The sequence below is a fragment of the Telopea speciosissima genome, unplaced genomic scaffold, assembly GCF_018873765.1.
Source record: "Telopea speciosissima isolate NSW1024214 ecotype Mountain lineage unplaced genomic scaffold, Tspe_v1 Tspe_v1.0123, whole genome shotgun sequence".
Lineage (NCBI taxonomy): Eukaryota > Viridiplantae > Streptophyta > Magnoliopsida > Proteales > Proteaceae > Telopea > Telopea speciosissima.
Window position 1 is genome coordinate 1 of NW_025317459.1, and position 72,089 is coordinate 72,089.

Consider the following 72,089-nt stretch of genomic DNA (forward strand, 5'->3'; position numbering starts at 1 on the left):
GGCGCCGTGAGAGAGAAGAAACTGAAATGAAGAAACAGTTGAAGAGGCAGCTGGAGGAAGCGGAGAAAGATCAACGACGCCGAGAAAGGAAGAAGCTGAATTAAAAAAGCAACTTGCCATGCAAAAGCAGGCTTCAATGATGGAACGCTTTCTTAAAAACACAAAGAATAATTCACCTAGACAAGATGAAAATTCTTCAACAAAAGCAACTGCTTATGATCATTTCTGGAAGAAGGATGAAACACTTAATGCTGTAACTTTGTCTATGGATAATGTCCTATCTTTGAAAGATGGGATAAGTACCGTTGAACTTTTCAAGTAATTTTTGAACTCTTTTGCTTTGTTTTCTTCTTTTTAAAATTTTGAATCCATACTCTTCATTTTCCTGAACTCTATTCATGCATTGCAGGTCACACCGGAGTTCTTGGTGTCAATTGCGTCATACTTGCCATTCCAACAGATCCCAGCATTGGGGTGTCGGTGTAAGCCTAAGAGAGTGTTGATCAAGGAACTTAAGCTAACTTCTAACAAAGGAGTGGAATGTGGTGATGAGCTAGACAAGCTTGTAAATGGATGGGAAGAAACAGTCTCTGATGATAGATCTGGTCGTCATAATGCACATGATCCTCCAACTGACATCCGGAAACATACTAGAGCTCTGAAACTTTTGCAGTTTGACAAGAGCCATAGGCCAGCATTCTATGGCACATGCCCTAAAAAAAGGTAAGCTCCCTTTTCAAGGTTCTAGAAGAGATCTAGAAGCAAGAATTACAACCAGGATCACTATAGATGTCCATAGAATCATGTTATGGACAAAATATACCGAAAATAGGAGAAACTTAATAATTCAATACCAATGATGAGATTAAAACAAAATCTGGTCAAGTGCAGAGGATAATCTGATCTATCAACTGATATAAAATCTTGAAAACCAGAACTGAAATTCTTACTTGCTTAATGTTTAAACTAGAAGCAAGAATCGAAGAAACAATTCAGATTTTGATCATCAGATCTAAGAAGTAGATTTGAGTCTAGGATGATTCTGGATCTTCGATTAAATCTCAGAAATGATATTCAGCAGGAAACAATAGAAACTGTGAAATAGATATGCTCAAAGAGACAGAGAGAAGAAGAAACAGTAGAAGCAGAAGATATTCTTGAAGAATATGCAGAAGAGGATTAATGACAGAAAGCATCTGATTGCAGGATTTGATCAGAATTAGGTTAGGAAAAGGGTCAGCCAGGTGTGGAAAACCTAGTCCCATATGCACTGCTCAGTAGCACAAAAACTCTTCAGAACTCTTACTCAAATCATATCTAATTGATTGGGGGGGGATGTATACATGTATATAGGAACAGAACCTTATACAGCCGTCAAGTATCCAAATCACTCAAACTCCTTTAACTAAAACACTAATCTCGTGTAGTGGCTTCACCCTCTCTTTATAGGCTTATATTTTGAGTCTGTTACCCATGAACAAGTAGCCCAAGGCCCAAAAATTGCATTAATTCCCTGGTGTTGGAAAAAAACTCATCCTCAAGTTTTATAGTAGGGAAGAATCATCTCCACTTGATAGGCGTTCATGATTAGTCGCTATGATCCCAAACAAAATCAGCGATCATTAGAACCTTGTTATTAAAGAATTTTTTGAGGTGGAACAAAATCTATGCATTCTGGAAATCTGTTGGGATGATCGCAATTTGGTTTTCTTCAACAGAGTTCTTGACTGCAGGAAGTCTTCAATTGTAGCCTGCTTTTGAAGATCTTCTACCATAGGAACACTGTCAAATCATAGTTGTCAAGGCGTTGCCTAGGTGTCCAGGCGCCTTGGTCACCTTGGATACCTTGTTCTCCTAAGCGGGCGCCTTGGTCACCTTGTGTCCAGGGCCCCTCCAACGCCTTGGGTCGCCTAGACGTTATAGCGTATGAGTCAAATTAGGTCTCAACTGGAATCTTTTCTTGAATATTGTCAATCTCAATTGGATTGTCATGCACATCTTCAATCAGATTGTTCTCCATCAGATCTTCTTTGTCATTCATTGGTGAGTCTCCTTGGATCTTCTTGTTGCTTCGTTGTGATTGCTTGAGGATTATTCCATCGGGTAGAAAACTCATCACATTTCTTGTGCCACTTTTTGATGTTGTTTTGCATTCTCCTACCAAAACATATTTCATATCGCCCACCAACTAATCATCTGCTCGATTAACTGAGGATCCATAATGAATGGGGACATTAGCTTTGGCTCTGATACTAAATAATGCAGTTCAAGGTCCTAGAATGGATCTAGAAACAAGAGCTGCAACTAGGAAAGTATAGAAGTTGATAGAGTCAGGTTATGGGTAGAATAGATGGAAAATTAGAGAAATTTAATAATTCAAGACCAACAATCAGATTAGACCACAAATCTGGATGACTGTAGAGGGTAATCTGATCTATCAACTGATATAAAATCTTGAAAATCAGATCTGGAATTATAGATGATTCCTCACTTGCTTACTGTTTGAGCTAGAAGCAAGAATTGAGGAAACAATTCAGATTTTGATGATCTAAGAAGATGTTCAAATTTGAGTCAAGTATGATTCTAAATCACATATTTGATCTTAGAAACAATATTCAGTAGGAAACAATAGAAACTGTGAAATTGATATGTTCAAAGAGAGAGATAAGAAGGATATGCTTGAAGAATATGAAGAAGAAGAGTTTAGGAAAAAAAGCATTTGATCTCAGTCATCAGGACTAAAAGTAGAAGAAAAGATCAGTCTACCAGATCTGGAAAACCCAGTCTCTTATGAACAGCTCATCAACACCAAAACTATGAAGAAAACTAAATTTCCCCCCCTCAAATCATGTCTAATTGATGGAGGATATATAAATATATCTTGAAATTCTTAATTAGACTCATAAAATGACTCCTAATCACTCACACTGACTTACTAAATTGACTCAAACAAAACTCTTAGACGGTTATTAAGTATCATAATTTTACTCTTAACTCCTCTAATGAACTAATCTCGTGCAATTTACCCCCACTTAATAGGTTTATAATTTAGATCCATTACAAAATTAACCCCATAAGCAAGTAGCCCAAGGCCCATATAAAACCTATCTATGGCCCCAAATAAATTCTTCCTAGGCCTCATTGGGGCAGTCTTCACTGCCTCATCTCTTCTATTTTTCTGATTTGTATTTAGTACAGGAGAGTATTGGTTGTTGAGGAATATAGAGCATCATGCTCTATGTTGAGGGCAGAAACAGTACATCCAATGGGTTGGATAGGGCTCATTTGGGAGATCTTGTATTGAGAAAGCGGTGTGATAGGCTAGACAGTTAGATTCGTAGAGGATATAGACTTCAATTTATTGCTATAGATGATCTGTTAGGTTTGAACCAGTGACTTGTGAGTACCAGTTTCTTGCAAGTGCACCATCTTTGGTGTCTATCCTACTGTAGCATGGATCCCCTTCTCCCTCTCTCTCTCGCTCTCTATATATGTGTATATATATATAATCTGATACTGAATTATTTGCTTTTTAGTTATGTTGTTGGACCTCGTCACCCTTTTAAGAAGGACCCGGATCTGGATTATGATATCGACAGTGAGGAAGAGTGGGAAGAGGTATTAGTGATATTTTTGTGTGGTTAATTTATGATTCTCATTAGCTAAATTCCCTGCATTTAAGATATTGAGCACATAATGTTCTCCTTGTGCAGGAGGAACCTGGGGAAAGCCTTTCTGATTGTGATAAAGATGATGAGGAGGAAAGTGTAGAGGAAGGGAATCTAAGAGCTGATGATGAAGATGGAAGTGAAGATGGATTCCTTGTACCTGATGGATATCTCTCGGAAAATGAGGTACTTATTGCAATATACAGCTTACATACTTTCCTTTGCAATCACTTATCTAATGTGTTCTAAAATTCACATCAAAACATCAGCTTCTGCTTTTTGGGTTTCTAAAACTTATATTTTTAGGGTCACCTTTTGGTCTGATAATATTAATAGGAAACTTTATAGACAACTGGACAATATTTTTATGTTCATATGTGACGATGTGGTTCCAAGATCACTATTAAGGTGAAGCTGGTTTTTTGGTCAGTGTTGATGCACTAATTGGAATCCCAATTGTTGTATGATCTGCTTCTTATCATTTTTAAATAGATATTAATTTTTTGTTGAAAGGGGAATTTGCTGCCATAAAATATGGATTCATGGGGTTGGGAATAAAACGATTTGTTGTTAAACAATGGGGCATCTTGTGAATTTACCATATATTGGTGCAACCTAGGGTTCAATAGCCCTGGTTATAGGTCGCTATGGGCTCATGAAAGCAAATAAAATCCAATTATAAGAAAGCAGTGGTGATACTGTAATTATTCCAAAATTCAAAACCAAAGGAGGATAATAATGACTTGATGGAAATTAAAGTTACAAAGGGAGGGTTGTTCTGGAATTTCAGAAGGGAGGAATAATGAAACCCAACTAAAATAGGAAGGATTTTTTTTTGTAAATACCAAAAAAGAAGATCTTCACTATTGATAGAAGAAGTTTTCTTCTAGCTCACTAATCCAGCGATGGAGGGATCACCTTGCGATTGATCCAGCATTCCAGCCTCTCTACAAAGAGCCCAAATCACAGGAAAACTTAGGATTAGATTCGTTAAGTCCTGTCCCTATCAAATCCAAACCAATAACAGACCCAAGGAGGCAAGGAGGAGGATAAAGCAGAAAAAGTTATGCAAGTTAGGGCTGGCAGTATAGCAGGAACCAGCGATAGTTGCTGTTCTGCAACTCAACTACAGAGTGGGCTTTCAGATATGAGATTCTAGGGTTTAGTTTGCATATGCAAGCCCTACCCTCAACCAAAATCTCAGGTCAATTGGAGTTCTGGAAGAGTTCCAATGAACTCTTCTTTGATCACTTTATTGCCAGTACAGGAGCTGGAAAGAATAAGAACCAGAATACCTGGGGAAAGAAGAAAATAAAGGGAAAGGAAGAAGATACCGAGGTATAGAGAAGGAACAAAATAAGGCTTAAGGAGATCTGACCTGATGAGAAAGTATCAACCAGATGTAGAGGGTGGAACAAAGAGGACCTCGGCTCGTCTGCTACCAGTCTCACGCAAACAGTACCCAATAAGTTTCTATTCTGTTCTCAAAACTATCTCATCGATGGGTGATTACAACTTCTTATAAGACTCCAAAAACATAAAATAACAAGAAGAAATAGAAACTCAATCAAACCTCCTACTATATAATTAAAAAAAACATTAATTACAAAATATCCTTAAATATGTTAGGCCCTATCGTGCAATTGCATCAGCTCTCCTACTCTTAAAACAACTCTACTCCTTCGAGTTAGGTAATGAACCCAAGATGCCCCTGTATTTATCTCAATGTTGGGTGGCACATATCTCTAGGAAGACAGTCAGACTGTAACTTTATGAGTGGGGAGGATAGACTGGCGTGTAATAGTAGGAGAAAAGAAGTGTTGTTTTCGAGGCATATCCATCAATATGTTTTGCAACATCAGAAAGGTCCACCTTCCTTATTTCACCTTGATGTTCCGTGCACCATCGTAGAGAATACCCACTATTGCGTCAAGAAATCACTCAGCGGTCCTTCGAGTGCCGTAATCTGCAAAAGACCCTGGGGTGACAAAGGAGAACCGGTGTGGTTCCGGCCTAGGATTCTCCGATGCCTAAGTTAGATCTCTCTGAGCAAACAAATGAATAGTAGTATTCAAGTTGAGTTAAGATGTCCCTTGATGGGGTTGTGTACCTTGCCTTTTATAGTAGCGTATGGCGGTGTGGAGAGTCCTAGTCGATGTAGAGTGTTTGCCGTAGGTGATAGAGTCCCTGAGTAGCAGGGCTTATCCTTGATAGGTTGTCTTCCTGTGAGACGTCGTGTCACGGTAGACCTAGTAGTCGTCTTCTTGTAAGAAGTAGTGTCCTGATAGACTTAGCATCCTTGGTGGATAGACCTCATTTATGTGGTAGGTGAGGTTCCTAGTATATGAGTCCGTTCAGATTACGTGACTTGATAAGCGGTGGCCTAGAGTCATTGGTAATGCGGTCTGTGTCTTGTTGATGGCGGTGGTTGCTGCTGTGTTTGAGGGAGACTGTGCCTGGGGATGACGTGTTCGAGGGAGCTGTCGTCCAAGGGGGTTGGCGCCCAAGAAGGTCCACACCCCAAGGGGGGTTGGCGCCCGGGAAGGTCCGCGCCCCCAAGGGGGTTGGCGCCCATGGGCGTTGGTGGTTGGCATCTGCGGTCGGTTCTTCCCCGGCTCTATCTTGGCCCGCATTCTTAGGTCGTGCCACGTGACGACCTCTGATTGGTTGGTGTGAATTTAAGTTCATCATTTGCCCCCCACTCTCTTGGAACAGCGTGCTCAAGAGAGTATCCTTTGCGTACTTGTACCCACTAGGGGGTTTCCTGCGAATAATTTCTTTTTTGAGGATGTGCTTGTGAATTGCTTGGTGAGGGAGAGGTTGTGGGTTCAAACCTCTCCCCTCCCATTTTTTTTTTTTTTTGTAGATATATATGCTCGTCTCATTCTTCCTTTTCACATTTTCCATTTCTCTTCCTCTCTCTCTTGTTTTTGCTCTCTTTGCTTTCTGCATCTTCCACTTTGGCTTGGCATTGAGTTTGGTTACTATTCATTGTGCCCCCCATGTGTTTGTTCTTGGGTCGTAGTAAGAAGTAGTGTTCTCCCTTTGCGTGTTTGACACCTCTTGGCTTCTAGCTTTGACTTGGCTTGCTTCGAAGCGCATGACTTAGTATTTGGCCTTGGCTTTGTGCTTGTACTCGCTTGCTTGTTGATCTGTGTTTAGCTTGCCTTGGTTGATGCTTGCCCATTGTTCGCCATCCACGATCTAAGCCCGCCGATCGACGCTTCTCTCGATTTGCACCGGGCTCTGATCCACGCCCAGCTTGGTCCGCGCCCTTCTGATTGGCGCCCAAGTGTCCGCGCCCTTCTCGATCCGTTCCCCCTAGTTCGCACCCTCTCGATCCGCGCCCCTCTGAGTCCATGTCCCTCTGGTTTGCTCCTGGTATGTTCCTTTCTTTCTCTTCTCTTTTTTTTTTTTTTTTCTTTTGATTGGTTCGGCCCTGGTGGTTGCAGGTGGGCATCCCTCTCTTCTCATCGATTGCTTGATCTTGGGAGGTCGTTGCTTTGAGTAAGTAGTCAGTCTGTTTCATTGTTTGTCCATGTCTTCATCTGATGACTTTGATCCGACTACGGTCGTTGTTGGATCTACTGAGGAGTCTTCTTCGGGGTCGTCATCCCCCGCGGATACTTCTTCCTTGTCTTCCCCTGTTGCTAGTGATGGGGAGGAGGTTTCTGGAGGTCCAGCCCTTAGCAGGGGTCGTGAGGCCTCCAGAGCTTCTACTTCAGTCGGTGACCTTAGGAACAAGTTGGCTCATATTCCTAGCATCTTGACTTCTTCGGACTCGGCATTACTTTGTTGGGAGTACCATATACCCTCTGAGGTCGTGCTTCGCGTCCTTGGTCCTGATGACAACACTTACTCCCCTCGAGCGGATGAGGTCTGCCTCTACCGTATCTTCGCTCATGGTCTTTGTTTCCCCATCTCCCGCTTTGTGGAGTTGGTGTTGGAGCACTGGGGTCTCACTCCTAGGCAGGTGTTGCCCAACTCTTGGCGTGTCATTTTGGGCTTCTATGTGTTCTTCGCTCGGATGGGGCTTGTCGCCATCGTTCCCCTGTTCTCTTACTTCTATGTGTTGTCGAAGGGGGAAGAGGGGTGTTACCACTTCGCCTGTCGTCTCCCTAGGGGGTCGCTCGTCGCGCTCGATCCTCTGGTGGGGATCACCAGCTCGGTGAAGTATTGGAGAGACCGCTTCCTTTTTGCCATAGTCCCCCGATGTGCCTTGCGATCTACCTGGGAGGTTATTGATGTCAAGGGGGTGAACCGCCCTCTTGAGTTGAGCGATTTTGAGCGCGACTCCTTCCAGCGATGTCAGGGATGCGACCCGTTCGTCGTCTGTCAGCTGGATTCCGAGGCCTTCTTATGCCTTTGGAAGTTGAGTCCTGGTAAGACATTTGGCTTCTTTAGTATTTGCTTATATACTTTTCTTCTGTGCACCTGTTATCTGACTTGTTGTATGTTCCTTGATTGTATGTTGCGGTATAGTGGATATTCGACCTGATCTTAGTGTCTTTCGCTCGGATTTGCGGAAGAGGAGTACTCAGGCTGCTCCACCTGGGGTTGGTTCTTCTGCTGCTGATCCTCTAGTTCCTGCTTCTTCTCCTTCCGGGGTCACTGGGACTAAGCGGAAGGGAGGCCCTGACCCCCCTGGCTCGGTAAGGTCTGGACTGCGGGTTATCCTTCCACGGTTGTCTCATACTGTCACAGCTCCTGGATCCTCTGTTCCACCCCCTTCTAGAGGTAAAGGGGTGGTCTCCTCTTCTTCTGACGCTGTTGCTGATCCGCCCACCTCCTCCCCTTTGGTGCTACCTTGGGATCTTCAGGAGGGAGCGACGTTGACCAGTCGCGGTGTATACCGTGAGTGGCTGGATATGGGGAGGCTTCCCGGTGAGCATTCGGTCCTGTAGGGGTTTAGCGACGCCTTCCTGACACAGTCCCTCTACCAGGACATGGCTTTTGTGAGTTGTGCTTCTTACTCTTTTGCTTTTGGTGTTGTTATTACTCTTGTACTTGGGAAGTTGGGATGATTTTTTGTGGCTATGTTGCTTGCAGGTCCAACATCGTGTCACAGAGACTGGGCTTTGCCTAGAGAGCCATGCCTTTCGAGAGATCCAGCTGAATCGTAAGTTTCAGGGCTTGGAGAAGGAGCTTCAGGGGCATAAGGTCACCCGGGAGGAGGCCGTGGCACGGGAGAGGAGTATGGCTGAGGAGCTCAGGGTGGCGTCTGCTGCAGCTGCCGAAAGCTCATCTAGAGTTCGTGCCCTAGAGGAGGAGCTTCGCACTTTGAAGCGGAGTCATGAGGTTGAGGTGTCCGAGGTTGGGGAGCGAGTAGTGGCAGCTTATCATAAGTCTCCTGAGATCACTGCATACTTCTACAAGTACAACCAAGAGATATATGATGCCGGCATCCGAGACTTGGCGGTTCGCATTCTGGAGACGACCCCTGACTATGACTTCTCAGGGTTCCCGAAGGTCACCACGTTGTTGCCTGCAACTGCGGCTATGGCTCGTGCTTCTCCGGAGGGCGACGTTGTGGCGATGGAGGAGGGGGTGGTCTTGCCAGAGGAGAGTATTGCTCGCCCTGCTGAGGCTGATATGATGTCCCCTGCTGGGTCGGATGCCGCCCCTCCGTCTGATGCACCCTGAGTTGATAGGTTTTTTTTTGGATGTTGAACTTTGGATTGTGATCTCTTTTGGATTGTATGCACTTGACTTTTTTATCTTTTTTGATGTGGATGTTGCATATATGTGATCTTTGTTGCCTTGACGGTTCTCTTACCTTTGTAATCCTCGGTGGTCTGTAATCTTTAATGATGTTCACGTCTTGGAGGTCCACGGATCTTGGTGGCCTACGGGCCTTGGTGGCATAACGCCTTGGTGGTCAACGGACCTTGGTGGCATAACCCCTTGGTGGTCTACGGACCTTGGTGGCCAACGGGCCTTGGTGGCATAACGCCTTGGTGGTCTATGGACCTTGGTGGCATAACGCCTTGGTGGTCAACGGACCTTGGGTGGCCAACGGGCCTTGGTGGGGTGGCAGTGATCCGGTCGAGTAGTAGAAGACGAGTATTTCCGAAACCAACTCTTTACTTCAATAAAAAAATTTTAAATTGTTCTTGAAACAGTGATGCCATCTACTGCTACTGCTACTACTACTGTTACCACTACCACTACTATTTTACTGCTGCTGTTGGTGGTGTTGCTGCTCTGCTGCTATTGCTTCTACTGATAGTACTTCTTCAGGTGTTCCGAGTTCCAGGTACGGTCTACCTTCTTGTCCCTCGGAGTTTTCAAACGGTATGTTCCTGGATGTATCTGGTTGGAAACTATGTAGGGTCCTTCCCAGTTGGCAGATAGCTTCCCTTCCTTCCGCGGCTGCGATGCACTTGCCCTCCTTAGTACTAGGTCCCCCTGATGAAATAGCCTTTCTCGCACCCTGGCATTGTAGTACTTGGCTGTTCGCTGTTGATATGCCACGTTCTTCAGTAATGCCTTCTCTCGTACCTCATCCAGGAAGTCTAGGTTGGCTCCCAGTCCATCTGTATAGGTTCTCTTATTGAAGTGTAGTACTCTGTGGGACATGGCGAGGACCTCTACTGGTGCCAATGCTTTTGTGCCATATGCCAAGCGGAATGGGCTTTCTCCGGTGGGTGTTCTTACTGTGGTGCGATATATCCACAGGACACTCAGTAGTTCTTCGACCCACTTCCCTTTGGCTCCTTCTAGTTTTTTCTTTATGCCATCCAGTAGGGTTCGGTTTGTGACCTCCACCTGACCATTGGCCTGTGGGTATGTTACCGAAACATGCCGATAGTCAATGTTGTAGCTTTGACAGAAGGCTCTGAACTTGGGGTTGTTGAATTGCTTTCCATTGTCGGAGACTATGATTTTTGGCACACTGAACCTGTAGATGATGTCGTCACGGACGAACTTCTCCATTTCATTCTCTGTGATCTTGGCCAATGGTTTGGCCTCTACCCACTTGGTGAAGTAGTTGATGGTGACCACCAAGTACTTGCGGTTGCCTGATGCTGCTGTGAAGTCGCCCAAGATGTCTACCCCCCACATGGCAAAGGGAATAGGGTTGAGGATCGATGTCAGTTTGGTGGCGGGTAGATGGGGTATTGGGGCGAACAATTGACATTGCTCGCAAGCCATGACGTATTGTATTGCTTCCTCTTGCATTCTCGACCAGTAGAGTCCTTGTCGAAGGATTTTGTAGGCTAGATGTCGTCTTCCTATGTGGCTTCCATAGATCCCCTCATGGACTTCTGCCAGGGCATATTGGGCTCCCTTGGGTCCTAGGCACCGAAGTAGTAGTGCTGTGGCCCCCCTCTTGTACAGTACTCTGTCCAGGACGGTGTACTTTGCAGCTCTCATCCTTATCTTCCTTGCTTCGACCTTGTCTTCTGGTAAGATGTCGTTCTAGTAGGTAGTTGAGTATAGGGTCCATCCAGCTAGGCCCTTCCTCAATCTCATTGACTTGCTTCTCCTGGTATGTTGGTTCATATAATATTTCCACGTACACTGCACTGGCCAGGTTTCTGAGTTCATCGTTGGCTAGCCTGGACAGTGCATCGGCGGTGGCGTTCTTGACCCTGGGAACTCGAACGATGTCGAACTTCATGAACCCGCTGATAAACTCTTGAGCACGTGCTAAGTATGACGCCATTCGATCTATCTTTGCCTCGTACTCTCCATTCACTTGGTTTACCACTAGCTGGGAGTCACTCCGGATGGATATGTGCGTGACTTGAATGGCTTTGGCCACCCAAAGTCCAGCCAGTAGTGCTTCGTACTCTGCTTCATTGTTGGATGCTGGGAAGGTGAACCGGAGAGCATACTAGATTCGAAATCCTTCGGGTCTGGTGAGTATGAAACCAGCTCTGCTTCGTGTGGCGTTATTCTCACCATCCACGATCATCTCCCATGATCCTCAGTCTTGGTCCTCTGGTTCCTCTGCTTTTACCTCAGTCTCAGGTAGGGTGCATTCGGCGACGAAGTCCGCTAGAGCTTGGCCTTTAATGGTCGTCCTGGGTTGGTACCTGATGTTGTGTTCGCTCAGTTCAACCGCCCAGGCGATCAACCGTCCGGAGATGTCTGGCTTGTGCAGTACCTTCTTCAATGGCAAGTTGGTGAGGACTGCGATGGTATGGGCTTGGAAGTAAGGTCTGAGCTTTCTAGCCGCGATCACTAGTGCATATGCTACCTTCTCAATCATTGTGTACCTGGTCTCTGCATCAATCAAGACATGGCTAACATAATAGATGGGTCTCTGTATCTTACCCTCTTCTTTTAGTAGCACTACGCTCACTGCAACGGGTGTCGCCGCCAAGTAAATTTGCAACTCTTCGTTAGGTTTTGGGCGCCCAAGCAATGATGGATTCTCGAGGTACACCTTCAGCTCTTCAAATGCTTTTTGGCACTCCTCTGTCCATGTAAAGTCTTTAGGACTTCGGAGGTTCTTCAACGTCTTGAAGAATGGCAGGCACTTGTCTCCCGACCGTGACACAAACCTTGAAAGGGCAGCAATCCTTCCATTCAATCTCTGTATTTCTCTGACTGTCCGGGGTAGTGCCATCTCTTGGATGGCCTTGATCTTGGATGGGTTGGCTTCTATTCCCCGTACTGAGACCATGAACCCCAAGAATTTTCCTAACGTCACCCCCGAAGGCGACTTCGCAGGGTTTAGCTTCATCTGGTTCCTTCTCAGCACGACGAATACTTCTTCCAGGTCTGTCAGGTGTTGGTGGGCTTGGACGCTTTTCACGAGCATGTCATCTACGTATACCTCCATGTTGTGCCTAATCTGTTCCTCGAACATCCTGTTGACCATCCTCTGGTAGGTGGCCCCTGCATTCTTCAATCTGAACGGCATGACATGATAGCAATAGTTCTCCTTGTCCGTTCGGAAGGCGGTGTAAGACTCGTCATCCTCATGCATGAGGATCTGATTGTAGCCAGAATAGGCGTCCATGAAACTCAACATCTCATGTTCGGCGGTGGTGTCGATCAGCAGATCGATCCTGGGTAGTGGGTACTCGTTTTTTGGGCACGCCTTGTTCAAGTCAGTGTAGTCGACACACATTCTCCACTTCCCATTGGGTTGGTACCATGACCACGTTTACGAGCTAGGTAGGGAACTTCTTTTCTTTGATGAACCTTGCTCAGCTCAACTTCTCGACCTCTTCCTTGATGGCTGCCTGTCGGTCGAGGGCGAAATTTCTTCTCTTCTGCTGAACGGGCTTCCTGGTTGGGTCTGCATGCAATCTGTGCCCTGCTATGGATCTGGGTATGCCTGGCATGTCGGCAGTTGACCATGCGAAGACATCCATGTTAGTCTGGAGGAGATACCCCAGTTCTTCTTTCTGCTCATCGCTCAATAATGAGCCAACCTGTATGACCTTGGAAGGGTCGTCTTTGCTGAGTGGCCAGGGGATGAGGTCCTTCACTGGTCTTCCTCTTTTTTCTGTCAGTTCATCTCTCTGGTCATTGACCAGGTTCTCTATGCATAGTGCCATCCCCTGTGTGTTGCCATTGTTCTTCTTCACAAAGGTGGCATAGCAGTCTCTGGCCTTCTTCTGGTCACCTCGAACTTCCCCCACTCTGTTGTCAGTAGGGAACTTCATCTTCAGGTGGAGTGGAGACACCACACCTTTAAGGGCTATCAGGGAAGGTCGCCCTAAGAGGCCATTGAATGACACCACAGACCTGACGACCATGAAGTTTACCATGATGGTCACCTGTCGAGGGTGCTCTCCAAAGGTGACAGGCAGCTCTATGGTGCCTTTGATGGAGGCTGTGGCGCCCGAGAATCCATGGAGGGAGGTGGGTTCTGGCTTGAGTTGATCATCTCCGAATCCGAACTTGCGGTAGGCTTCCAATGAGAGTACATCCACGGACGCCCCTGTGTCTATCAGCACCCTGTGCACGAGTCGGTTGGCTATCTCTACCTATACTACCAGGGCGTCCTCATGTGGAAAGCTCACACCTTCCAAGTCATCATCCGAGAAGGAGATCACCGTCTCGGTCTTTGTTATCTTACTTGGCTTCTGTGTTACTCCCATGAACCTGGCATGGGCTTTGGCCTTTCTGGTTGATTCTTGCCTCGGTCCTCCAAGTATGGTGAGGATGGGGGCTCCCTTGGTGTCGCTGGGCTCTGCTACATCTCTTCTTTCATCAGTGCGGTCTCTCTCCCTATCTTGGTCCGCTCTTCTTTCTTCCCTCGGTTCTCTTTCTCGGTCACGTCCTCGATCTCCCTGGCCTGAACGGCCATCACGTCTCCCCTTCACGTACTTGTTCAAAATCCTTGCTTTCATAAGGCCTTCTATCTCCCTCTTCAGTTGGTAGCAGTCTTCTGTGTCACGCCCATAGTCCTTGTGGAAGAGACAGTACTTGTTGGGATTGCGCTTCTCAGGTCCTGCTAGCATGGGTTGTGGCCATCAAACTAGGTCATGGTCCTAGATCTGCATAAGAATTTGGTACTTGGTGGTGTTCAGCGGTGTGTACTCTGGACTGTCTGCTCTCTCACTCCTCTTTGGGCGACGGTCACCTCTTCCTGATGGGCGATCGCCCTTTTCTTGTCGACGTTCAGTCCTCGACTTCTTACTTTCTTTACGGTCATCTGGTGCTGACCTCTTGTTGTCCTGTGGCTTGGCTTCAATTGCCTTCTTCCGAGCTTGTACTATCTCGATCATGTTGGCGAACTCGTTGCATCGCTCCAGGGGCTCCTTCATAGTCCTGGTCTCATGACGCGCCAGGTCCTTGATCAACTCCATGTCTCGGATGCCCCCAGCCAAGGCAGCATGCTGGGCTGGTCGTCTAAGTCTCTGACTTCTAAGGACTCCTTGGTGAACCTGTTGACATACTCCCTGAGAGACTCCCCAGGATTTTGTATCACGTTCAGTAGATTGATCGTGGTCTTCTTTTGCTTGACGCTGCTTTGGAAGCGGGTCACAAACAGGTCGCATAGCACTGCAAACAACCCAATCGACTGCGGTCACAGTCTAGAGAACCATGAGGTCGCCGCACCCTTGAGGGATGCAGGGAATGCTCGACAGGATACCACGTCCGATCCACCATATAGCGTCATCATGCCATTGAATAGTTGATGTGGTCATTAGGGTCGGTGGTACCACTGTAGAGTTCAAAGGTGGGTAGCCTGAACCTGGATGGGAGTGAGGCTGACATGATCTCTTCTGAGAAGGGGTTTTGTCCAGGGATTGAGTGTGTCTCACCCTTGGTCTGCTTCTTCAACCCTTCCAGCTTTTCGTCCAACTCTCGGAGTCTCTTGTCTAGCTCTTCATCCCGTGTTTGTCCTTCACGTCTGACTGGTCGTTCGCTACGAGTTCGTTCATGTCCTCTCCTGGAAGTCCCCTCCCGTCTCGACTGTTGATGAGATGGTGAAGGGTCGCGTTGTGGTGAATCTTATCTTGACCACGAGGGGCTTGCTTCATGGTAAGTCCGGCTTTGCTCTGGCGCATGGCTTCCTCCTAGTCGACCATCAAACATCGACCTCGGGATGGACCCTTCAGGGTTAGGTATAACGGATTGGTGTGATCGTGTTCTCCCCTGATTCGACCGTGCTGGAGGATCCGTCGACCTCCCCCTAGGTTGGGAAGGCTCTCCCCGTTGCCTGATGTGCCTCTCTGATCTATCACCCCTGGGAGGGGACCTCCTGGGGCTCTGTTCACGTCGAGGGTCCGTCCTGCGATGGTGTGATGTTGCATGCTGCCTCAGGTAGTCACGGAAGAGTCGTTGATTCTCAAGGATTTGTCGCTGTAGGTCATTGATCTGACCCATAGTTGATGGGGCATTAGGGTCAGGTACCACCTCCACCATCACTTCTTTGTTGGGTTCGACTACCGCAACTTGATCATCGTCCGGGATCTCCCTCTCCAGAGAGACATGGTCCTGGTCATTGGCTCTGCGACGTGAGCTCTCTAGGAGAGGTGATCCATTCCCCTCCCTCAGGGCATTGTTGGTGGAGGGAGCAATCTTCTTTCCTCGTGGTGCCATGGTTGAACAGTTATGGAAACAAGCTAGTAGAGGTAATGGCTAGTGTCGTTCCCATAGACGGCGCCAATCTGTTGCGTCAAGAAATCGCTCAGCAGTCCTTCGAGTGCCGTAACCTGCAAAAGACCCTGGGGTGACAAAGGAGAACTGGAGTGGTTCCGGCCTAGAACTCTCCGATGCCTAAGTTAGATCTCTCTGAGCAAACAGATGAATAGTAGTGTTCAAGTTGAGTTAAGATGTCCCTTGATGGGGCTGTGTACCTTGCCTTTTATAGTAGCGCATGGCGGTGTGGAGAGTCCCAGTCGATGTAGAGTGTTTGTCGTAGGTGATAGAGTCCCTAAGTAGCAGGGCTTATCCTTGATAGGTTGTCTTCCCGTGAGACGTGGTGTCATGGTAGACCTAGTAGTCGTCTTCCTGTAAGAAGTAGTGTCCTGATAGACTTAGCATCCTTGGTGGATAGACATCATCTACGTGGTAGCTGAGGTTCCTAGTATATGAGTCCGTTCAGATTACGTGACTTGATAGGCGGTGGCCTAGAGTCCTTGGTGATGCGGTCTGTGTCTTGTTGATGGCGGTGGTTGCTGCTGTGTTTGAGGGAGACTGTGCCTGGGGATGACATGTTCGAGGGAGCTGTCGTCCAAGGGGGTTGGCGCCCAAGGAGGTCCACACCCCAAGGGGGGTTGGCACCCGGGGAGGTCCGTGCCCCCAAGGGGGTTGGCGCTCAAGGGTGGCCGCGCCCGATGGGGTTGGTGCCCGTGGGCGTTGGTGGTCGGCGTCTGGGTCGGTTCTTCCCCGGCTGTCTTGGTCCGCATTCTTAGGTCGTGCCACGTGGCGACCTCTGATTGGTTGGTGTGAATTTAGGTTCATCACCCACCTTTCGCTGCCAAGGTTACCCTAAGAGAACATCACAATGGGCTAAGGGGCTGACTAATCAAGACACCTGGTTGTGAAGTGGCCCAAACTGTAGTCTCTAACATTAAGCTCAAAACATCGCACATAAATCTTCTTATAAAGCTGCTTCTTGCGGGAGGTTAAGTGCTCCAACTAAATCTGCAGAGATGAGGTTGGCTTTCACTCCTGTATAGAGAACCGTATGAACTGCTGTCGAATCTCACCATGCGGTAGAATACCCTTCTGTCGAAGAGGGGAGCCTTCTTTACTAGTCTATTGGCGAGGGAGGTAAGACTAGCGGAGTTAACTTCAACCTCGTCACCACTGCCACCATTAGGTTCATCATCTGGATCTGAAGGAATAGGTTCAGGAATATCCACATCATCCTTGTTCTTGGTTGCCAATAGCTTCTCAATCAATGGGAGCGGATGGGTCTTGTTGGGACACTTGCTGTCGAATTAGCCTTTCTCACCACAATTGTGATACAATGTTCTTCAGCCAAGCGTTACCCTTGGAGACATCTGGTTTCTTTTCTTCAATCTTATAGGGCTCAAATTTTCTACTTCAGTCTTGAGTGTAGGCCTGTAAGCTGAAGAATGATTGATCATGTCGTTCAAGTGGCTGAACTTTTCTTAGCGGTCTTGGCATACGGAGTTGCCACATTGCCTGATTGGAAATCATTGTTAGCAAGCTCTAATTGGATCTCGGTGTTCAGCCCACTAATGTACCTCAATACCAACTCCTGGTTCATCTCCTGCAGTCTGAATCTGGAGAACAACTTGTAAAACTCCATGGTGCAAGTATCCACATCTCTACTACCTGGATGGAGGTTGACCAGCTTGTGGAAGAGTACGGTCTCGTAATTGGGAGGAATAAATTCATCATTCAATATTTGCTTTATATCCTACCAATTAGTGACTGGTTCGAGTTACCGGATGAATCTCGACTGTAGCACATCATCCCACCATGAGCAAGCATAACCAGTAAACTTGGTTAGGGCGAGCTTGCACTTATCTTCTCGAAAGGATTTGTAGATGAAAATCCTCGACTTTGGTCAACAGTCAAAGAAATCCTCGGGTCCTTCCTCGTCATTGAACTTGGGAACCTCAAGCTTGATGCCGTAATCTGTCTGAGAATTGGTGTGTGACGTCCTGCGGAATAACTAGCTCGAATTGATGTCTTGGAGGTGCATCTGCAATCTGTAAAGTACCACATGAGGAGTTTGTGAAGATGGTCCTGCTTGGGTTCTCTTGTTGATATTTAGGTTCTCTAAAAGTAAAGCCATCTTGGTATTAAGAGCTGATATGGCTGCCGAATGCTCCTGGAATCTGGTCTTAATTATTGCTTCAGTCTGATGTTGTCTCTCAGTGAGCTCCTTGTATAATTTTTTAGCTCAATGTTGGTAATGTAGACGGTCCTGTCATGGTTAGATATTGGCGGAAATTCGGGTCTGATACTAAATTGATGTGATCTCTGGTTCAATAACCTTGATTATAGGTTTCTATGGGTCCACCAAATCCAATAAAATCCAATTATAAGAAAGCAGTAATGATTCTGTAATTGTTCCGAATTTAAAAGCAAAGGGGGATAGCAATAAGGACTTCAATGTCAATTAAAGTTAGAAAGGGAAGGTTCTGGAATTTCATAAGGGAGAGTGGAATAATGAAACCCAACTTAAATTGGAAGTTTTTTTTTTTGTAAATAAAAAAATTTATGTCTTTTATATTGAATAGAAGAGTTTTTCTACCTCATAAAACCAGCGTTGGAGGGAACCCCTTGTGATCGATCCAGCATCTCTACCAAGAGCCTAAATCACAGGAAACTTGGGTGTAGATTTGTAACTTTTGTCCCTATCAATTCCAAACCAATAACAGACCCAAGGAGCAAGGGTTAAAGCCGAAAAAGTCCTGCAAGTTAGGACTGGCGGTGTAGTTGGAACCGGCAATAGTTTCTGTTCTGCAACTCACAACAGAGTGGACTGTCAGGTATGAGATTCTAGGGTTTGCATATGGAAGCCCTACCCTTGACCAAAATCTCAAGTCAATCAGATTTCTGTTAGAGGAGGTCCAACGAAGTCTTCTTTGATCACTTTATCGCCAGTACTGGAACTGGGAAGAATACAAATCAGAATACCAGGGGAAAGAAGAAAATAAAGGGAAAGGAAGAAGATACTGAGGTATACAGAAGGAACAAAAGAAGGATTAAGGAGACCTGACCTGATGAGGAAGGGATTAACCAGAAGTTGAAGAGGGAAGAAAGAGGAACTTGACTGGTCTGCTACCAGTCTCACGGAAACAGTATCCAGTAAGCTTCTATTTCATTCTCAAACTTATCCCATCGATGGGTGATTACAACAACTTATAAGTCTCGAAAAACATAAAAATAGCAACTAACAAGAAATAGAAACTCAATCAAATCTCTTACTACCTGCTTTGCCAAAATACCCTTTCGTGCAACTGCATCATTTACCCAATGAAAAAGTATCAATAAAATGCAAAAAGGTTACCTTTGTTTCCTTCAAAATAGGACACATAATATATGTTGGGTGTTCCAGAACAGACAATGAGAAAAGAGTATCTCCAGGAAATGAAAGAGAAGGTATTGCACTAGAACCTGATGGTGTATCTGAATTTCATACTTGCCTTTGTAAATATTCAGGTTGAAGTCCTGTCTGTCATTCGTCTTTTGTAAACTTGGACTGTGCTTCCTGGATGACTGATTAGTGTCAACAGATAATTTCTTTCTTTTTTTAATAAATAACAAATTTATTAGAGAGAAAAAAAAAATGTGATTTATAGTCAACAAAGGAATCATTGGGTCAGACCATACAATCTCAAGAAGAGAAACTGCCCCAAACAAATTCGTTGACGGATTCTAGCATTGTATCATTGGTCTACATACCGCTGCCCGCTTCCCTTTGAAACTGAATTCAGTGTGCCACAAAGCATAGTTGTCAAAAAAAATTGAATTGTAGAATCATAAGTGGTTTTAAGAATTGAATTGTGAATCATAGGATTCATTCTGATTTTCCAAAATAAATGTAAAATCATAAGGCCATGTAATGTTGAATTAATGACTATGTGCCCATACTGTGACAATATATTGTTATAATCACAAATCACTAAGATTCACATGTGAAATCACAAACTTGAAGTACTTTTAGTAGCTTCATTCCTCTTCTGAACTTTTACATCTTCTTAGCTCTCCTTTGATTTAGAAAGCATTGTAATAAATAGAAAATGAAATCACATGATAATGAGAGAGATATGAAGAACAATGTTGTCAAAACTGATTTGAATTGTAAAACAGTAATGGGGTTTCTACGAATTGAATTGTGAATCTTGAATCAAATCTTCCAAAAAAGTTGTAAAAAAATGAGAAGTAATAAAATAAACAACAATCCGTCTATTTCAATGCATACACTTTTTCATATAGCCTTGTAATATTGAATCATTGACTAGGTGCCCATACTGCGAATTATTAGTGGTATAATCACAGATCACTATGATTCACTTGTCACCAATGCATTTAAGCATATTAGATCATTAATTGATTAAACAAGAAGGAAATAGTAAGTGCATCTTTTCCTTTGTTTTTCTTTTTCTTTTAATTTTTGTTGTAGTTGTGGTTTTTGAATCGTGATAATGAATTATCTGGCTTTGAAATGCAGGGAGTGCAAGTTGACAGAATGGAATTTGATATTGATGGCGCCAGAAGTTCACCCAGTTATAAACAAGATTCTGAGAGTGAGGAAGTTCGAACATCTCTTCGATTGCAGAAGTATCTCCACAATTTGACAGAGAATGCTCTCCGGAAGAACCAGCCGTTAATTGTATCAAATTTAATGCATGAGAAGTCAACTTTGTTGTTGTCTGAAGATATTGATGGTCCTAAACTTGAGGTTATGTGTTTGCAAGCCCTGAGAATGCAGGCTTTCCCAGAGGCTCTACCAATGGAAATATCGAAGGACAAACTGGATTTAGATGATGGTGTTTCCCAGACACCTGGCAAGGATGGTACTGCACCAAGAAGAGCTGTGACAGTTATACCAGACACAGACTTGCAGAAATTTGTAAGTTTTTGATGAACTTCGTTTTGTGAATTGAGGTCACACCACTTGGGAACTCAAAGTAAATACCAATTTGACTGGGATTCCAGGTTTCTGCTATTCAGTCATCACCATGTCGGATCAGGAAGGTGTTAGATTCCTTGCAGGAGATGTTCCCAGCTGTCCCAAAGTCTCAATTAAAAGGCAAAGTGCGTGAGATATCAGAGTTTCTGGATAATCGTTGGCAGGTAAGTAAAACTATGGGTTCAGTGCTTCATTCTTTCAGTTTCTCGGTGAAAACGGCGTGCCAAAAAGTGGAATTCTGGTACTAGTGCTGGTGGTACCTTATGTTTTAGAAGATTGAATAGTACTTTTAGAAGGAGAATCAAGTTACTACAATACAAGGACATAGGGATCGGACACTGCATATATTGATACAATTCTGAGTCAACTCAGTCGGGTTTCAGCCCAACTGTCTAAACTCAGGCACCCTAGACCTGTTCCAAACCGAGTTTTCAATAAGATTGGTCCTGGCTGATCCTGAGTCAACTCGGCTGATACGCCTTATCCTAATCCAATCCCTATCTCTATGGTAGAATGCAATTTTATTAGATGTCACTATTGTTCACTGTAATGTAGAGGATTTACTGAAAGATAATCTTGAAATGCAGGTTAAGAAAGAGGTTTTGGACAAGCTTGGCTCATCAGTTTCCCAAGGTATGCTTTCGGTGTCAGTAAGTTATTTTCTCAATGACCTGGGCTTTTTCATTGATGGTTCACCATCCATGTTCGATTAGCATAAAAATTACTCACTATACTGTGTAGAATCAATGTTGCATAGTATTGCATTTATATTTGTTTGTGTTCTTTGCTTGTGCAGAGAAGAATAGTGGGAGGCCAAAAGGGATTGCTAGATTTTTCTCGAAAAGATGTCTGCCTCCCGATGGTGAAACCGTCAATGCTGGTGAAACCTCTCCTCAACCACGCTGTAAACCTGAGACTGTTCATGATATACAACAGAGCACAGAAAATCTTTAACAGGGCTCTGCCAATCATGCTGTAAACCTTTGAATGAATGCATATATCCTTGTGATGTCATATGTTTAGGTTGAGGTGTGGAGTTATGTACAGCTAGTATATGTATTTCAGTGTTACAATCTTATGTATGGCTGACTGCAGCAGATTATACACTGCAGAGTTTTGGTTCAGATAATATAACTACTGAAACAGAGTAGGATATTACAGTAGGAAGGAAAGATTGTTTAACATGTATTTTTTCTTTTCTTTCTAGCCAGTGAGATGATTCTGCCATTCCATTAATGAAAATAATGATTCGGGTCAAGGCCAATAAAAGGAGATAATCTATTCATCTATTGGGGAGAAAATTGTAGTTTCGTGCTCCCCATTGATTCTCGCATATCCTCTTTGGGTTTTCAATAAGAAGCTTGGGTTTTCAATAAGAAGCTTCCATTCATCTTTGTGAAAATTTGTCTACTCACTGGACCTTCCAAGGTATGGGAAGATTCACTGATTCCCATGGTATACTACTATGAAATTTCATAGTACTAAGAAGGTAAGAATTGGAAAGTCAAACCAAAATATTCTCTACCTCACCTCTGTGGGAAGAGAGGAAATGAAGAGGTTCTATTACCATATCATTGTACGCGAGATTTAACTACAGAAAAGGTCTCCGCATTAGTACTCCAAAAAAAACTACTCAAAGTGAAATTACTAGGTAGGTCTGCTCACTCAAAAAAATTATCGGTAAATTACAGGTACCTCCCCTGAGGTGTGACCTAATTATACTTTTACCCGTCAGTTCGGAGAAATTACACGTTCCTTGAGTGTTTTTTTTGGGATACCCCTCCTTTAGGCCGATCAAATCCCCCCTTGGCTCGTACATGACCCCCGTGTCACGCATGAACCGGGAGCTTCTGGGCCCTAGTGAGTCTTAGGTGGGTGGCCCCATGTTGGATTTTGTGTTTTCAAAAGGTAGTTTTAAAGCTTTCCTTTTTTGAAATGGTTTTTTTTGAAATATGAGTTTCAAATATGAAAAATCCATTACCTCCACTTTGTTTTGATTTTGTTGGAAACACTTGTATATGTGTGTGCATAGTGGTTTGAACCAAGGACCTATTGTGTAAACTTGTAAGGAAACTTGGAAAGACATGAGAACCTCTTCAAGATTAGTCCTACATTGGTTAGGGATAAGTGGAAAAGTGAGCTAATATGAGCTCATGTAGCTTACAAGAAACATAGGTGTCACGCCCTTATCCCGATGTAAGATATTTTGCCACATAGGGGTATGACTGAGACAATTACACATCATCCCAACACCTACCAGAATCACAGATACAGTGTCCCGAGCCACAGTCTACCCTGTCATCACATTATGACGATAGAAAGGAACGTACAAAAGGAAATAAATCGTTCCAATCACAGAGTTAGCGGAAGTGAAAATTAAATTAAAATATATGAAATTATAGAGCATCGGTTCTCTAATGATAACACATAATATAATATCATTGTTCGTAACCATTTAATCTCTCCTAATGACTACACATATAGTTGTACATGATTGCAGAAGAAATACAGAAATTAAATAATAAATAATTTCTCCAAGGGCACAAATTCTTGGGTGTACATCTACATCCAAGCCACAGTCATCAACTCCATTTGATTCGCATCCAACGGTGCTCGTCAAGAGGTTATCTGCATATAAACTAAAAAGTGGTTGTACAACGGGATTAGCTACACTAGCTAGTGAGGGAGCAAAGGGGAATGCACATACATCACACAAACAATAACAAACAGAATGATGCATGCTGATGTTAGAATCATTTTGCACCTAACACACAATTCTATCAGTCAAGTATATCCTATTGTGATAACTCGGGAAACACTGAGGGTCACTTATCCTATCGCCCCAATGAAACCTCAGCTCTCACGAAGGGACCTGCACCGGTAGAAGCCATCATGACCACTCAGTGGCAAACTCCGATAGCCATCACTACCCCTGTTCTGGCCTCTCCCACCTTCACAGACCACAGGTGCTCAGACTATCTAACACATAAACCCCTTTTGGCAAGAGTCGTAGCATAAGGAAACAAGCATCCTAGCCGCAGATATACTATATGCATGTTCTATCGTTCCGAGAGGTATTCTGGGTGCATCAACGTCCCATTCCATCTAGTACCCGGGTACCAGCACGGCACAACACATACAGATCAGGATGACATATAACAATTTTCATAATTTAATAAATTGGGATTCTGGTACCGACACACCCGTCACCGTAGCCCGATACATTGGTGAGCATACCATCACATTCATAACATCTCACATTTGAATAAAATGCAATGCACACCATGCTTATAAATGTACCATAGCATGCTTAATATTAACAATTATATAATATTCAAACCCAACAAAGTCACCCAGAACCCACTCACTTAACTCGGGTGTCACTCGGCGTGATTGACATGAATCTCCCCGAACATCGGGTGTCATCCGGCGTGGTTCACATGAATCTCACCATTGCACCAACCTAACATACAAAAGAAGGCATTAAAACATGTATAGAAAGGTCCCATGCTAGGCCCCTAAGGTTAAAATCAAGTTTCAACCAAGACAGCACGAGCGGACTCATGGGCGGTCTCAGCAGTGGTGAATCCGCCATTGACTCCGTTCAGGCCAAAAAGTAAAATCAGAGTGAGCGGACCCACGAGCGGAACTTCTTAGTTGAATCTGATTGTTGATCCGTTAGACACCTGAGGCAATCATAAAAGGGAGCGGATCCACGGGTGGATATGCTTCTTGGGTCCGCCCCTGCATTCGTTCGATTTTCTGAGACAGATCCGAGAGCAACAGGTCCCGAACAGAGACAAACAGAGTGAATTCATGCCTTTGTCCGCTCAGGCTAATTTGCAGGGTTTGTACTAGACGGACTGACGGGCGGTACCACGATAGATGGATCCAGTCGTTCATCCGCCGGTAGTCTCTTCCGAGATTTCAAAGAGTTTCAGCTCCAGCTTGAAGCTTGGAGCTCCTTAGCACCTCAGGGTCATGGAGGGGGTGTCTAAGCCTTCCTAGGGTCACTAGATCCTAGGCTCACCTCAAGGATCCAAGATCCTAGAAGGTTTGACCTCAAATAGGGTCCGAGGGTTGGGTTTTAAGTTCAAACTAGAGATTCAATGGCCATGGCTGCAAATGCAGCACCAAGGGATGCAAACCAAACCTAGGTCAGCTCCTTTAGAGCTCCATCTAGGGACCGAGCTTTACCTTGAGTCCCAAATGGAACTCTAGGTTAGTCCAAGCTAAAGGAATTACCAAAATCAGATGGAAATGGGGGAGAGCTAGGTTTGGGAAGCTTACCTTGGTGAGATCCTCCAATGGAGGGATGGATTCCAAGGCTAGGTGAGCCCCCTTGGCCTCTTCCCTTCCTTTCCATCTCTTCTCCTTCACCTTCTTCTTCCTTCTTTGTCCGATCAGCAAGAGAAGGAGATGTGGGGTAGCCAGCCATTTTGGCATAGCTCCCATCTTCTTCCCTTCCCCTCTCATTCCTCTTCCACTTCTACTTCTTCCCTCTTTCTTCCTCCTCCTTCTCCTTCTCTTGTCTCTTCTCCTCCACGGTTTTAGGGAGGGGGAGAGATATGAGAATAAAGGGGATTCTTTTATCTTTAAGGGGTTAGAAGGGTCCTTAGGGTGTGTTTGGTTAGAGGTCCATAGAATGTATTTTGGGTCCTTAGGCTTAAAATGGGTCTTGGGTTAGGCATTAGGCCATGTTTGGTCCAAGTCATGGCCCTTAGGTCCATTTAATTAAGTAGGGTCTGTTTGGGTTGGTTCCAAACCTCATTAGACTTATTAACCCTTAAGCCTTGTTTGGTTTGACTTAGATCATAAAAACCCATTATTTCCCTAAGTTAGGCTTTGTGGGCCCCACCTACCCAACAAATGGTAAGGGTAGGGGTCCACAGGGTCCAATGGTTCAATTAAGGTGTCCGGGACATAGGGGTGTGGGTCCCATGGAATAATTTACCAAAAGGGCAAGTGACAGCATGGGCGGATCCTCGAGCGGATTTAGTAAGAGTGAGTCCGTTCATGACTCCGGTGTTGCTGTCAAGGTCCAAACTTCAAGGAAAATTACGGGGCTTTGGCCCACACTTCTAGGTCTTCGAGGGGATACTTTTTAATAGTATTTTTAAGTCTGAGGTCACAGGTGTTGGCTAGTGCCACCGTGGTATTGCCCCTTAGGTAAAGGTCTAAACTGCCCCGGGGTATAAGGGGAGATTTGGGGTGTGGGTGTAACAATAGGGTTCTAAGGGAAGTCTTCCTTGACCCATGTGTGAGGTAGGGGTCCGGGTGCTTTTCACACACGCGCGCTGAGCTAGGTCAAGGTCGAGGGGGGCAGGTGCGGGTGTGGTTCATATGATGTATTCTTTTTGGTAAAATATATACACCCACATACATGCACATGCACCCTTATCCGAAATGGTATCATGCACATGCATTGTAGTACGTATAGGCACATGCATATACATGCACCCATACGTAGGGACTTGGGATATACACATACCTATACATAGATGGGTTAGTATATGGGGGTGTACATGTCTGTACATGTACAGTTGTGTAGAGACACATCCCATACGTACAGGTACTAGTGGGCCTATAAATATAAATGGGCTTTGGGCTTCAAAATATACAATTCGTGCAAGTGTTTTCCTGTGCTCTTCAAACAGTGTGCTCTCTGCATTCTGTTTGTTTCTTTTCTTCTTCGTCTTCCTTTCTGATTATTGAGTAATTACCTTCGGGTACTCCATATTGTAATCACTCTTGGGTGCTGTCAGTTGTGATTGAAGTGATTTTATCTTGGAGGTAGAATGCCAAGGTCAACCCAGATCTGCATGTATAGGGGCTTCAACACCTTATGGAAAGTACTCTCTGTACGACTCCACTTGTGTTGCTGTTTGCTGCTTTGGAAGAAACAAGAAGACAATCATCATGGTATTGTAAGTTGTTTTATTTCTGTATTTATTTGGATATTTCATTTGGGTTTATATATATATATATATTTATTTATTTATATACAAGCAGATTGTGTCAAGTCTTATACCGATTGCCTAGAATCCTATTTCTAAAAAGCTTAAGTTGTTGAAATAGGTATAAGACATGGCTATTGATTCTGGTTCAGATGCATTTAATGTCAATCCTACCAATGGGACAGATCCAAATGTTGCTGCCAATCCTGTGTTGCCTACCATGTTTTCTCATTCGACTAATGTTGTGCCCTTAATGAGTGCTCTCCAGTCGTCGATGGAGAAAATGAAGATTGTTTCAGAGTTTGACAAAATTGACCAATTTAACGGTCAAAATTTCAAACGTTGGAAACAAATGATGCTGTTTGCTTTGGCACAAATTGGGGTGGCGTGTGCCTTAACAAAATCCAAGCCAAACCAAAATGATGATGCTGCACTTGAGGCAAAAAGGCTCGCATGGATAGAGGTAGACTTCCAGTACAAAAATCGTATATTGAACGCTCTCTCTATTGAATTGTACAATGTTTACAATTCACTTAAGTTTGGTTATATGATTTGAGAAGCGTTTACCAAGAAGTATACTCTTGAAGATGCGGGAAGCAGCATAAATGTGGTGGTAAATTTTCTCAATTTTGAGATGAATGATGAAGAAGAAATATCTCCTCAGATTGACAGGTTTCAAGTACTTATGGGAAGATTGGCTGAGAGAATATTGTCTCGCTTGATGTTTTTGTTACAAATTCCTTGATTGAAAAATTATCTTCCTCTTGGAATGCATTCAAAGTGGCTATGAAGCATAAGAGGAAAGAATGGACCTTTGAGCAAGTTGTGGTTCGAATTAAAATTGAGGAAAGGAACAAAGCAAAAAATAAGGTTGACAAGGCAAATGGATTGACTAAACTCAAAGCAAACCTTAAAGAAATTGGGAAGCAATCACCATTCAAGAAGAGCCTTCAAACTAAGAAGGATAAGAACTTCAAGAAGAAAAAGGGTAGTTGCTTTATATGTGGCAAAGCAGGTCAATTCAAAAAGGATTATTGAAACAAGAAAAAGAATGAGAAGAAAGTTAATCTCATTGAAAATGAGATTTTTACTGCTATGGTAACCGAGGTGAATATGGTTGATAAACCCAAAGATTGGGTTATAGATACCGTTGCTACTCGGCATATCAGTGGGGATCAAAGTATGTTTTTCAAATATTCACTGGTTATCACAGGTGAGAGAGTATTTATGGGAAATTCTAATACTTCGAGTGTTGTCAGCAAGGGACAAGTGACTTTGAAATTAACCTCAGGAAAGACATTAATTTTGGATAATGTTCTTCATGTTCCTGAAATAAGGAGGAACTTGGTATCAGGGCCACTCCTGAACAAGGTTGGATTTAAATTGTCTTTTGAGTCTGACAAGATGATATTGGTTAAGAATGATGTCTTTGTAGGAAAGGGTTACCTAAGTGATGGGCTCTTTGTATTAAGTGTTTCTGATGTTATGAATGCAGTATATAGTTCTGTTTACTTTATTGATTTTTATGATATGTGACATGCTAGATTAGGACATTGTAGTACTGCTTCTATTAATAAGATTTGCAAGTTGGGGTCAATTGATGGAAACTTCAAACCCTCTTTGGACAAGTGTCTTATCTGTGTTGAGGTCAAATTTACTAAGAGGCCACATAAATTTGTGATAAGACAAAGTAATTTTCTTGATCTTATGCATAGTGATTTATGTGATTTTAAGTCACAAGAATCAAGATGTGGTAAGAAGTACATGATAACGTTTATTGATGACTATTCAAGGTATACTATGATTTATTTGCTTGCTTCAAAGGATGAAGCGTGTAATGCATTTATTTCATATAAGACGGAAATTGAAAATCAACTTGGGAAGAGAATTAAAAGACTTAGAATTGACAGAGGTTCAGAGTATTTTAATCTCTCTAACTTTCTTGAAAGTAATGGCATCATATACGAAACTATCGCTTCATATCAACCAGAATCGAATGGCATAGCCGAAAGAAAAAATTGGACTTTGAAAGAAATGATGAATTCATTACTAGTAAGTTCGGGATTACCTCTTGAAATGTGGTAGGAAGCTATTTTAGCGGCTTGTTATATATTCAATAGAGTACCCCATAAAAAGACGGGTATGTTGCCTTTCGAGTTATGACACAATCGAAAGCCTAGTATTAAACACTTAAGAGTTTGGGGCTGTTTGGTGAAGGTAGGAATATCTAAACTAAAGAAAAAAAAACTTGGTTCTAAGACTTTTGATAGCGTATTTATAATATATGCGATGCACAGTAATGTATACAGGTTTATGGTACTAAAGACCATAGAAGGTGTATGTGAAGAATATGATATTGTTGAGTCTAGAGATGCAGAATTTTTGGACAATATTTTTCCTTATAAGATGAATTTGTTGGCTAATAAGAATGATAGTGGTGATTTGAATTTAAGAAAAGAAGGGTCAAAAGAAGTTGTGGATGATCATATTTATGATGATGATCATGTGTTAAGTGATGATGATACAAGTCAACCAAGAAGAAGTAAACGAAGAAAGATGTCTAAGTATTATGGATATGATTGGATAGTTTATTTAATAAATGAGGAACCTCACTGGTTTGTCTATTTTATAGATACGGATCCTGCTACTTATAGAGAAGCAGTAACATCTCAGGATCCTATGTTCTGGAAGAAAACAATAAAAAGTGAGTTAGATTCAATCATATCCAATCATACTTGGGAACTTGTTAACTTGCCACAAAGATCTAAGCTATTAGATACTACGTGAATATTTTGTAAAAAATTGAATGTGGATGGTTCACTTGACAAGTTTAAAGCAATACTAATAGTCAAAGGCTTTAGACAAAAGAAAAATATTAATTATTTTGATACTTTTACCCCTGTAGCCAGAATTACTATTATAAGAGTTATGATAGCCATAACGTCTATATATAATTTGGTGATACACCAAATGGATGCCACGACATCATTTTTAAATAGTGACTTAGAGGAAGAGATTTATATCAAACAATTGAAAGATTGTAGTGTACCTGGACAAGAACAAAATGTGTGCAAATTGGTGAAGTCTTTATATGGACTAAAATAAGCACCAAAACAATGGCACAGAAACTTGATGTTGTACTACTATCAAATGGTTTTTTGGTCAACGGTGCAGAAAGGTGTTTGTATAGTAAATTTATCAAGGAAAGAGTGTGTTTATACTAGTTTATGTCGATGACATGTTGATAATGGGAACTAGTACGGATATAGTGAACCAAACCAAGAGTCTTTTGATGTCTAATTTCGACACAAAAGATATGGGTGAAGCTGATGTGATTCTAGGAATCAAAATCATCAGAAGGGATAAAGAAATTATCTTATCTCAGGCTCACTATGTTGAAAACATGCTTAAAAAGTATGGTTATTTTGATTCAAAGGGTGTAAAGACACCTTTTGATCAGGGATGCCATTTACGAAAAAAATTTGGGTGAACCAGTTAATCAAAAGAGATATTCTCAGATTATTGGTTCTGTTTCGTATTTGATGAATAACACAAGGCCGAATATTGCTTTAGCCGTTGGGAAGTTGAGTCAATTCACTCATAACCCTGACGAAGAGCATCGGTATGCTATTAATAGGTTGATGAGGTACCTAAAAGGTACAATGAATTATGGTCTTCATTATAGCAGAATACCGACTGAACTAGAAGGTTATTGTGATGCTAATTGGATCTCAGATACGAATGAATCCTTAGCAACTAGCGAGTATGTATACACGCTAGATGGTGGAGCAATTTCTTGAAAATCTGTAAAACAGTCATGTAGTACAAGTTCCACCATGGAAGCTGAATTTATTACCTTAGAAAAGGCAGGAACTAAAGCCGAATGGCTCAGGAATATGGGGGATTGTAAATTTTATTCAGTAGTCTATTTCGTTTTATCGATATTTTGAAACTTGTGGGGGATTGTTGGATTTTGTGTTTTCAAAAAGTAGTTTCAAAGCTTTCCTTTTTTGAAATATGAGTTTCAAATATGAAAAACACTTTCCCTCCACTTTGTTTTGATTTTGCTGGAAACACTTGTATATGTGTGCATGGTGGTTTGAACCATGAACCTCTTGTGTAAACTTGTAAGGAAACTTGGAAAGACATGAGAACCTCTTCAAGTTTAGTCCCACATTGGTTAGGGACAAGTAGAAAAGTGAGTTAATATGAGCTCATGTAGCTTATAAGGGATATAGGGTTCTAAGGGAAGTCTTCCTTGTCCCATGTGTGAGGTTGGGTTCCGGGGTGTTTTTCACACCCGCACACCGAGCAGAACCAGTCCGACCCATGGTCGAGGCGGGGCTGGTGCGAGTGTGGGTTCATATGATGTATTCTTTTTGGTAACATACATACACTCACATACATGCATATGCACCTTTATCCGAAATGGTATCATGCACATGCATTGTAGTACGTATAGGCACATACATATACATGCACCCATACGTAGGGACTTGGTATGTACACATACCTATATGTAGAGGGGTCTGTATATGGGGGTGTACATGTCTGTACATGTATAGGTGTGTAGAGACACATCCCATACATACAGGTACTAGTGGGCCTATAAATACAAATGGGCTTTAGGTAGAATGCCAAGGTCAACCTAGATCTACACGTATAGGAGCGTTCAACACCTTAAAAGTACTCTCTGTACGACTCCACTTGTGTTGTTGTTTGCTGCTTTGGAAGAAACAAGAAGACAGTCATCGTGGTACTGTAAATTGTTTTATTTCTGTATTTATTTTGATATTTCATTCAGGTATATATATATATACAAGTAGATTTTGTCAAGTCTTATACCGATTGCCTAGAATCCTATTTCTAACACCCTAAGAAATTATGCAGTGGCGAAGGTTTGATCATGAGACCTCGCCTCCTGAGGCGGAGTCTTATGTCCCCTCCAAGCCAACTGCGCTAAGCCCTTGAGGTTTCCTCCCCTGAGTTATGACCTAACTAACAAAAACACCCACTCCGTCAACTGTACACGTTAATTGTTAATTTTTTTTTTAATAGGTCAAAATGGCCTTATTTCTAGTCGTTTCTTTCTAGCAATTGCAATTGTTAGATTCATTACTTTCTACCCAAATTTTTTTTTTTGTTAGATTCATTATTTGCTCTTCATTTCCAACCAAATCATACCATTGTTGCCACTGCTACTCCACTGCCCAGAGCACCACCATTGGTGTTGAGGTTCTTGCCACCGAGGGTAAACAAGTGGGTGTTTTGGCCGCTACTACTGCTACACATCCGAGGGCAACCTAGATTTGTGGACTTCTGCTGCTGAGATCTGAAGTAAGTTTGGACGTCATCTGTAACTCATTCCTCGGTTTGGAACCTACAACCTTATTCGGTTTTGCACTTCCAACTCCCACCCACCTGCAACTCCTTGCATCTCTAATTCAACCAACAAATTGAAAGGACTTTGGCTATAAGTATTTCAACCAATTTGTGATATTTCACTAGATTTTATTTTAGAAAGGCATAAAAGCCATAGTGGTAGGAAAAGGGTTGTAGTTAAAAAATCAGGTTGGTATGTTTGAACACCCAGGAGAAGGGGAGAGAGGGACTGACAGAGACATAGACTTTTAGGTTTTGAAATGGATTAGAAAAGGGACAAGGGGAAAGGGGAGGGGTTGCGGAGAGTCTTAAGTTGAATGTATTCCCCTTGTCCATTATTTGACTTTCTTGTTTTGAAAAAGTATATATTCACTCATTAATGGTGTGCATAAAACCCAATTTCTAACCAATGAATTCTCAGTCTTAAGTGAAGAGTTAAAGTGATGCTTAAAACCCATTTTTTAACCATATCTCCAGAGAAATGTACAAATTGGTATGTTTTGCAGGTACGATGTCTTTAGGCAGTGTGAATGACAGCAATTCAAGGTACTTGAAGTTTGAGAACAAGCAATGTTTTTGTAGAAAAAGAGCTGCTGTGAGGATCTCAAATTCGGCAGACAATCCGAATAGGCTTTGTTACAATTGTACAAACAAAAACAAGGGTGGCTAAAACTTCTTCCAATGGTGTACTAACATTGATGAACCAGGAGAGACCAACAACAATGATGCACCAAATACTATGGCTGAAAATAGTCTAGAAGACCAATAGAGGAAGGAGCAACAGAGGAAGGAAGAGTTACGTAGTCTAAAGAATAGAGTGAAGGCTCTTGAAAAATCAAATGCTGAAATGAAGACAATATGTCTGATTATGCGTGCTTTGTTTGTCTTCAATTTGGTTGTAAACACTTCTATGTATGTTAGCAGGAGAGATGCTCTAGAGGTGCATGTTAGCAGAAGAGTTGCGATCATTTTTCCTAGGTTTTCATGGCTGTGCCTCCCGTTCGACGGGAGGACCGCCCACCAGATCCCCCCTTTCTCCTACCATGGGTGTTGGTTCTTATGCTAAAGCTGTTTCTCATTCTTTTTCCACGAAGGCAGTTGATGTCGATCTCAAGAAACCTTCTTCTTACTTACTATGGAGAACCAATTGTTTTCTTCTCCAAAGAGGAAATTGAGAAATCAGAGTGTTCTTTCCTTTGTTGCCTGATTGCTAAATGTAGTTATGGCAAACCATCGCTATTTGATATTCAAGCCTTTCTACAGAAAACGTTATTCTTGCAAGGAGTTGTTATCTTTCCATGCTGGACCAACGCCATGTGCTTCTACGATTTGCGGTTCAAACGGATTTCGTCAAGGTTTGGATGAAAGAGCAGGTTCACATAAAGGGCTTTCTTCTTCAATTCAGGAAATGGACTAGTGATTTTGTCTCAGGTTGGGAATCGCCCTTGGCCCTATCTGGGTTTCCCTCCCTAGACTCCCCATTAACCTCTTTCAAGGGAACTATCTCCTTTCGATTGCAGGAGCAATTGGAAAGGTGCTTAAGGTTGATGCAACCTTGAACTGCACAAGAACTGTGGTAGCAAGAGTTTCTCTGGAGATTGATTTGCGAGCAGAGTTGTCATCCAAGATTTGGATTGGCTGTGGAGACAATGGTTTCTACCAAAAGGTTGTCTTTGAGAAACTCCCCTTGTACAGTGAGAATTGCTCGAAGCTTGGTCAAGCCAGCGCTGATTGTAGGAATTTGGCAAGGAATAAAAATAAAGAGGAGGCTTCCAAGGGGAAGGTGATTGTGTAGGCTGTTGAAAGGGTTGAGAAAACTATGGCAAAGGAGGCTACAGGGATTAAAATAGAGAGTAGTGTGGGACTGCCAAGAGAAGGTGCTTCTTCGAGTGGTGGCGCACAACAGCAAGAGATTGCTCCTTTAAAGGCCTCAGTGGTTGGGGCTTCCAAAAATACCATTCATAATGCTAGAAAGGTTGGTAGAAAAGGTCGGTGGAGGCCAGCAACACATCATGGTGGGGCTTCTATTGTTCAAGGGAAGGAGATGTTGGTGTGAATGGGCTTTCGTGCCTAATGGTAATTGTTACACCCGCACCCTAAATATACCCCTATACCCCAGGGCAGTTTAGACATTTACCTAAGGGGCAATGCCACGGTGGCATTGGCCAACACCTGTAACCTCAGACTTAAAATATTACTAAAAGTATCCCTTCGAAGACCTGGAAGTGTGGTCCAAAGCCCCACAACTTTTCTTAAAGCTTGGGCCCTGACAGCAGCACCGGAGTCACAAACGAACTCACTCGAACTGAATCCGCTTGAGGATCCGCCCATGCTGTTACTTGCCCTTTTGGTAATTTTTCCTATGGGACCCACATACTCGTGTCCCAGACACTGTAATTGGACCTTTGGACCATATGGACCCCCACCCTTACCATTGATTGGTTAAATGGGCCATAAAAGTGGGCCTACAAGGCCTAACTTAAATAAATAATGGATTTTAACACCCTAACCTAAAACCAAACAAGCCTTACTGGACAATCAAGTCCTATGGACTTGGGCCCAACCCTAACAGACCCTAATTAACTAAATGGACCTAATGGTCTAAGACTTGGACCAAACATGACCTAAGACCTAATTAGAACCCATTAAAAGACTAAGGGTTAAATGTGTTTTGGGGGTACCTAAACCAAACACAACCCAAGGCCCATCTAACCCCCTTAAAGGATAAGGAAACTCCTCTCATTCACTTATCTCTCCCCCTCCCAAATAAATCGTGGAGGAGAAGAGACAAGAGAAGAAGGAGAAGGAGGAAGGAAGAAGAAGAAGTAGAAGTAGGAGAGGAATAGGAGGGGAAGGGAAGAAGATGGGAGCTATGCCAAAATGGCTGGTTTCCCCACACCTCCTCCCCAAGCTGACGAGACCCAAGGGAGAAGAGAAAGAGGAGGAGGAGAGATGGAGAGGATGGTTGGAAGAAGGATCTCACCAAGGTAAGACCTTAAACTTGGTTCTCCTCCCTTTTCATTTCCATTTTTAGTAGAAGTTCTTGAGCTTGGGCTAACCTAGGGTTCCATTTGGGACTCAAGGTGATGCTTGGCCCTAATTTGGGAGCTCTAATGATGTTGATCAAACCCCATTTGAGACCTAATAGTGCTGCAATTGCAGCCATGGCTGTGAAGTCTTGGTTTGAACCTTACCCTTGGACCAATTGAGACCAAACTCTTGTAGGATCTTGGATCCATGAAGTGAACCTAGGTTCTAATGACCCTAGGAAGGCTTAGACACCCCTCCCCTGACTTTGAGAGCTAAAGGAGCTCCAAGCTTCAAGCTGGAGCAAAAGCCCTCTGAAATCTCAAAAGAGATTGTCAATGGACGCACGATCGGATCCACCAATCGTGGTACCGTCTGTCAGTCCGTTCAGTATAACCCCGGTGTATTGAACTGACCAGATGAAGGAACGGGCTCAAGTCTGTTGCATCCGCCCAAGGCCAGTTGCTCTCGGGTATGTCTCAGGGATTGAACGGATGCAGGGGCAGACCCAAGAAGCACATCCCCCCATTGATCCGCTCCCTTTTAGGTGTGTCTCAGGCGTCGAATGGATGCACGACCAGATCCAAGTATGATATTCTGTCTGTGGGTCCGCTCGCTCTGTTTTTACCTTTTGGCCTGAACAGAGTCAGAGACGGACTCACCTCTGCTGAAATCATCCGTGAGTTCGCTCGTGCTGTCTTGGTTGAAATCGGATTTTAACCTTGAGGGCCTAGCATGAGACCCTTCTATACATGCTTTAATGAATGTTTTTGTATTCCTAGGCTACCCAACTCGATGGATAGCGGGAAGCCCAGGTGAGATTCATTTCAATCACATACGGCGACACCCATGTTAGGTGAGTGGGTTTTAGGTGACTTTGTTGAGTGTGAATATATATATTTTGCAATCTAAAGCATGCTATTATATAAATATAAGCATTGTGTGCATTGCATTATTATTCAAATGTGAACTGTTATGAATGTGATAGTATACTCACCATTGTATCGGACCACGGTGCCGGGTGTGCCGGTATCGAAACCCCAATTTATTTAATTATGAAAACTATTGTATGCCATCCTGATCTGTATGTGCCATGCCATGTTGGTACCTGGGTACTAGATGGAATGGGACATTGATGCACCCAAAATACCTCTCGGGATGTTAGGACTTGCATATAGTATATCTGTGGCTAGGATGCTTGTTCCTTTATGCTACAACTCTTGCCAACAGGGGTTTATGTGTTGGATAGTCTGAGCACCTATGGTCTGTAGAGGTGGGAGAGCCCAGGACAGGGGTAGTGATGGCTATCGGGGTCTGCCACTGGGTGGTCATGATGGCTTCTACCGGCGTAGGTCCCCTCGTGATAATTGAGGATTCACTGGGGCGATAGGATAAGTGACCCTCAGTGTCTCCCGAGTTATCATAGTAGCATATACTTGACTGATAGAATTTGTGTGCTAGGTGAAAAATGAATCTAACATTAGCATGCATCATTCTGCTTGATATTGATTGTATGATGTGTGCACATTCCCCTTTGCTGTCTCACTAGCTAGTGTAGCTAACCCCATTTCGCAACCCTTTTTTAGTTGTTATGCAAGAGGTACTACTTGATGAGCACTGATGGATGCAAATCAAGTGAAGCCGATGGTTGGGACTTGGATGTAGATATACACCCAAGAATGGTTTCCTTGAGGCAATTATTTATTATTTAATTTTTATCTTCATTCCGCAATCATGTATAAACTGTATGTTTATTTATAAAGAGAGTAATGAATGGTTACTTATATGGAAATTGTAATATGTGTTATCATTAGAGAACCGATGCTCTATAATTTCACATGATTTAATTTAATTTCGCTTTCGCTAACTCTGTGATTGGGACGATTTATGCCATTTTGGTACGTTCCCTTCCATTATCAATGTGTGATGACAAGGTGGACTGTGACTCGGGACACTGTATCTGTTATCCTGGTAGGTGTTGGGATGATGTGTGATTGTCCCAGTCATACCCCTATGTGACAAAATGTCTTACATTGGGATGGGGGCGTGACAGTAATTGATTGTGATAAAGAGGATCATGCTTATGAGGAGGATAGGGGTGAAGCTGCTAGTGCTGGAGTGGTGGTAAGCGCTTCTAGTGAGGGAATAATAGAGGGTGTAAGCCATGAAGTGGATGTTGGTGCTGTGGAAGGCCGGGCACCATAGGTGATATTGATTTGTCAGGCGGCAAGTGTTTCTAACGCACGTGACCAAGCTGCAATTGCACCAGTGGCCCTTCCGCTCGTTCGGTCTGGACAGATGGCCTTAGAAGTCGTAAGTGAAGCTAGCTCAGGGGAGGAAGAGGATAGTTCTAATGCCATGGTTGTGGCTTGTCCTTGTTCTTTGGGAGGTTCTCCTAAAGCCTATTTTGAGGCTTCCTTTGCTGCTCGGTGTACCAGAGATGACCTTCATTTAAATACGTGAAAAGGTGAGAGCTCTAATCGTGTTACTCTTTTGGGAAACCTTAAGGCCTTTCAAGATCCATTGGAAGAAAGACCTCGCTTACCTTTGCAAGGAAAGGAAATTAATGCAACAATACACAAGAACATCTGTTGAAGGAGAGTGATAACTATTCAAAGAAAGCTCCAAGAAATCTTGTGCCTGGAACCTTGGTGCGCCGAGGAATGGTTAGGTCTATGAGACCTACCCCTCCACCATGCCATGTTTATAATGATCGTGATTTTTTGGAACATTAGGGGTCTGGGGAATAAGCCGTCTTTGAAGTGTTTGAAAGCTTTCATTTTATCTAAAAAGGTGGATTTGGTTACTATTGAGGAGCCAAAATTCAATTTACAAAGGGATCATGCATTATGAGAAGGATTGGGATGGATGAGGTGTGCTCCAGCGGAATGGAGAATGGAGAGAGATTCCAAGTAAAGGTGGTTAAAGAACACATGTAGTTTGTTTCTTTGGAATGCTCCTTTTAAAATTCCTCTACTGTCTTATTTACCTTTGGGCATGCCTTGTGCTCTGTGGGGGAACGTAGACGGTTATAGGCTGGCTTGTTGGAAGATATGTCTTCGTCAAACCTTCCCTGGGCGGTAGGGGGGACTTTAATGCAATTCTTGATCCTATGGAAAAGGTTGGAGGAAGATCGGCTTGCCCAATTTCCCTTAAGGAATTTGGGAATTTTGTTAATGCGCCAGAGCTTTTTGATGGGGGGTTTTCAAGGTAATTCTTTCACCTGGTCCAATAATCAGACGGGCGGTGGAAAAGTTGTTGCTTTCCTTGATTGCTTCCTTTTTAATGGCCTTTGGGCTAATTTTTTTGCTGTGAGTAAAGTGACCCATTTAAGCAGGGCTTATTCGGACCATGCTCCCATTCTGTTGGATTGTGATGTTTAGGTAATTGAGAAATTTTCCTCTTTTAAATTCCAACAGATGTGGCTTTCCCACCCGAGCCTTATGGATTATGTTAGGGAGTGTTGGTCGATACCGTGCTATGGCTCTCCTCTGCACACTCTTTTTCTCAAATTAAAAGCCCTTCGATCTTAGCTTCGATTTTGGAATAAAATGGTGTTTGAAAATATTCATCAAAATGCTAGAAGAGTGGAAGACAGAGTTTGCAGAGCAGAAGTGGAGTATGAGAAAAATTCAAATGAGACAACAGGGGTGGAACTAGAGGAGGCAAAAAAAGCTCTCATGCAGTTTTACTTCAAGAAGAAATTTTTTAGAGCCAAAAATAGAGGGTGAGATGGTTCAAGGAGGGAGAAAGAAACATAAAATTTTTTTATACCATAGTCAATGTCCAAAGACGCCACCGTGTGTGTGGAGAAAATTAAAGATATCGATGGCAATTTAGCTGGTATAATAGCAGCAGAGGTAGTGAGATATTTTTCTGACATTTTTTCTTCTCAAAATTGTCAGCAGGATGAGGACCTCTTGCAATACATTCCCCCTCTGGTCTCTGATGAGGAGAACACATTACTCTTGGCTTCCCCTTCTTTTGAAGAGGTTAAGGCGGCGGTCTTCTGTTTGTCGGTTGACAGTGCCCCTGGCCCTGATGGGTTTGCTGGATATTTTTTTACGGCTTGTTGGGAGATTATTGGGAATGATGTTTGGGCCGCAGTCAAGGATTTTTTTCTAGGAGGTTTCTTACCTCGGTGCTACACATCGGCCAACCTGGTGTTAATCCCAGAGAAGGAGAATCCAGAGGTAATGTCTGGCTTCTGCCTTATTAGTTTGTGTAATTTTGCTTATAAAATAATTGCTAAGGTTATTACTATAAGGCTAACTACCATTCTCTGGTCTATTATCTCAGAGGAGCTAGTAGGGGCGGAATGATAATATAGCTCTGGTGCAAGAGATGGTTCAAGAAATCAACAGGGGAACCTGTGGAGGCAATGTGGTGCTTAGCTGGATATGGCAAAGGCGTATGACCGATTGGAATGGAGTTTTTTGTACAAAGTCTTAAATAAGTTTGGTTTTGCAGAGGGGTGGATCAGCTTGATCAAAAAGACGATGGAAAATTATTGGTTTTCTATAGTTCTTGAGGGTGGCCCATTAGGTTTTTTTAAATCTTCAAAGGGGGTGCACCAAGGGGACCCTTTATCGCCATCTCCATTTATTCTGGCAGAGGAGGTCCTGAGCAGAGGTTTAAGATCCCTTTTTAAGGAGGGAAGAGCGAAATTCTTCAGCTTCCTCGGGGATGCCCGGGAATTTCGCATAGCTTATTTGCTAACGATACCATTATATCTTCCAAGGGGCTGAAGAACTCTTTGAAACAAATCCTTGGTTTCATTAACAAGTATGAAAAATTCTCAGGTCAGTTAGTTAATAAGGCAAAAAGCCGTTTTGTGATGAGTGAAAAAACCGCCGATCACAGGTGTCGTATGGTCGAATTGATTACAGGATTTACCAGAAAGAGGTTGCCAATCACTTATCTTGGTGCACCCCTTTACGCTGGGTGTCTTCGCATTAATTTCTTTGATTATTTCTAAGCTAAAATGCGAAGGAAGGTTGCTGGTTGGAAAGGGAAATTATTGTCTTCAGGTGCGAGAGTGGTTTTGCTCAAACATGTGCTTGCTTCCATGGCAATTCATATTATTACAATGCTGGATATCTGTCACACCCCAAACCACCCCTTGGGAGAATTAGGTAGGTGACCTGAATTGCATGCCAGCAATCCTTCAAATCCATAGATCTAGAAACAATTAATCCATTCACAAACACACATCCACTATAATACATCAAGTGAAATTCAGAGTGTTGCAGAAACTATAATTTCATTAAAACATTTAAAAAGATAGGTAGTACAGGAAATGGTAATATATACATAATTGTTTCTGATCATTCCCTTGCCCATACCCTCAGATAAAACAGTAAACCTATAGCTACCATATACAAAAGAAATATGTACAGGGCAAGGTAACCCGAGCCCAAAAAAGAAGAAAAAGCTAAAAGATGAAATGGAAAAAAACTCCTGTCAAAAACAAAAAGGAAACCCTAAGACAAAAAGCATCAACACCAACACCCTTCACGAGTCATCATCAGTAGTCACTGAGAACACTCGCACCATCAGTACGACCCCTGTCTGGGTCCACACCAGTATAATCATAGCTACCATGGCTCTCCTCCGGGTAATAAGCCTCCCCGCCACAGTGACATTCACCTACAAAATCATCTGACAAAAAACATGTATAACAGAGTGTGAGCTCCACCGAGCCTGTGAATGAAACACATCATCATGCATGCATATGTAATCACAACCATATAAGTCCTACATGAGGTGCAGTTCAATTTTATTTATTAGCCACCTAAAATCACAACTAAGGCAGGTTAGTGCTACTACAATCCCTAATACATGTATCCCTGGTGCTGGCTTTTAACCCCTTCCCACGATACACCCATTGAGTTGTTGGAGAGGACCAGTTAGCTCCCGCATCAGTCACCAAGGTTAGCCCGACCAGCCCTACCAGCCCGACCAGCCCTCTATGATTAACCTGTGAGGCATACATCATTTTTCATCATTTTTCTTTTCTCTAGCTTATAGCCCATAATTCACCTTTTCGGTGTCATAATATTCCTTTTCTTTTCTCATATATATGGTCACTCCCATAGGCATCCAACATCTTAACCCCTGTTGGCAAGGGTGCGTAGCACGGGTGATGAAACTCTAACCCCATGTCTATATGGCAGCGTATGAGTAGGATGGTATCAACCGCATCCCATTCTACGGGCTACCACGGGCCTCATTTTCAAGCCGGCTACGGCATCTAGTCTAGCAATCACAGACAACATTCAATGTCCATTTATAGAATCCAGCAGTCAAACTGTTACACCCGCACCCAAAATACACCTTAATATCCTGGGTCAAATTTAATTTTTATTTACGGGTATCGCCATGATGCCAACGGTCAACACATGTGACCTTGGACCGCAACAGTCAAGGGGAAAGCTCAAACACAAGGATTGTATTCACACCTTGATGGATGGTTGAACCACATAATGGGTAAGCTTTGAACCCTAAATGTTTGATATACAAACCCCCCTTGAAGTCCTGGATATGTGGGCCAAATCCCCACATCCCCTCTTGTTGATTTTGGCCTTGACAGCAGGAACGGACCCACGACCGGATCCACTGCTGGTGAATCCGACCGATAATCCGTCCATGTTATCATGCTGATTTTATGTGTTTTCTCGCGTGGGACCCACGTGCTTGTGTTCTGGACACCGTAGCTTGGTCCCTTGACATGGTGGACCCTCACCCTAACCCTCTTTTGCATTGTTGGACCTTTTATGTGGGCCCATAAGGCCCAAATATGATTTTAATGAGTTTTAGTGTGAAAGGCCTAAACCAAACAAGACTTAAGAGCTTGGCACTTGGGGTTTAAATGAGGAACCAAATAGACCTTAATACTTGGGGTCTTAAAGGAGAAACCAAACTAGCCCTAAGGCCTAACTTAAGTTAAAATGGGTTTTGGGGTTTAAGGACCTAGGCAAACAGGCTCTAAGGCCTATTTCATTTTATAAAAAGAGGACTTAGCTCAAAAGAATCCCATTTCATTCTCAATAGAGCCCAAACTATAGAGAAGGAGAACAAGAAAAAGGAGAGGAAGAAGAAGAAGAGAAGGGAAGGGAGAAGAGAGGAAGTTGTTGTCCTCCCCTCCTATACCTCAGCTCCTCCCTCCCCTCTTGCTGTCCGAAAAAGGAAAAGAAGGAAGAAAAAGAAGAAGAAAAAAAAAAGATAAGAAGAGAAGGAAGAAGGAGAAGGAGAAGGAAGGAGTTCAAGGGAGCTCACCTAGCCTTGGACCTTGTTTCCCTATTGGTGGTAAGTGATATTTCCAACTCTCCCTCTCTATTTCTCTAATTTATAGCTTAGGGTTTTGGATTTGGCTTGGTTCCACTTGGGACCCAATGCTCTTATTGGGTACACGATCCTAGTCCCTTGAGATGCCTTTGCACACCCTTGTTCCTCTCTTTGAAGTGCCATTCAACCAAACTTTACAAACCTAGGTTTTTTCACCAAAAAACCCAAGTTTGGGTTGGGTAATTGGGTATGGACCATAGATGGCTTAATGCATTGTGCCATTAGGGTTATTAGAACCCTAATTAACTTTAGGAACCATCCCTATAAGCCCTTGAAGCCATTGGGGGCCTTAAAAACCGATTTGGATGAAGTTCGGAGTTGAAAACTCAATTCTGCTGCAAACGGACTCAGCGGCAGACTCACCATCGTGCATCCACCCCTCTCGGGTGTGTCTCAGGGTTCGAACAGATGCACGGGTGGACTCACACAAGTGCATCCACCCGTAGATCCGCCCGTAGTTGACAACATGACCACTGTTCAGTGTTTTGGCCATAACTTTGTCTATACATATCATATCGATGTGATTCAAGTTGCGTTCTAAAATAGACTCAAAGGGATACATTTTATATGAGGAACCATGGACTCAATCCAAATAAAAGACCCTAAAAAATGGACCCAAACCTAGCTGATTTGTTTTGATAGAAACTTTAGAACATGACTTTAATCCAGTGATTTCGCCACGTTGTGGCTACTTGTGTAAGACTTAATAAATCTTAATAGAGGTTAATTACCACCCAAAGTGCCCCTTAAATATACTAATTAAATGACCTATTGTAATGCCAAGGTCTACCCTTGATGCCATCAAAACCCCCTTGCTGTCCTAAGGGGCTGGTGACCTCATCCTAAAAATGGAAAACCTTAAAGTGATTCCAACCCCATGAATCCCAAGACTAATGTTTAGGCTAGACTGGTGATCTTTTTGGATCTTGAAGTGATCCTTTTAGGGTCCTCAAAGCCATAACACCTATAGGGGTGAAGATTGAAAGTGATTGACTTAGGAAGTTGTGTTGTATTTTGTCAAACTTAATAATAGTAACCCTTGGGGGAAAACCTTGGAGTTGGATCCAATCCCTTGAATCCTCTAAGTCCTATAAAAGGGCTAGATGTTTAGGACCTCCAACGAAGGATTGGACTCACCTCCCTAACCCTGGGACCCTTGTGGTTCCATGGGTAAAAGGCTGGAGGTGAAAATCTTCCCATATTTTAAAAGAGTGGCAACGGATCATCGAGCGGATCCACTGTTGTGCATCCACCCGTCAGTCCGTCCAGTATAACCTAGCTGTTTAGCCGGGGCGGAGCCACGAGCGGACTCACTCGGTAAATCTGCCCGTAGCTTAGGTCGCTCTTGGGAAAATCTCAGGGTTTGGACTGATGCGCGAGCGGATCCATGTTCCACATCCACCCGTTAGTTCGTTCCATGTATTTTTTGGGTATGGCCTGGACTGATCCACCACCGGACTCACCTGGCTGCCTCCGCTCCTGCATTTGCCCCTGTTGTCTTGATCCAAACTTCAAATAAATTGTTGGGACCCTTCATGGGACCCACCTATATAGTTTTAACAATATTCTCACACATCCTCAGACTTCATAACTAGTATGGGAGTGCGTGCATCAAGGTAAATCTTACCAAACACACCGAATGATAAGCAAGCAAACAGTGAGTGGGGGTTGGACTTTGTTTGATCATTGTGTGATTCTATGTTTAAATGATATGTTTTGTTGAAATCAAATTACTTGTCATACTTCATGCATAACGCATATTTGCATTATTTACTTATGATTATGTTCATGTATATGACAATTGATGGCTATATGTTGTGATTGTGTTGGAAATGGATGAAATGATAATGTGGTTATTTAATGTCTCTCATCATGTATTATATTTAGCCTATTATGTGCCATGTCGTGTAGGTACTCGGGTGATAGATGGAATGGGACGTCGATGCACCCAGAATACCTCTCGATACGATAGACTTATATAGCATTTTGCATATTGGATTAATATTTTGTATTAAAAGGGCACAGGAGGTAGATATGTAAGTTCCTACACCGTGATCGCCTTATTGGTAATCCAGCCCGGGGATCGAGGGTGTGTTCCGGTACCGTGGTTGAGATTATTAGAGGCTTGCTGGGAGACCGATGGTGTGTTCCGGGACCGACAGGCTTCCACTGATGTAGTTAGGGTTATATTGTTGGGGATCGAGGGTAAGTTCTGGTACCAGGGATATAGCTATGCTATGTCGTAGATTAATGGTGTTGTATTGTTGGGGATCGAGGGTAAGTTTCGGTACCAGGGATACAATTTCATTACTCTACACAGCATAGCATTCATGCATATGTTACATCTCATCATCATCATCATCATCATTCGTCATTATTCATATTGCATGTCATATTGTTGTGTATGTTGCATGACTGTAAATTGGATCTGATGTGCGAGTCATCATTGGTGATATGGGACGTCAAGGATGTTTGCTCATCAGGTTCGGCTTGTAGTCTCATATTTGTTGTGTGTGTGTGTGGTTTAATTTTCTACTCATTGGGCTAGTGGAAGCTCACCCCTTGGGGAACCCTTCTTTTTAGATTGTGATGCAAGTAGTACTATATCGAGGTGCAATGGAGGACTTGGACGATGCGGAGGCGAAAGCTGGATTATGGATGTTGATACTTTAATTATTTTCTTTATTTCATGCTGCATGTGTTGCTGCATTTTGATGTAATGTTCTCTTTTTCTTTGTGTTTCAAATCATCTTTTAATGTAGTGACTTTTAGATTAAGTATTGTACTCAAAGATAATCTTTCGTATATGAAATATCACTGTAGTTACTCCCTATATGAGAATCAACAGTATTTATTACAAGTCTTCCGCTATTCTGATATTAGCCCTAATTCTCGACTATGTGACTGTGAGGTAAGCCACTGCATCCGTGATCCTAGTAGTGATTAGGATGTTGGAAAGCATCCTAGTCATACCCCTTATAAGATATTTGATCCTTTATTGGGATGGGGGTGTGACACAAACATATCTTTGTTTCAGATTTCAATGTTTGTGTAATAAGTAAACAACAACATTATTTTGATATTATAATTCTTTTCAGCATATTAATCATGTTACATTTACATACACGATGATATTTCACTTACCTTGGTTTGGTCCTACAGGTTCAGTTGCAGGTTCAGTTCCGGCTGGTGTCTGGTAGTGCACCTCGAGTGCGGGATCAAATCCTAAAGTAAAAAATCAGAAATGTATTATTTAATTAATCAAAAACTGTTTTGGATAACCTAGTGTTGATCTAGGCTCACTGGTCTGACTCGGTGCTCAGTCTGGTATCACTTGAAATTCTCCAAGTCTTGTATTGGGCCTTCGGGTCCATGTCCTGGTGCATCATCCGGAGATGTGGATCAGGGTCAAATCTGGTATTTACCAGTGTGATCAATTGTACATAGTCCTGATAATCTTACCAATCAGTCCACAGGTCAGCAGTGCAGCTGGACCATCTCTAGCAGGGTTGCTAGGCCCTGTGGGCCCAACTTGGGTACCCAAGGTATGAATACAAGTAAATAGATGAGAAGGGGATATTTTGGTCATTTACCACCTCCTTACACTGTATATGATCCACTGGTGAAGGCCCACAAAGACAGACCATCTGCATCAAAATCTAAAAAGAGGTGTACACAGGGGGTTAGCTCTACTGAGCTAGTGAGGAGATGGGGAATGCGCAAATACACGGTTCACAAATAGTCCACGATGTATGCAATGTTAATAGATTTTATACCTAGCAATCAAACTAAGTCGATGGAATATGCTATTGTGATAACTCGGATAAACATCATAAGTCACTTAACTTATCGCCACAGTGAAACCTCCGTTATCACAAGGGAGCCTAGGTCGGTCGAAGCCTCAATACCACCCAGTGGTAGACCCCGATAACCATTACTACCCCTAGCCTGGCCTCTCTCACACTCCACAGGCGGCAGGTGCTCTGGCTATCCAACACCTAAACCCCTGTTGGTAAGGGTCGTAGCATAAGAGTACAGAGATCTTAACCATAGTTATACTACATGCAAGATCCTATCGTCCCGAGAGGTACTCTGGGTACATCAACTTCCCATACCATCTAGCACCCAGGTACCAGCACGACACAATGCATTTAGACCAATATGACAAACAATTTAAAGACCATATTCATTTCTGGGGTTCCAGCACCGGTATTCCCCAACACCGTAACCCGATACTAGATAACCCATATATGTCATCACAGTCACATCAATCATAACAAGATAAATAATATGCAATATGCAACATGCTTGATAATGATGCATTAACATATATAACATGTTTAATAAATAAACAAACCCAAACAAAGCCCAAAACCTACTCACTAATAGCTCGAGTGCCGTTCAACTTGTTTGTTATAGATTTTCTCGGTGCATGCTCTCTCGCACTAGTTATGTAGCCTAGGGATGTGTGAAATATTGTGTTAGTCAAGGTAGGTGAGCCCCATAGAGAGTCCCCAAGAATTATTGTTAAGTAACTCAAAGAATAACAGGGACGGATTCAAGAGCGGAGGCAGTAGAGTGAGTCCGTCCCTGGTTCCGTCCAGGCTATGGGGCCAAATCGCAAAGGACGGATTCACAGACGGAACCTACCCATAGATCCGTTTGTGCATCCGTACGAGACCTGAGACATTCCCAAAAGGAAGGGAACTATGAACGACGACATAGGGTGAGTCCGTCTCTGGTTCTGTCTGGGTAAAACATATAGAATGCATGGGACAGATCTACGGACGGAAGCACGATGCTGGATCCGTTCATTGATCCGTCCGAGTTTTAGAAATTTAAACACTTCCACCCTCAACCCTTGAGATCTCAAGGCTTAAAGAGCTAGAAAGGGGTGTCCCAAGCCTTCCTAGGGTCACAAAACACCTATCAATCACAGGTCTTAGGGAATCCAAATACTTAGAATCCATTTAGGGTTTAGAAAAACCTAGGTTAAGGTTATAGGTTCCTTAGAACAACAACTTAAGTTGCAAGGGGACTTCCAATGGCATTAATGGAGAGGTAGGACTCCATCTAAGAGGCTTTTAGTAAGGCTAAGCTCAATCCTTGGGTTCTAAGTGGAACCTTAGGTTAGAACCGATCCAAGAGGGGATTCCCATATTGAAATAAGAAGAGAGAGAAGGAGGGAGAGGGTACTTACCTAGCCAAGTGAGCCAATGGATGAAGTCCACCACCAAGCCCTCCACCAATCACCTTCTTCTCCTTCAATGGTCTCCAAGCTTTCCATGATTTTGGTTGGTGGGAGGAGTGAATGAGCCAATGAATAAGACCAAGGCTCCTAATAGCTAAGTAGTTGGTCTAAGGCCTTGTTTGGCTTAGCCATCTAAGTTAAAACACATTTAAAACATTGCTTGGGCTTGTGGGTCCACCAATAAGGCACACACACATTACAAGGGGACTAAGGGTATGGTCCACCATGCCCGGGGCAGAGCTACGAGGTCTGGACAAGGGGATGTGGGCCCCACACAAGAAAACACCCAAAAAGCATGAGATAGCACAGATGAAACATCAGATGGATTCAGTCTTTTGAGTCCGTCTGTGACTCTGTCACTACTGTAAAGGCTGAAAACACACTAAAAACCATCAGGCTTTGACCCACACTTCAAGGCCGTAGAGGGGAGGATAAACAAGTATACTTGAGGTTAGTAACACACCTTTTGATTGTCAAGGCGTGTCCCCCATGATTTTGAAGAGTTTCCCCACAGCGATGCTGAGTTCATCTCTGAGCAAAGTGTTCAAATGGGGCGACACAGGGTGTGCCCTCCAGTACTCCTCGCTCTTAAGGCTGGTACTAGGAGGGTAGTCAAAGAAGTCGCCATCGATGAATTTTCTCAACTGCCGGTTAAGGAACCTTTCTTCGACGGGCAAGCCTATGTAGTGGTCAATGATCTTATGATTGGGATTGACCACTAAAGAGAACAGCTCACCGACATACGTGGCAGTACCATCTACACGCTATAAGGACAACAATAAAATATTAGGACCCCAATGCCGGTATAACATTCCCCCCACCTTACAAGAAATTTCGTCATTGAAATTTGTCGTTCCTTGTAAATTGCCCAGGGAAGGGTATTTTGCCTGCATCTCCACTTTTTGACTTTCGCTTCCCAAGATGCTTCTTCCTTCGGATGATTGTACCACTTCACACCTTCACATAGTGGACAGGTCGGTTGCGAAGGTGAACAATCTTACTGTCCAGAATTTTTTTGGGCTGCTTCTTGTAGGACATATCAGTTGCGAGCTCCAGTGGTTCCTGAGATAGAATATGGCTCGGGTCGTGAACGTACTTCTGCATCATGGAAACATGGAAGACGTCATGCACACCATCCAGAGATGGTGGGAGTGCCAACCGATAAGCCACCGACCCGATCTTTGCAAGGATCTCATATGGTCCAATGAATCTCGGACTCAACTTGCCTTTCTTGCTGAACCGCATCACCCCTTTAGTAGGTGACACCTTAAGAAACACCTTGTCGCCGATAGTAAATTCTAGATCCTTTCAATGCTGATCCGCATAACCCTTTTGTTTAGATTGGGCTGCCTTGATCCGCTCACGAATCAGACCCACCTCCTCACTCGTTGCCTGGATCAACTCGAGACCAAGGATATGCCCTTCACCCACCTCATCCCAGTATAGAGGTGTTTGATACTTCCTACCATACTGAGCTTCGAACGGTGCCATTCCAATGGTAGCTTGGTAATTGTTGTTATAAGCAAACTCAATGAGTGAGATATGCTTATCCCAGCTGCCTTGCATATCAATTGCACAGGCTCGGAGCATATCTTCCAATATCTGGATGGTCCTCTCTGACTGTCCGTCCGTCTAAGGATGGAAAGCAGTGCTAAAACTTAGTAATGTACCCATTGCCTTCTGAAATTTGCCCCAGAACTTAGATGTAAACCTGGGATTACGGTCAGAGATGATACTAACTGGAACTCCATACAGGCGAACCACATTATCGATATACAAGTGAGCTAACCTGTCCATCAAGTAAGTGATCTTCATTGGGATGAAGTGAGCTATCTTCGTCAATCTGTCAACGATAATCCATATGCCATCGACACCTTTAGGTGTACAGGGTAACCCAGTGACGAAGTCCATAGTAACATGCTCCCACTCCCACTCTGGAATGGGCAACGACTGTAAAAGACCATGAGGTCATTGCCTATCCGCCTTCACCTGCGGACAAGTGAGACATCTTGCCACAAACTCAACCTCATCTCTCTTCATTCCACTCCACCAATAGTGCCCTTTCAGATCTTGGTACATCTTGGTGCTGCCTGGATGGATTGAATAAGGAGAGTCGTGGCTTCGTATAACACTTCCTTCCTCAACTGTGTATCGCTAGGAACGCATAGCCGACCTCTAAACATGAGGACTCCACTCTCAATCAAGATGAAGTCTAGGTCTCGCTACGCGTCCTCTTTGATTGCATCAATGATCCCTTGAAACTCTTCTTCGGAGGCTTGGGCCGACTTGATCTTTTCCACCAAGGTCGACTGTACTGATAAGGCTGCCATAGACAAGGTAACACCCTCTACCAATAACTTTAGGTCCATCCTCCTAGCTTCTTTAATAACCTCTTCACTGACCGCTAATGATGCTAAAGACAAAGTTTATGATTTCCGGCTCAGTGCATTTGCTACTACATTTGCCTTCCCAGGGTGGTAATAGATGGTGCGATCATAGTCTTTCATCAACTCTAACCACCGTCCCTGCCTCATATTGAGCTCCTTCTGTGTGAAGAAGTACTTGAGACTCTTGTGGTCGCTGTAAACCTCGCTTTTCTCACCATACAAGTAGTGTCTCCAAATTTTCAGAGCGAAAACTACAACTACAAGCTCTAGATCATGGGTCAGATAATTCTTTCCATAATCCTTCAACTATCAAGAAGCGTAGGACACTACCTTCCCGTCTTGCATCAGAACACAGCCCAAGCCCATTTTGGATGCGTCACTGTAGACTACCATCCCTCCAGTACCATTTGGAATAGTGAGTACCAGAGCAAAAATCAACCTCTGCTTTAGTTCCTGGAAGCTATTCTCACAGCTCTTAGACCACTCGAACTTTACTCCCTTTTGGGTCAGCCGTGTCATAGGAGCAGAAATCCTTAAGAAGTTCTCAATGAATCTTTTATAATAGCCTGCCAGACCCAAGAAACTGCGAATGTCTACCACATTCTTGGGGGTCTCCCAATCAACTACCGACTTCACCTTGCCGGGGTCTACTTCAATTCCCTTGGCAGAAACAAGGTGTTCCAGAAATACCACTTGTTACAGCCAAAACTCACACTTACAGAATTTGGCGTACAGTTGTTTCTCTCTCAAGCGCTGTAATACCAGACAGAGATGATTTGCATGCTCTTCTTTACTCTTGGAATAGATCAAGATGTCATCTACGACGACAATAACATACTTATCTAGAACATTGTGGAACACCTGGTTCATCAACTCCATGGAGGCGGCCGGGGCATTGGTCAACCCGAAGGACATGACTAAGAACTCATAATGACCATAGCAAGATCTAAATGTTGTCTTGCTAATGTCACTATCCCTAATCTTCAACTGATGGTACCTCGATCGAATATCAATCTTTGAGAAAACCTTGGTACCCTATAATTGGTCAAATAAGTCATCGATCCTGGGCAAAGGATATCGATTCTTGATCGTCAGTTTGTTGAACTCACGGTAATCAATGCACATTCGCATACTACAGTCCTTCTTCATAAACAACACAGGCGCTCCCCAAGGAGACACACTAGGTCTAATGAAGACTTTCTTCAACAAGTCATTTAGTTGCTCTTATAACTCCTTCAACTTAGATGAGGCCATCCTGTAGGGAGCCTTGAACACTGGAGCTGTACCAGGTACCAGTTCAATCATGAACTCCGTCTCATGGTCTGATGGCAACCGTGTCAGATCTTTCGGGAAGACATCTGGAAAGTCTCTTACCATAGTTATCTATTTCAAAGTCTTGACTTTCATCTCCGTATCTACTATAGATGCCAGGTAACATTGACATCCCTTATCAAACAATTTTTGAACTTGGAAAGCAGAGATAATAGCTTTCTTGGGTTTCTCCCGCCTAATACCCTTGAACACAAACTCTACACCAGTCTCTGATTTGAACTGAACTTTCCTTTCGGCACAGATTAGGCTAGCTCCTTGAGTGGACAACCAATCCATTCCCAAGATGACGTCAAAGTCCTTCATGTCAAGGACTATCAAACTTGCCACTAGTCCGTGTTCACATACACGTACAAGATAAGGATCATAATTCATGTCGAGTTCGACCTTGCTGACCGTTGGTGTACTAACCACTAGGTTTTGAGCCATCTTCTTTGGTTTGATAGGAAACTTCTTTGCAAAAGAAGGGGATAAGAAAGAGTGCGACGCACCCGTGTCAAACAAGGTATAAGTACGTAGGGAACAAACATAAATCGTACCAGACAAACAACAAACAACCAATCATAGAAACAAAACCTACATGAATGCACATCTCAAGAGTTGAGTGCATTATCTGTGATAACACCGGGATCAGCCCGGGCTTCTTCATTGGTGACAGAGTACACCCATCCTTGAGTTTAACCTGATGAGCCTCAAGTGTTGCTCCTCCAATAGATAGTGGTTCTTCCTCCAACAAGCACTCCAAGTAAATAGATCTGAACCTTCAATGGTGTAGCCAAGGTTTTCCAAGCCAATCCTAGATCCTCTTCAGTTTCTCAATCACAGATCTGGGTTTCCAAAACCATAACTCTAAAAAACTAGAGAGCAAGAAGAAGGGGAGACAAGAGATCACAAGAAGAGAGAGAGAGGGAGAGCCAAAAACGTGGGAGGGGGGCATTGCCAAAAACGTGGAGCAATCCGCTCCTGCATTTTTGGTGCTTATATAAAGCTAGGGTTTCTAAACCCTGGATGGGAAAAATCCCAGTGAGAGTCTAACTCTCTCTCTCTCTCCTTGTTGGCTTAATCTTGTTTAATCCCAAAGTGCTTTTAATTGGTGAAGAAGCAGAATCTAAAAAGAAGTAGTATAATTAATTAATTATTTTAATTTATGGATGATTACAATTAGCACCATATCTATTAATTAAATAAATAATCAATTATTTTAGCAAATTCTAAATAAACCACTACATGATAATTAATTATCATGCATCACTCCTTCAGTAATCAACACCATCATTATGGAATCTAGGGCATGTATACTAGTACTGTCAAACCCGATTCCATAGTACATGTCCATATAGGAGTGTCTGTGTATATGATCGGGTCCCGCAAAACTTGATAAAACATTTTAATTAAATAACTATATATAATCTATCATTTTATGTAAACTAGGTTTTGCAAAAACCATTTCCAAAATGACACTGGATCCAGATTTCGATTCGACCCTTCACAGATAACCTTAATCTTAGTGTTCCCCAATCGGACAGTGGTGACCACGTTGAGTAACTCCTTCACTCACAAAATGAACCAAAGAATGCGGTCACATTTTGCAGTGACAGGGTCCCCTCAGGTACAGGGTCTCGGTGACTCATGTCTATCCCAGCCTACATCTGACAGTAACACATGAGGGAATCGACAAAGGAGATTCTTCGCCAATACGCACATCGAACATGTGAGTACTCGCATTCGTACCCTGACATTACATGTTTAGGCATACCCAATGCGACGATCATAAGATAAGGGTACCCAACCCAAACCCTAGTCGTGACTACCATTGTAAGTAATACTTACGGATACATAATGCTCAAAAAATTTATATTGCATGTAATAATATTAAACCAAAATGTATAAAGGTTCAATAAAAAGTAAACCGGACTGAACCGGACCGACCTGGGTCTGATAGACACATAAATCCAACATCTTCTTCATAAGAGAGATCATCCTTCTATTGTAACAGTTGATGGCTTAGAGCATGAATTGAGATGATCTTATTGATACCCCATAAGGTGTCTTTGTAACCTTACTTTTTTGCTATTTTAGTATGATACATAATTTTTTTTTTCTAATGAGGGTAATAGTATTCATTTCACATGTATACTCAAAAAAGTGAATATAACAACGACACCTTTTGATAATGATATTTTCAAATTATTTTTTGAAAACCCTTTTACACCTTTATCTTATAGAACTTTTGGAAATAAAACAAAGGGCAATTAAAAGAAGGTGCCAAATTTATACATAAATCTATACAGGTGTCATTCAGACACATCCATTGAAATTTGCTGTGTCCATTTGTTATTATGATGTCTTTCAAAATTGCATCATAACAAGAGAACTCAATTCAACAAGAGGCATTAAAAAGCGATGAAGGTTTTGGCCATTCTATTGACATTTGTCACCGAATTGATAGATAACTTATCAAAGGTTCCTCCATCTACTCAAAGTTTAGCCTTCTGCAAAAAAAGTTCGGGTCTTGGCAAGACAAAGAAATTTTAACTAGTTCATATATCTGCTCTACTTTTCCCGTAGCCCAAAAAGCCTGGTTTGTCTAGCTTGAATTCCTATTAGAGCTGCTGGGCCTAGCCATGGCTTACCAAGAATCTAGGTTTGTCTCCATCCATGTTTATCCACAAAATAATGTTTGATCTGGTTGATTCAGTTGCAGATTAGAGCACCTTTTGTATCTTCTTCTACATAGCGAAATCCATCGCATATCCCAGTCATATTGTAATGGACCTACTCAATTGGGCGTCTGGGCAGAATTCCCTACCACAATGTGGCTAGGAGTAAGTCTTACACAAGCCGTCTAAAGGGAAAGGAGAGAAGCAAAGTATAGACACAACACATTCATTTTTTGTTTTTTGGGTTGGAGACACAACACATTCATTAATTGAAACAAAACATTACAACATAACTGTCCAAAGGGGATCACCAGGCGAAGTGTGTAGCAATGACTTGCCTCAGGCTAGAAGTGTTAATGCGACAAAAGACTACACTCCTTGACAATCTGTCACTCCCTTATCAGGTAGCGTTTATACGTTTTAAGGATTTCCAGAATGGACCATAGTCCATAGTTGGAAAACGAGGTTTTGCGATTCGACTCTTCTTCTTCAAAACTTGGTGAGTCAAGCGAGTCAAACCTGGTCAAGACGAATCATGTATTTTTTTAATTCTTTTTAAATACCTAAAGAATAGCACTTTAAATACAATACAAATCCATAAATTAAAAAAAAAAATAAAATTGTTAATGCGATTGTAAAACCCCATAAAATAAAAGAAATCAAAGAGGGTCCTGAGTGTGTAGGGGGAAAAAAAAGAAGGGAGAAAAAACGCTAACCGTTTAGCATTCCTTTTCCCCCCAAAAAATCAACTCTCAAGTATTTCCTTCTCTTCTTTGGCATAGATTCCTATTCGGATTCCTAGTTCTAACTTTAATAAAGACGGGTATAGTATTATTGTACCCTGGAAAATTATCTCCTATAATTCTCTGCCCGGTCCAATTCCCTAGTGCTTGTAATAATAGGGGTTGGATCCCACCTGGGCAGAGTTTTCAGGTAGGGGTGGAATGGTCATTGCGCATGATTGGCCACAGGCTACAAGTGTTAATGCGACAAAAGGCTACATTCCTTGACAATCTGTCACTCCCCTACCAAGGTAGCTTTTATACATTTGAGGGATTTCCAGAATGGACCATAGTCCATAGTTGGAAAACGAGGCTTTGCGACTCAACTCTTATTCTTCAAAACCTGGTGAGTCAAGCGAGTCAAACCTGGTCAAGACGAGTCATGTATTTTTTTAATTCTTTTTAAATACCTAAAGAATAGCACTTTAAATACAATACAATGCCATAAATTAAAAAAAAATTTTGTTAATGCGACTGTAAAACCCCATAAAATAAAAGAAATCAAAGAGGGTCATAAGTTTGTAGGTTAAAAAAAAAAAAGGGAGAAAATACGCTAACCGTTTAGCATTCATTTTCCTGACAAAAAATCAACTCTCAAGTATTTCCTTCTCTTCTTTGGCACAGATTCCTGTTCGGATTCCTAGTTCTAATTTTAATAAAGATGGGCATAGTGTTATTGTACCCTGGAAAATTATCTCCTGCAATTCCTTGCTTGGTCCAATTCCCTAGTGCCTGTAATAATAGGGGGTAGACCCCACTTAGGTAGAGTTTTCGAACAGGGGTGGAATGGTCATTGCAGCCCCCGCCTTTAGGGGCACTAGGAGAACTGGACCGGACAGGGAATTGCGGGGGATAAAGATCCATTGTATACCTACCATGGCATATATGACAAAGGGTGGTATGCTTTCTTGAAAGGAGAGTTAACATAACTACTTTACCAATTAGCGTTCTCTTTCCCATAACTATTTTACCAATTAAAAATTAAACATACCTCCGTTCTTTTATCCGGATTTGGCTCCGCTCCTGCAGTGGCGGGAGCTGGAGCGTCCAACACCACCCAGAGATCTCTCCACGGGGCCTTAGTAGCATCCAACGGTGTTAATTAATAATACTCGATTTAATCCCATTTGGCTCCCATCTTCCTCTCTCACCCTACGAACCCGACCCGAGACAACGAAAACTGCACCCGTTCTTTATCTTTTTCTTTCTTCTTCTTCAACCACCGCTCCGCTGTGCACACAACCACCCCACCACCGCTGCAACCTCCGACCTCCCCACTACTTGTCTAAGCAATCCATGTGTAATACCAGCGGTGGCAGCAAACCTCTGACCACCCCACATCATCAACGCACCCCCCTCTCTCTCTCTCTCTCTCACTTGCCGTTGGTAGCTTCTCTTAAAATCTTTTCTCTCTTCAGTTTCTCATTTTAGCTTACTAGTTTTGCTTCATCGCTTGGCTTTTGGCTTCAGGAATTTGTTCGTTTGAGTATACCCCACTTCGATTCAAGCAACCACGATGAGCCCAGTGGCAGATATCAACGGGAACTTGGCTTCAACCATGAACCACTTGTTCACAATCCCAACCCCATCGCTACTGTGATTTTGTTTTCCATCAATTCAAAGGCAAAAATTGGGATTTGTTTTTCCCATTTCATAAGAGATTGTTTGATTTCGAAAAGGGAAAGAATGGCTCCAAGGCGAGCGAGGAAGGAGGTGGTGAAGACGACAACAACGAAAGTGGTTGCAGAGAGTGTGGAAGTCGCTGTGCTTACAACCCGCATCAGAGCGGCAATACCCACCAAAGAGCCCTTAAAGATCGCAATGGAATTACCAAAAAAAAAAAAAAAAAAAAAAAAAGATCGCAATGGAACAGAGCATTGAAGAAGAGACGAATAACCAGGTGATCAAAAGAAGATAAGCAGGCGCCTCAAAACCTGAAGCTGCGGTTGGGCATGGAGAGGAAGGGAAGGGAACAAGAAAGAGAGGAAGATGCCCTCCCTTGAAATGCCCTCCCTTGACAACAGCTTTGCAGGTGTGTAGTAGGATCTTTCGAACATTTTGCAACTTCTCTATTCCTTTTCCCCTGGCTATCTCCTTTTTTCCACGACGGTGCAGTTTTCGTTGTTCGGGTCGGGTTCGTAGGGTGAGGGAGGAAGATGGGAACCAAATGGGATTAAACCTGAATATTATTAATTAACACCGTTGGATGCTACTAAGGGCACGTGGAGAGATCTCTGGGGATGCTGGACTCTCCAGCTCCCGCCACTGCAGGGACACTATACAGCATAGGGATTACAAATTAAGTTTTGGCAGAACTAATATCAAAGTTCCTCAGGTTTGAATTACAAATTCAAATTGAATATTGAATTTACTTTACAGTGAGGGTTTCAAAGTTTTGATCGAACTCGGTGTATTTCATTTGACTAGGGCATAAATACAAACTCATTTTTCACTCGGACCGAGTCTAATCATTTTTTAAACTAGTCTAGTAGACATGAGTCACATGACTCTTAGATCAGTTTTTGGTATTTTTTGATTCAACTTGGGTGACTTGCCCAAGTCAAAACCTGATTTTCTTCCACCTATGTTATGGACGTGAATTCCACTCCTCCCAATCCTGTTGTGCACTCATACCAATCCTGTTCAAGGATTTTGCCACAAGCTCCTGGCCCTCCACCACCGGCACCACCGACCATACGCTTTGGGAAAGTGTTGGTCGGAGAGAGTGGGGATCACATAAGATGTGTCTTTTGTGGTAATCCCATGGTCATGACTGACATGGACACCCCCTCTTGTCGCCCTGTTCTTTTTGGCAATTTTTTGGCCTAATCTTTTGGCACATTTGTGCATGCGCTCAATATTAGCTATATCTACAACTGTTTACCTAGGGAAGTGGCTGAGACCCATCCCCTAGCTTGGACAACCCAGTCAATGGCATGTGAGACCGGATCGATTTCCACTCCTTGGTATTGGATACCATATATCTATACCTTGTGTTTATCATGCTATCTATCTGTCTTATGTATTTAGTTTTTCTTTTCTTGGCGTTGGGTGCGCATGAATGAATAGCCTTCTTTCTACCAAAAAAAAAAAAAAAATTCCACTCCTCCCCCCCCACCCCAAAAAAAACAGTCATATTCATTACAATTTAATTACAGAAATGCCATTAGGTGTCATCCCATGCCATGACTAGTTCTCAAGGCCCACCCTATATCACGACTGTAGACCGTACAAACAGTGTTGGATGAAACGTTTGTGACAACATGACTTAGTATCTTGTGGATTTTCTCTAGGGTATACCAAGCTGACAAATCAATAAAGGGGTGACGTGGCAATTCAACCATTGTATAGATAGTGGAACATGTGGATTAGGCCAACTGTATTTCAAGCCAAACTCAATCAGTATCAACTTGAGCAAGACAAACCACAGCCCGACCAAAACGGACCAAGAAGTCCAAGGCTTGGAGTGGGATTTTCAATCAATGGGCCAAGCCTTGGCCTGCTAAGTCCTGGAGCCAGAGATTAGGCTGGGTTCGGTTAGGGTTGAGTCTAAGCATACTGTATTGCACAAGTTTCTCCTTCACGGCCTCAAATATCAGTGACAATTCAGGCATACTGTACACATCATTGTTCATTTGATAAGTTTCAACATGGAAGGATACTGCCATGTTGAGTTACAAAGCTTTGAAAATGGTTGAAAACTCAAAACTCCAAATTTGGTTCAAACTTGAAGAAAACTATACAACTGAAGAAACTATAATTCTGTTGTGAGGTACACCCCTTCTCTAGATCCTGAAATTCATTTTCATAGGTTTAAATGATGGAAAATAATAATTCACTTTCAATGATATTAAAAACCAAAATGGTGTAACAAAGTCTCAAGGTAAATAAATATCTCTAAACCCTTACCGAAAGAATGGCCACTTGGGTCCAATGTACATCAATTCTTCTTCCTTGATCTTGACATTTCCCCTTATATACTTGAACAACTCTATTGCAGTGACAGTAACACAACAACACCGATGCATGTACAAGACTGAGAGGCGGTTGCATCCGTCTCTTAAAGCTTGGAACCCTCGATCACATAAATTCCGACACCTGTTTACATGTAGGATCTCCAAGTTATGACAATTAAACCCTACTGCCTCCCATCCAGAAAGCTTGACCTCATGACATAGTGCTAGATTCCACTCATGAAGTGCTGGACACCCTTTGGCTATGGCCACAACTGATTCATCACTCACACTCCTGCACATTCGAAGGTTAAGGATTCGAAGCCTCATGGCAAATCCTGCCCCTATCGCAGCCAATCCATCCCCACGAATGCAACTACTAAGAGCAGAAACATTCAGGTACTCGAGTCCTCCTCCACTAACAACACCCAATATGCCCTCAGGGTCAAGCTTACAAGAATCAGCTTCCAAAAAAGTCAAAGCCTGTGAACATCCTTTAAAACCAATGCCAAAGATGTTCCTACAAAATGAGATCTTTACAGCCTGGATTTCGTGACATTCTCGTGAGAGAGCTCTAATTCCAATATCTGAAATAAGTGAACAATATGAGAGATTGACATCTTTCAAGGCCTTGCAAGCTTTAACTAGGATTTCTAACCCAACATCAGTAATGCTACATCGGTAGAGACTAATGGATGTCAAAGAGGGACATCCAGTAGCCACTAGAGAGAGTCCATTATCTGTGATACCAAAACAGCAGTCTAGATATAGGGATTGCAAATTTGATCCAAAATATTGTAACGGATTTAGACCTGAATCTGGTAGCTCTGTGCACCCAGATAGGGACAATGAGCTGAGCTGTTGGAAGCGGGAAAGTAGTCTATATAAATGGAAGGAGTTGATATTAGGCACAACTTGAGACAACGGGGAGAGGTTAGGAATGGTTAAAGAACAATAAAATTGTAAGGATTGACGACCAAAATTTTGAATCTGAAGCCAACGATGACAAGTCAAGCCAAATGAATTGCGATCAGTGTCACTTTCCAACTTCCGAAAAATGGCAAGGAGGCAATCCTCAGGGAGGTCCACAATGGAGATTCGATTGTCATCGCAGGGAAATTCCATGATGCTTCTTAATCACTCTTCTGAAGGTTGTAAAGCTCGAATTTTTATTGTGAACTTCTTGAAAGAAGCTCCCGATGAGGTGGGAGAGTCAAAACCACAAAGTGCAGGTGGTGAGTCTCCGTATCCATAGCCAATAAGTACTCCACATTTCCGACAGTGTAGTTTGGTTTTTGAACGATAACGGCCCCAAGAGACAGGAAGGCAATTTACCTCATCAACTTGTGTGAATCGACTAAGGTCGATCGAAAGAAAAGAGATGAAACCTTTCTTGATGGATTTACGATAGCCAGAGCCAATGCTGGAGGTGATACGGTTAGAAGAAGTCAAGTTCAAAGGGTAACCACAAGACCCACAGCTGCAAAGGTGGGGTGGGGGGGGGGGGAAGAAGAAAATAGTGTTGTTTTAGTTTCTGTATTCCATGTGAATGTGCAAGTAAAGATGATCGTTTCTAATAAGAGAAGCAATAGAAAAAGGAAATACCAATTAAATGGCACTATAAAAGCAGAGTATGTGCTCATGTAGGTGTACAGAATATTAGTCAAGCTCCATCCAACAAAAAAAAAAACAAATATACATACGCACAAACATATAAAAGTTAGAAAAGAAAAGTATCTTCCAGTAGACATGTAACTGACATACAAAAGCAAGAAAATGATATAAATGTTTGAAAAGAAAATAATATGGACGAGGAAAAGTGAAAAGGGAAAACATGCAATCTAACAAAGGTCCTTGCATCCATAGTTGTCACGGCGTCACGGCGATCCAAGTCGGTGGAGGGGTGTCACGTCGATATATCGACATGTCGCCCGCCATGGCGTTGCCATGGCGAGCATGTCGACCATGTTTTATTTTTTATTTTCTCTATTTTTAATGTGTTAATAGATGTATACTCAAGCCATGTTTTATTTTTTCTCTATTGTTTCTCAAGTTTTAAGAAGAAAATTCAGAAATCGAAGAAGAAATCGAAGAGGGAAAGAAGAAATCGAAAGAAATCGAAGAGGGAAAGAAGACAGGAAGAAGAAATCGAAGAGGGAAAGAAGACAGGAAGAAGAAATCGAAAGAAATTGAAGAGGAAAAGAAGAAATCGAAGAGGGAAGAAGAAATCGAAGACAGGAAGAAGAAATCGAAGAGGAAAGAGAGTCGGAAAAGAAATCAAGAGGGTCGCCATGGCGTAGGTCGCCATGCAGCTCTCTCCAGGCCCAGGACGCCATGACAACTATGCTTGCATCACTAAGAGAAAACACACATTTCATTAAGTAGACCAGATCATTACATTCCCTACTTCAAATTTAGCACTTACATGTGTGTTGAGACATTACACATGTTTCAAGTATGTTTTTGGTAATTCCCACCTGTGGCATAGGTGAAAAAGATTATTCTATTGGACTTTCTAACCTCACTCTTAAGCTTCATAGTGTGCAGGATTTTTGTCTTTGCAATGATTTGTGGGTTGTCCAACTTCTCTCTATGGAAAATCTTCTAGTTTGGTCAACCATCTTTTGGCAGCAAGTGGCATTGCTCTTGGACTATCATTTGCCCTTGTGTAAGTCCAACCCCTAGGCATAGAGTGTTCCAACACTCCGACATGTGGTGGCAACTTCAACAATTATATATTCAGAACCCTACTGTAAGACCACTTTGTGGCATGAAGTTAAGAATCTGAATTGTCAAGTCGAGCTTCCTTCAGTAAGACCAACAAGGAGATACGTCAGAGCTCAAGTGGACACACATCAAGAAGGCGTACTCAAGACTTAGGATATTCACTTAAATTAATTTACTTTTAGTATCCTAAGATGTAGTGTGATTCTCCAACTTGGACTCGAAGACTCATTGGACTTGGTCACCTAGGTCCCCGAACTGACCTTATTGGTATTTGGTATACCTAGACATGGGGTTTTTGGGGAAAATGGCCAAGGAAAACATTTAGCATAAAATTGGGTAATTTGACTTAATATTGGCCTAAACATATGAGGGCCATAAGACAAATTTCCAGGGTTTAAACAAACCAAAAGTCTAACCGGCCAATGTTTCCCGAGTGCAGCCTGAAAACCATCACGTTGCTGGTCGGGCTGTCTGTCTGAATGGCCAGTCAGACTACCGATCAACCGGCAACCAACCGGTTTCTGTAACAGCCATAAAACAGCTAGTTTTTTGACAGCATTACTCATAGAGGTCCACCACCTACATGTCCCAGTCGACTAGCACTGCAAAAAATAGTCATTGGGCCCCATTTTTGGCCAATCAGTTGGGGTTCCTTTAACCTCTTTAAAAGGGGATTTTGGGAGTCTTTTAAACCAACTTTTGCACTTCAATTGGAATATCATATTGATGCAGATTCATCACCGAAATGGGTTTATTTTATTAGGAATAAGTCTAGGGTTGGGTTATATGCATGTTGGGCTTTTGATCCCATGGGTTTTTTTTTATGTAATAGGCCACTTTTATGGACCTAAAATATGGGTACTTAGGATACATACGGGATTAGCTGTTTTAATTCCTTAGTTTTATTTTTTTGTAATTAGTGGTCATGAGACAACTTAAGTGGTCATGTGATGTAAGTTGGGTTGGATTAGGGCTCTATAAGTCCAACCATGTTTTGAGTCTATTTCTTTTAGTATTTTAGTTTCCTAGTCAGTTTAAGTTACCTAATAGGTTAAGGATTGGGTTAGGCTTTTCCTTTTTAGAGTAGGAGTATATTTTTGAGTCTTTTATATAAGGTTGTAAGGGGGGCAATTAGGGAACACGAATTTGATGAATAAAAACTCAGCTTTATGCTTGCTACCTTTGCTCCATCGTGAGTGTGCCTAATGAGTAATATCAAGGTTGCCTTGTAAGTAATATCAAGGTGAAGGGATTGGTGGATCTCCAATCGACTCCTTGTATCTTGTAGATCGGGAGACCCCATTGCTCATCTTCAAAGCTGCTGCCATTAAAGATCAGTGTTCAAGTAAGTACTTTACACTTTCACCAATCACCCTTCTTCTCCTAATCCTCTAAACCTAGCCCCATTGATCACCATTGCCAATACTCAATCATTACTACCTTACTCATCCACCATTAAAAACATAGATCCATTAGAACCCTAAAACCTACAACTATTCTTCTTCTCTTCTAGAAGGTCACATGCGAGGTGATTTTCGCGAGAATTCTGTCTAGCCAAATCTAACCGTTAGAACCTGCTAAAATTTTGATCGAATCTTCCTCAAACCCTAAGAGAGACTCGATCCAAATTTCAGAACTATCAACCCAAACGATTGTGTGAAATTACACTTTTACCCCTCTCTCCTCTACTAGGAAACCTCCATAACTCCAGATTTAACCATTTGATTTAGCTGTAACTTTCAGCATATATTCCCCTCCACCCTACCCACACTCAACCTAAATATTAATTCCATTCAACCCCCTAATTTCCTGTTATTATAAACCCTAGATTCCATCATCTTCCACCTTTCAAAACCCTAATCCTAGTTGCTGCCCAATTACATCTAAACTACTTCTACGCATCCAAAACCAATAAAATCTAGTTCATTAGACTCCCCTAAACCTGCCTAGCTTTACCATATAAGATACTTATCCATTACCCTAATCCTAACCCTAAACTTGACCTACAACTCTAATTCTGTCCCATCGAACCAACAGCTCAACAGGTCCTGGATGTCTGGCTCCTAGTAGGTCTCCTACCTATTTAGGACTACATTACATATTTGAGCCTTAGAGCCCAAACTTGTGAGAATCATCAATTGTTCTTTCATTTGTATACTTGCCTTTTAGAGGTTTCTTTGCACTTCAATCGTATACTAGGCTTTTGAGCCTTTGTTTCTTTATTCTTCGTTGGAAGAGTGATGCAAGGGTTGTCAATGGTGTGCCTAGCAAAACCACTTGCTTTAGGTGTGAGCCTAAACACTTGGGTTATTGTTGAACCCGGGAAAAACATCGTGAAGGCTTGATCAATGCCATTGGGAAATTGATCGGTTTAATGGAAAGTCCAGGGGTGGAATCTCTTGGTAATGGACATAGGCAAGTTGCCGAACCACTCTAAATTTATTGTCTCCTCGTTGTCTCTTTCCTTCCTTCTCAATTGTACTTCACACAATTTATTACAAAGAGTTTCATTTATTGAGTTGGGTAATTGAGATTTTGATTTGGTCATTTATTGTTCCATACCCAATTTACCCCCCTCTTGGTTTGCCTCAAACCTACAATGTGATCTTATTTGTTATCTATTTTTGTTTCAAAGGAACTGTGTCATGCAAAGGATAGTTTCTGAATGCAAACCAGTATCTATGCCAGAATAATTTAGTAGAAACCAGTTTACAGCAGGATCTTAAAACAACCAGATTTAAAAGAAAGTTTATAACAGAATACAGTAGTCTAGGAATGGTCCCAAAGTAAAATCAATTACCCAATTCTATCAACAGATTCAGCCAGTAAAATTTGAGCAAATCTAATATCAGAATTAGAAGTTTCAAAGGAATCCTAGTGCTACTAGGATTTCAGGCAGCAGGTCTAGAACGCTTAGGTTCAATCAGAATTTTGTATAACTAAGAACAAAACTTCAGAGAATGGACTACCAGGAACTCAACTCTCAAATTCTAGCAAAATCAAAACAGTACTTTATGAGATATTAAGAAGAATAGGACTGAATTTGAACTAAAAAACAGGGGTGTCGCAGGGGTAAGAAACTGATAGAAATTATACCTGCAAGGTTGAAACAGAAATATAGATAGGATAAACAGCCAAAGAATCCATCTATGCCCACTTAGAATCCACCAAGCAGACTACTGAACACAGCAGCAACAGCTGAATCCACAGCAACAAAATTTCAAAATAACTGAAAGCTATATTTCATAAATTTGTGAAGCCATATGCCACTAAATCTATATATAGAACTCCTAAATTGACTCTTTAATACACCTAAACCGATTTGAAATTCAAACTACTACTTGGAATAGTCAAATCAGACTAGAATTTAATCTGGACTCAAATCCCTAATAATTCTAGGACTCGACTTGGCTAACTTCTAACATAAAAAGCAACAAACTAATCCTATTTGACTAATTTCGTAGTCCTAGCTTGTTTCAATATTTTAGGCCCATTAAAGTGGTCTATTACAATGAAAACCCAAAGGACCAAAGACCCAACATGTATAGAACCCAACCCAAGGGCTTATGTCCTCTTAAATAAGCCCACTTTTCTGATTATCTACATTGATTCCCACCTGTTGAAAAAATAAAAAAACCCATCCTCCAGTTTTGCAGTGCGGTAGAATTAGAACCACAAGATCAGCATCAACCTTCAATCCAAAAAAATATTCTGTCTTGTCATGAACAATAAGAATATAGCCAGTAATGCATGGAACCTTCTCATCGAAGTAGTGATGAGGTATCAAGAGCTCAAAAAAATATGTGATAGCAAGAACAATATCTTGAATATTCATGACTTTATAATGATCATTATTTAAGTCGTTACATGCAATAGATTTGATCCTCAACCATAGGACTGTCTTCTTTATCCATTAGATCAGCAACAACGTTGTTTTCCTAAATATAATTTTCTTTGTTTAGAACCTCTTCCTTGGATACTATAATCATTGCATCATCTTTGTCTTACTGTCTTCTTTAACTTCAGCAATACCTTCAACTTTATCTTCAACTGTAGGCTCTTGCTCTTTAAGTGAAGAAAAATATTCTGCTTTGCAAAGGAACTGATTTTCTACTTGAGTCACTGATTGTTTTATAATTGCCCATCTCCTTCTCACATTCAAAATCCACATCAGACTTGTCTATAGATTGAATCCTCCATAATTAAATCTTCTATCACAGGCTCCTTTTCTTTGACAATTTCTTTCCCTTCTTCCTATGGTAGTGCTAAGATCTTCATGCATTTGTCTTCCTACTTCTTTTTAGCTTTTAGTGCCTTCCTTCTTGCCCTTTCATCTGGTATGTTGTTAGGATTGAATTTAATAAACTTCCCTTGAACTTGGAGGGCAGGCCTTGGTGCAACGGTAAGGTTTTGCTCCATTGTGACCAAGTGGTCACGGGTTCAAGTCTGGAAACAGCCTCTCTGTGAAAGCAGGGGTAAGGCTGCGTACATTATGACCCCACCCCAGACCCCGCAGTGGCGGGAGCCTCGTGCACTGGGTACGCCCCTTTTTTTTCCCTTCAACTTGAAGATGAATTGATTATTTATGCCTCCAACCAACACATCATTGTCATACATCCATAGTCAGTCCAATAGTACATCTGTCAAATTCATCAGTATCAAATCACACCATACCACCTTTTCTATGCCTGGAACTTTAATGGAACAGAACACCTCTGATTTACTTCTAAGGTGTTTCCATTAAGGAGACGGACTTTGTTGTGGATGCTTTTCCATAGGTAACTTAGTGATGCAATTGCTTGGGTCACTAGGGTTAATTAGGAGTTACTTTATTTTAATATTTTATTCATGTTGACAGATTCATAGGAGTTAGTTGGAGGTTGAGTTTAAGTGAATTTTGAATTCTGTTTCAGTTTTAGACTACGATTGGGAAGTTAGTTTGAGCCTATATATGGTGTAATCCTTCAATTGAAAGGTAGTGTAGAATTGAATGAAATTTTTATATTTTCAAAAGTTGCTGCTGTAGGGCTGGCGCTGATCGTTCATACTTTCTTCTTCCTCACTCTCACTATCCTTTCTCAATTCAAGTCTGATATTTCATTTTCTCAGGTGCAATTAGTCTTCCCTTCTTTATCATTCATTCTTCTTTTATTACTTCTATTCTACCATTCAATCCAAGTTGATGTCAGCACCCTGCTACTGTTCCTCTTCATTCCTACTGCTAGTTGTAATATACAAATGGAATTGAGTGACTTACCAACCAATCACACAAAGTTGGTTTGCCCTGAGAATTTGGGCATCAGGTCATCACCCTAGGGCAACCTCAAACCTAGGTGCTTGTTCCTAAAAACAGTTTCTGCCGTGAGAAATTTCCTTGCAACCAGAACAAAATTCTACCTTACCACCAAGTCAAGTTTCAGCAGATTTCCTTTGAATTTAAAGTTGTTGTATCCTTCAATTGCTTGCTAAAATCAACAGATCTCAAGATTCCGACACGACCTCCCCCTAAAGTTTTAGCATGATCAGTACACTACTTCATGAGTTCGACCACCTGAACCCATCCTGGTTTACCGCCCTGCTTCAGTCAAGAGGTTGAAGACAGCCTCGCACGATATGTATTAAACCTTTTTTTTTTTTAGAAAGGATATGTATTAAACCTTATTATCGATATTTACAACCAAGCCACTTTAATCCTTAGTTTATTCCATTCATTCCCCTCCCGTATTATAATTTCCAGAAATAACCCAATTTAAACACTTGATTCCAGTTAAACCCTATTCTGTTTCTCTTTACTTATCGGTCTTGAGCTTCAGCATATTTACAGTTTTGCCCTTAAACTCTTTAATTGAATTATTTACTCTTCTTGTGGACCCATAACGATTCCAAAGGAGGGTGGTTTTGTTATCCAGGATTGCATTAATTGGTATAGAGTCGAAATTCTTGCAGCTATTCGAACCATGACAGGACCCCCTCATATCACCAACCCTGAGCTCCACAAGTTGTACAAAGAATTACAAGAAAACCAGTAGTGAATTGAAACGAAGTTTGATAAGTTCATGGCAGAAACCTTGGCTGTGTGGGAATAGACCCACAAAACTTTCACTGACATTTTTGGTTATGTGAGGAGATTCAACAGGCAAAATGATGTAGGACCATCGACACTGGTTCCCAATTTGATACTTTATGGATTGCAGATATGCCTCCAAGACAGCAACCCAAGCCAATTATTCCCCAAGATGTCACAAGAAAGTTCTCAGACAAGGATTATGGCAACAAGGTTGAGATTCCAAAGTTCGACAGCAAGATAAGAACTGAGGATTTCCTTGACTGGTTGACCAATGTAGGGAGGATTTTCTTCTACAAGTCCTTACCAGTCTCAGGCTGGTAGGGATGATTAGGACAGCTTAAGCCGGAGCCGGAGCTGATGTGCTTCATAGGCGAGACTCAGTATACTTATGCCACACAGGATGAGGACCACAGTGCACTAGCCAACACACGTGCAGGGCCTGCAGGCTACTCAAGAGGTCTGCGTCACCAATTCATACCACCACCTAAGGAGGAGGATGATACCATGGAGTCCATGGACATCAATGTCAGGAGCTTGACTGACACTCTAGGAGGCATGAGTATAGAGGAGAGTAGTATGCATGGGGGGCAGTGGGGTACACCGTCATATGGATATGGCACAGAGTGCACTTGTTCTGACTATAATCACTATATTGAGTATTGTAAGTTTGGGCAGGTTAGCTCTTCATCATCATTACCCTCTATCTCTAAGTATGAGGGTCAGTCACACACTGTGTCAAGTTTTGTGGACAGTATCTTCGGGTTCCTGGCCCGCCAGCAATACATGCCGATTTCAGTTCCACATACACCAGCAGTAGCAGTGTCTCTCGCTCGAGTTCTGCATGGTTCAGAGATCCATACCCTAGGTTAGGGTACCTCTAGTTTGTTGATGATTCAGTTTATATGGCTTCAGTGGATGACTTCAAGCGATTCTTCCGCCATAATATAACATGGCCGGCTTATGTAATACAGGTGGAGGTTAACTCGCTTCGGTAGTGGCAACTTGCTACTGGATTTGATCCATCCCGGCATTCGTTTCAATACTAGGAGTCTAGGACTCTAGGATGGGCATAGGGGTATGTTGCTTGTATTGTTGACTCCAATATATATATATATATATATATATATGACTCTTTGTAACAACAATGTTAGATGTATGATTTATGAAATGGTTTATAATTTGATGTCTTTTCCTTCTGTTTTAACTGTTTGGCAGCACGGGCCTTTAAACAGTGATCAAGGATATGGCGAAACACGAAATTGATTCGGTTGCCAAGGGTATCAACGCTTTTGGAGTCATTGATGAAACCAGGGTATGTCGTGTGACATAGTTCATCCCATGGTGGGGGGAGTTTAGGAAAGAATTGTTCCTTCCAATAATCAGATTTTGTTGGATCTAATAATTGAAAAAGGGACATGTATTTTTTAGAAAAAGCTTCAAATTCATTTAAATTATTAAGCTTAATCTTGGTGAGGTTGAAACTGACATCTTCTACAAGCTTGTCAGGGCAGGGGTGAATTTGCCAGAATTGTATCCGCAAATTTGCTCGTCCGAAGGGTTTTTGAGGGGTCGTGCTTTCAGGACACATCCCCAGTGTTCATTGCTAGCATCAGTCTCTAGGATTAAGAGATCACGAAGAGGGAAGTAAACCGAGGGACAAGATTTGGTAATCTCGGCCTGGATAGAGAGAACGGTCCGGGTGTCGATTCGTCCAAGAAAAGTCAACATCTTTTTTCAATTTTAATAAAAGACTTTGTTCTTTAGAAGAGAGGTCTTTTATGTAATTGCGTCCATAATTAAGAATTCCGAGGAATTGTTGGAGATGCTGTTTGTCTCGTAAGACAGAAGGGAAATCCTTGATTTTGATCAAGATGTGATCTTGGAGTTGGAGTCCATGATCGGTAAGGATAAGACCAAGAAATTCGATACGAGTTTTTTCGAGTTCGATTTTCGTGGGGGAGAGGATTATTCCATGCTTGAGGAATAAATCACTGATGACACGAAGGTGTTTCGTATGTTCAGTAGGGGAGTCGGAGAAGACAAGAATGTCGTCTATATACGCCACACAAAAAGAGAGAGAACCAAAGATGGAGTCAATCCAACGTTGGAAAATCGAGGGGCGTACATAATCCGAAGGGCATAACCGTCCATTGGTAATGGCGATTAAAAGGATGGAGAAAGCTGTGAGAGGTTTGGAGTCCTCGGTGAGCTTAATCGCCGAGCTTGATTTTAAGTCAAACTTACTATAAATTTTAGCTAGTTTGGCACGATGGATGAGAACGTCTTTGCGAGGGATGAAGTATCCGTCGAAGACAATGTTCTGGTTTAAACGTTTATAGTTTATAACCATATGGGCTTTGCCACGTTTTATTTCCGCATGATTGCGAACCATAAAAGCAGGGCAAGAATGGGGACTTGTTGAAGGTTCAATAAGTCGGAGTGCCAATAATTCGGAAATTTGTTTATCAAATTCTTCTATATCGGCTTTGATGTAGAGGATGGGTTTAACTCGAATAATCGTATTTCGATTAGTGAGTTGGATGGAGCACCAACGGGGGCTTTTCTCCCAGTGAAGAAGGGGCTGGTCACTAAAATTAGAGGTTAATTTTTCGAGGAGCCAATGGGAGACGGCGGTGTGGACCGAACTAGGCCAATTAACGGAGGTAATCTGTTGAATTACCGAAGAAGAAATCCGTTGTGGGGTGAACGCTGAATCATCACAGACAGATTTGTGAGACAGCAGTAATGGAAGAGATACATCACCAGAAGGATGGTGAATTTGAATAGAATCAGAATGCAAGATGAATGGTAGGTAGTTCTGCATAAAGTTCGTACCAAGAATGAAATCACCATGCATGTTAGGAAAACAAGTAATTTTAGGAATCATAAATTGCTTGTTCTGGAGGAAGATTGGGATATTGTGAGCGCGATACTCAAGGGTCGTTGTCGGACCTGAAACGCCACTAATATAAGTGGGCTGATCCAATTTTTCCCAAAGGTATCCAGGGATAGCAGTTGTTTTACAAATGCAGCCGGTAGCACCGGTATCCATCAGGACATCGAGAGTATAAGGTTTGAAATCAGGAAAATCAAAATGGCCCTTAACATAGGTGTAGTTTTTGGGATTTTGATTGGATTGGAAGAAAATATCGGTGTCAGTGGTGACGTAACGATGAAAGATATTTATGACAACAGTAGAATCGTTGTCAGAAAAATCTTTACGAAGAGGAGCTTTGAATGCTCGAGCAGAAGGAGGTATCCAATTCTGAGGATTGAGTCCAGGCACATTGCGAGGAACATAGGAGGAGGTAGAATGGCGAGAAGAAGAGCCAATCGAAGCATTAGATGAGCGGGTATGGCTGATCTGATCTAAGAGAAGGGGTACTAGCAGTCCGAGGTAAAGAGGGAGAGCGAGAGAGCGTCGTCGAAATAAAGATTATTTCCAGGCTTCGTAGTTCGAAGGTAGGAGGAGAAGGAGCGTGATATTTTGAGGGAGTGCGAGAATATCGGAAAGCATCCATTCTTGGGAAGTTGGATATCATGCCAATCGAGTAATCGAGGTTGGATCTCGTGTTCGAAAGGTTTTGGTTCGAAAAGTTCTACGAACCGTTTATCCGGAAGAGCGATAGTTTGGTAGAAGTAACATTGGTTAATTCATGCAAACATTTCCAGCTAACAGCGAGATTATGGCTGTCAGCTTTCATGCCGGTCCATTGGGTCTTAATTTGAAGAACCACTGAATCACAAAGATTGGGATCCTGGACGAAGAGGAAGAAGTTGGGTCGCAGTTTAAACCAAACTGAACCGTGAATGAGGTTTGACTCAATTCCACCGATTAATGCATTAATTGGGTCGGTAAGGAATCATTTGTCAAAGACAGCAATGACAACAGGAGTGTCTATGCCTTGGCGAAAGAGCGCCGTGAGTTCAATCTGAATGAGACCAATGTGAATGTATCTCAAACGAGGATGTTTGGCTACTAATCGTTGGATTTGAGCCGGATTGAACAGGGAGATTTCAAGAGAAGCGTCATCGATGGGCGAGCGGTGGTATTGCCACAAGCTTGGTCAAAGAAACGCTGAACCGGAGGTTAAGCTTGGAAAGCTTATAAACCTCGTCATGCTTAATAGACTTAAGCTTAGTGAAAAGATTAGGGTCAAAAGAGACATCTTCACGAAGGAGATTATTGAGAGAAACCGAGTCGTGTTCAAGTGAAGGAATCGGTTGGATTTCAATGGGAGTCGAATCGGTTGTAGACTCGTTTTCCATAAAGATGAAATCGGATGAGTCGTCATCGGAATCGGAGAAATCGGATTCAGAGAAGACTTCATAGAGAAGTTCTGTGGGGTCAGAAACGTCGGAGAAGAAAAGAATCTCGTAGTTACATTCGTTAAGGTAACGAATCATTTTACGGGCATTCTTAGATTTGTTAGGGCATTCATTGGCAAAATGGCCCTTTTCATGACAGAGGTAACAGGTACATTGAGATTTGTCCTTTTTACCAGTGTAAGGGGTGC

The 72,089-nt window shown here is 42.5% G+C and overlaps 1 protein-coding gene and 1 pseudogene across 1 annotated transcript; one reads left to right on the forward strand and one right to left on the reverse strand.

Annotated features, from left to right (window-relative positions):
* Positions 1 to 5: 5 nt before the first annotated feature.
* LOC122647719 lies at positions 6 to 21,694 on the forward strand (annotated as a pseudogene).
* Positions 21,695 to 58,516: 36,822 nt separating this feature from the next.
* LOC122647721 (F-box/LRR-repeat protein 12) lies at positions 58,517 to 60,043 on the reverse strand. The gene has a single exon (XM_043841060.1). The coding sequence runs from the start codon at positions 59,901 to 59,903 to the stop codon at positions 58,731 to 58,733; it is 1,173 nt and encodes a 390-aa protein (XP_043696995.1). The 5' UTR covers positions 59,904 to 60,043; the 3' UTR covers positions 58,517 to 58,730.
* Between the last annotated feature and the right edge of the window lie 12,046 nt (positions 60,044 to 72,089).

Excerpts from the sequence above, each read along its gene's own strand:
- LOC122647721 (XM_043841060.1), bottom strand. The coding sequence starts at position 59,903 with ATGGAATTTCCCTGCGATGACAATCGAATCTCCATTGTGGACCTCCCT.